Genomic DNA, 71,277 nt, shown 5'->3' with positions numbered 1-71,277 from the left:
TCTTTTCTAAGCTGTTGTGTATCTTTAGTTTGCTCACCTGGGTTCTGGGTTGTGGTCTGGAATCAGGCCATGAACACCCTGTAGGATGTTCAGTGAATGTGTAATTACTTTGTATCTACCACCAAAGTTCCTTTTGGAACTGTCTTATTTTTTTTTTAAATGCCATATAAAATATTCTCCTATCAAATGATCTAGCAAAGATAAATTAAAGTTGAGTCGTGTCACAGGGTCCTGCTTGTCACAAGGTCAAACTCTGGCCACTAATCCGGTTTGTCTGAGTCGGAAATCTGCCCGGCTGTCATTGGAGTGAGTGTGTGTGTATGTGTGAGTGTGTGTGTGTGCTGCTGTCTTTTGGCTTAAAAAGTCGCCTTCCTACCATTTTTCCAAACAGGAAGCCAAAACAAATCCTTGATGACACGGGTCAGTAGTTTAATTGTCTCTCTGGGGTTTCTGCACAGCCAGCAGCTCCACGTCTTCCCTTCATCTCCACAACCACAGCTCTGCGGTTCTGTGAAATCCATTCATCACCGTAAACCCTCTCCGTGCACGTGGAGGAATAATTCTCCTGTGCTGCTTCACCACATTAGGGTCAAAAAGAGATTTTACTGAACACAATTACCTTCTGTCATCCTAAACCGTCAGAAAACATCGTGTCTCGGCATCTGCACCACTGGAGTCCATCAACAGTTTTACTTTATCCACACCCGTGGGGTAAAATAATGAGGACCAATAATCTGACATGCATATTAATTACACTATATTTAATTCATTAAAATTAAAGGTCAATTCTGTTAAAATAAAATAAAAAACAGTCACAATCTACCTAATCTGTAATTGCATGTTCGCAGTAATAGTGCTATGTGACTCCCAGCATGCAATACCATGCAGAGTCAGTGTGCAACATATGATTTCACCAGTAGGTGTCAGTAGTTTCTCACGAGGGTTCACATAATTAAGCTTTTGGTGATGTAATTGCCTGAGAGGCTTGCTGAAGTGTCAAAGCTCACTACCAATACTCTATTTGTTGCATATTGTTTGTAAATCTCAAATATTTGCACCAAACTGCATTTTCTGGGAGAAGCTACGATTTCGCACTCCATCGGCGATTTCGTAAGTGTGCAAATGTGCGTGTTTTCTGTCTCTGTACCAGTGGTGGAGAGTCCTGAACATTGTTGCAGAGTTCTCTAGTGACAATGAAGTGAAAATAAAAAAAATTGAGCAATTTAAGCAAAAAAAAAATTTGCACTCGTCCGACTTGGACAACGTAATAGCATATCCCTGCTGTCCAAACAAGTTATAGCCCATGTACGTTACGATTGCTGCTAAAATTCAAAGAATTCCGCAAGTGACGACCATAATCAAAAAACATATGTATTAGTAAGTTCAAACATTTACATTCTAATAACATGTTTTGAGTACATAATCTTGAAAAATTTAGATAATCACTCACTCATATTCAACTGCTTATCCGGGAATGAAGTAATCAGTGACTTTATTTATTCATTTAGTTCTGTTAGCCAATCCTGACTTAACAACAACTTCATAAATGTAATTCACACCTGAATGTACTCAATCAAATTTATTTAAGAAACAAAATTCAATTCAGGTCACTTCAGCCGGAAATGTGAACGCAGCCACAGAACATACAGATTCTAATCTACACTGAAACGCGACTGAGGACGCCTGAAGGTGGTGTTTGGATCTTAAAGGGTTTCGGCGTCAGTCCAGATGTTTAGCCGGTGCGCGACCGCCGTGAGAGCGTCACGGCTCGGTGTGAGAAGCTGCCCGCTTACCGTGCACTGAGTGCGGTCTCTGCAGCTCCAAGCACCGGACGGGGAGTCACGCCGCGAGCTCCCGCTGATGCGGATCTTATTTACGGCGGCTTTCACGTCCCATGTGTGCGGAAACAACTTCGAACCGAAGCAGGACCTGCTGGGCTGCGTGCCCGCTGAACGGCGGCTCCTCTCGGCCGTCTCTACGTTTGTACCCGCTGCCGCCGCTGGATGTCAGCGTACCCAGCGAACACCGCCTCCTACAGGTGATACCCTGGAACAGCAGGCCGAGCAGGTCCTCGACATTAGAGGTGGGCGATACCGGGAATTTTGGTATTGATCCGATACCAAGTAAATACAGGCCCAGTATCACTGATATCGATACTGATACCGATACTTTTTTTAAATTTAAGCTTCATAGATCCAAAGTACCCACAAGACCTTGGCTAGAATTTCGCCAAACATTGTACGTGACAACATAATACTTTATTATCACAATCAACATTTTTGTTTAAAAAAAATCACTCAACACAACTTAAAACAAAATCTCCCGAAGTATAGGGCTGACAAACCACAATAGAGGGTTTTCATGTGACGTATCTGTCACGTCATTTTGTGTCCTGTGGCCATTCTGGATTACCACGCGGTGGTCACTGTGATACGCTACATGCATTTGGCGAACAATTGCAGAAGTTTCAATGTCGGTGTGAAGAAGCCTCACGGCACCGTGGCGCTGAGAGAGATCCACCGCTAACAGAAATCCACTGCTACCAGAATTTTATTTTATTTTATTCAGCCATAAAATTATATAAGAATACATAAAAATACCGCTGAGGATAACACAGGAACGCTTCCAATATGGATGCTTATTTACATTGTGGTCCTTGAGCACTGAGCTGCTGATCCGCAAGCTGCCGTTCTAGCGCCTGGTGAGAGAAATCACTCAGGACTTCAAGACGACCTCCGCTTTCAGAGCTCCGCTGTGATGCTCTGCAGGAGGCCGGCGAGGCTGACCTGGTCGGCAGCTTCCTAGTTCACAATATTGCACTGTGACACTGTCAGCCAGTTCGTTACATCACCACTAAATTCACTATCCGGTATAAGATATGGATCCACTGAACCAACTGCTACACATCTATCACGATAAATAGCTTTATCTCGAGGATTTAAAGCGTCGTAATAACCGGACATTCTCTCCAATTTTCTATCACGCGTCAGCCTGCTTGTAATCCAGAATGGAGACGACAACTGTCCTGCAGCAAATCGGTCACGTGATTGAAAACCCTCTATACAAGGGTGCGCTGCTCTGTGTTGTGTAACACAGCGCAGCGCTGCTATTACAGACAGAGAGTAGACTTTGATGAATCTGCATGCGCAGCAGTCAGTGCGTGCGGGAGAGAAAAAAAAGCTTGAGTATCAATCTTTTTACACGAGGATCGTTCAATATCAATACCAGCGTTGGTATCGATATTATCGATATTAGGATCGATCCGCCCACCTCTACTCCTCATCAGTGGTTCTTGTGTTTAAAAAGACATCAAAATGTTCGTCACCTTTTTGTTTTACAGATGAAAAATGGTGAAGACCAACTACCATGATTAAAAAGCGCGTGCGTGTGTGTATGTGCGCGCATTAGGGATACAACTTTTTTGCAACCCACAGTCCTGCATCACATTCTGATGAGCTTTTGCTAGAAAACAATGAAAGTCTAAGTTTTATTTATTTATTAAATTTTTTTGGGGGGGGGGGGGGGGGGATGCATTTGATCAAAAAAGTTCACCCGTGACTAACTTTGACATTTTTATACTTGGTTGCATTTGGGTGGATTTCCAAAAACTACAACCCTAGTTTAACAACAAACAAAAAATGGGAAATGATCCAAAACGTTTTGGAACTTTTTTTTTTCACTTCTTTGTTTATTTTTAGTTGATTTTTGTTGATTGGTTTTCATTGTTTTCTAGCAAAATCTCAGCAAAATATGATACAAGACTATCGGGTTGCAAGAAAGTTGTATAACTAGTGTACATACATCCATGCAACTGTGCATGTGCAAGGCACATATTTCATAAATTCAAACAACCTTTTTTGCTTTATTGGACTCAGAACCCTATTTGATGAAAAATATCAATATTTCTTCAGCTGGTGAAAATTAGAACTATATTATACCAGTAATGTTTCATACTAAATATTTGCTACAATACAATATTATTCATATTCTATATTTATTTAATATAAAACAGTATTTTATATTTTATTATTTTTATTTACAGCGCTGTATTTCAGTTTATACAGGGGTCAAAAGTTAAAGTTGCTTCAGTTTGGGTAAAAAGTGATGCAAATCATTGGTTGAGCTAATAGGATTAATAAATGGAATAGTTTTCACTCTGTTGAATGTTTGGTATCCACAGTAAAGGTCAAACGTGGATGTCGACATCCACTGGATTCATGCCATATAACATATGTTACTCTGTAATATGATAATGAAGCATGACAGATGGTGCAAACTATTCCTACTAGGCCTCAACTACAAGAAAAAATGCTGCAAAACTCTGACGATAAACATACTTAAAGGTCAAATGCTGTACAGGCCCTTCCAATTTAGCCTTTCAGTGTGGGTGGAGCCACAGCAGCACTGATTTATCACTTCCAGGAATGATTCGCCCTGCAGGGTCAGGGTCATGTCCCATCTTAACATCCTCGCCCATCATTCCACTCGACATGAAATTCAGTCACTGCAATAATAAACAAGGAACAGCACACAGCAGACACTCGACTATGCAGCAGGCTGTTACGTTTTGCACTGTACAAGTCCGGCCAGGTGTTTCTGGGTGTGGTAGAGATTCATTCAAACTATTGGTGCGGGGGTGAAAACCTGAAAATGATAAAAGAATGTGATGGCAGAAGAAATTAGATCCACAGGCGGTGGAGCCATGAATCATTTATTTTTCCATGGACTAACTCAGGCACTATGAAATTATTAAAATAAAATTATGACTTTCTTTGCATGTTATTTATTTATTTATTTTATAATTTTATGAAGGTGATGGTGCAGTTGTGACCCAACACTGATAAAAGTCTCCAACAAAACCTCAAAAAAGTTGCCCACATTGTGAGTTCAAGTCTCACCTGGTGCATTTGGCTAACAGCAAATGCTGATTATCACTTATATATATATACAACCCCTGGCAAAAATTATGGAATCACCAGCCTCAGAGGATGTTCATTCAGTTGTTTAATTTTGTAGAAAAAAAGCAGATCACAGACATGACACAAAACTAAAGTCATTTCAAATGGCAGCTTTCTGGCTTTAAGAAACACTATAAGAAATCAAGAAAAAAAGATTGTGGCAGTCAGTAACGGTTACTTTTTTAGACCAAGCAGAGGAAAAAATATGGAATCACTCAATTCTGAGGAAAAAATTATGGAATCACCCTGTAAATTTTCATCCCCAAAACTAACACCTGCATCAATCAATCAATCAACTTCAATCAACTTTTTCTTATATAGCGCCAAATCACAACAAACAGTTGCCCCAAGGCGCTCCATATTGCAAGGCAAGGCCATACAATAACCATGAAAAACCCCAACGGTCAAAACGACCCCCTATGAGCAAGCACTTGGCCACAGTGGGAAGGAAAAACTCCCTTTTAACAGGAAGAAACCTCCAGCAGAACCAGGCTCAGGGAGGGGCAGTCTTCTGCTGAGACTGGTTGGGGCTGAGGGAAAGAACCAGGAAAAAGACATGCTGTGGAGGGGAGCAGAGATCAATCACTAATGATTAAATGCAGAGTGATGCATACAGAGCAAAAAAAGAAAGAAACAGTGCATCATGGGAACCCCCCACAGTCTACGTCTAAAGCAACATAACCAAGGGATGGTCCAGGGTCACCCGATCCAGCCCTATAACTATAAGCCTTAGCGAAAAGGAAAGTTTTAAGCCTAATCTTAAAAGTAGAGAGGGTGTCTGTCTCCCTGATCTGAATTGGGAGCTGGTTCCACAGGAGAGGAGCCTGAAAGCTGAAGGCTCTGCCTCCCATTCTACTCTTACAAACCCTAGGAACCACAAGTAAGCCCGCAGTCTGAGAGCGAAGCGCTCTAATGGGGTAATATGGTACTACGAGGTCCCTAAGATAAGATGGGACCTGATTATTCAAAACCTTATAAGTAAGAAGAAGAATTTTAAATTCTATTCTAGAATTAACAGGAAGCCAATGAAGAGAGGCCAACACGGGTGAGATATGCTCTCTCCTGCTAGTCCCCGTCAGTACTCTAGCTGCAGCATTCTGAACCAACTGAAGGCTTTTTAGGGAACTTTTAGGACAACCTGATAATAATGAATTACAATAGTCCAGCCTAGAGGAAATAAATGCATGAATTAGTTTTCCAGCATCACTCTGAGACAAGACCTTTCTGATTTTAGAAATATTGCGTAAATGCAAAAAGGCAGTCCTACATATTTGTTTAATATGCGCTTTGAATGACATATCCTGATCAAAAATAACTCCAAGATTTCTCACAGTATTACTAGAGATCAGGGAAATGCCATCCAGAGTAACGATCTGGTTAGACACCATGCTTCTAAGATTTGTGGGGCCAAGTACAATAACTGTTGTGTGGGCCGCTGAAGAGGAGGTACTGCTGGCCCACCACCACCAGAGGGCGCCCTGCCTGGAGTGCGGGCTCCAGGCACCAGAGGGCGCCGCCGCCTCACGGGAGCAGCCTCGGTGACAGCTGTCACCCATCACCTGAGACAGCTGACGGCAATCATCAGTGGGGTATATCAGCAGGACGGCATCTCCACCTCATTGCCGAGATATCGTTCTACCTGGAAGGTAATATTCTCAGCTGACTGCTTGACAGTAACCTTTTGTGACTTTTGTGAGTGATAACAGACCTTTTTTTCCAACGAGAGGTGGAGGTAGCTTTCCTGCCGTGTGGATTACTGGGTGCAAACGCGCCCACCTTTAATTGTGTTTTTGTTCCTCGCCAGCAGTACCAGGTCCGACACGCGGAGGCAGTGGCCACCTGGGAGTTCGGGACTTGGCGGCTCCAGTATACCCGGGGTCCTGTGGCGGAGGAAGCCGTGTGGTACCGGTCTTACCTTGGAGAGGCGTCTCCTATCTTCGAGCCTGCCCACACGACACTTTTGTAAATTGACTGTTGTCCATTTCTGTGATTGGTTGTATTCGTTGTGCACATTCACAACAGTAAAGCGTTGTTATTTGACTTACTCCATTGTCCGTTCATTTGCGCCCCCTGTTGTGGGTCCGTGTTCCTACACTTTCCCAACAGGATATCTCGGCCATGAGGTGGAGATGCCGTCCTGCTGATATACCCCACTGATGATTGCCGTCAGCTGTCTCAGGTGATGGGTGACAGCTGTCACCGAGGCTGCTCCCGTGAGGCGGCGGCGCCCTCTGGTGCCTGGAGCCCGCACTCCAGGCAGGGCGCCCTCTGGTGGTGGTGGGCCAGCAGTACCTCCTCTTCAGCGGCCCACACAACAGGAGGGCGCCCTGCCTGGAGTGCGGGCTCCAGGCACCAGAGGGCGCCGCCGCCTCACGGGAGCAGCCTCGGTGACAGCTGTCACCCATCACCTGAGACAGCTGACGGCAATCATCAGTGGGGTATATCAGCAGGACGGCATCTCCACCTCATTGCCGAGATATCGTTCTACCTGGAAGGTAATATTCTCAGCTGACTGCTTGACAGTAACCTTTTGTGACTTTTGTGAGTGATAACAGACCTTTTTTTCCAACGAGAGGTGGAGGTAGCTTTCCTGCCGTGTGGATTACTGGGTGCAAACGCGCCCACCTTTAATTATGTTTAGGTTCCTCGGTTCCTCCCGGTTCCCAGGCCAGGGAGGAGGTCAGAGCCCCGCCCAATCTAGGGACGGTGCCGGTGCAGTACCATGACCTTGCGGAGGTGTTCAGCAAGGATCTGGCACTCACCCTTCCCCCGCACCGCCCGTATGATTGTGCCATTGATTTGGTTCCAGGCGTTGAGTTCCCGTCCAGCAGGCTGTACAACCTCTCACGACCTGAACGCGAATCAATGGAGACCTACATCCGGGACTCTTTGGCTGCCGGGTTGATCCGGAATTCCACCTCCCCGATGGGTGCGGGTTTCTTTTTTGTGGGGAAAAAGGATGGCGGCTTACGTCCATGCATTGATTACAGGGGGCTGAACGAAATCACGGTTCGTAACCGATACCCCTTACCCTTGTTGGATTCGGTGTTCACGCCCCTGCATGGAGCCAAGATATTCACCAAGCTTGATCTTAGGAATGCGTATCACCTGGTTCGGATCCGGAAGGGAGACGAGTGGAAGACGGCATTTAACACCCCGTTAGGTCATTTTGAGTACCTGGTCATGCCGTTCGGTCTTACAAATGCTCCCGCGACGTTCCAAGCATTGGTTAATGATGTCTTGCGGGACTTCCTGCACCGATTTGTCTTCGTATATTTAGACGACATACTCATCTTTTCTCCGGATCCTGAGACCCATGTCCGACATGTACGTCAGGTCCTGCAGCGGTTATTGGAGAACCGGCTGTTTGTTAAGGGCGAGAAGTGTGAGTTTCACCGCACCTCTTTGTCCTTCCTGGGGTTCATCATCTCCCCCGACTCCGTCGCTCCTGATCCGGCCAAGGTTGCAGCGGTGAGAGACTGGCCCCAACCCACAAGCCGTAGGAAGCTGCAACAGTTCCTCGGCTTTGCGAATTTCTACAGGAGGTTCATTAAGGGCTACAGCCAGGTTGCTAGCCCCCTGACAGCCCTGACCTCACCAAAAGTCCCCTTCACCTGGTCGGATCGTTGCGATGCCGCGTTCAAGGAGTTGAAACGGCGCTTCTCGTCTGCACCCGTTCTGGTGCAGCCCGATCCTAGCCGCCAGTTAGTGGTTGAAGTGGACGCCTCGGACTCAGGGATAGGAGCTGTGCTGTCCCAGAGTGGGAAGACCGATAAGGTCCTTCATCCGTGTGCCTATTTTTCCCGCAGGTTGACCCCGGCTGAACGGAACTATGACGTCGGCAACCGAGAACTCCTAGCGGTGAAAGAGGCTCTTGAAGAGTGGAGACACCTGTTGGAGGGAACGTCCGTGCCGTTCACGGTTTTCACTGACCACCGGAACCTGGAATATATCAGGACCGCCAAGCGGCTGAATCCCAGGCAAGCCCGCTGGTCACTGTTCTTCGGCCGTTTTGACTTCCGCATCACCTACCGGCCCGGGACCAAGAACCAGAAGCCGGATGCCTTGTCCCGGGTACACGAAGACAAGGTCAAAGCGGAGTTGTCGGATCCACCGGAACCCATCATCCCGGAGTCCACTATCGTGGCCACCCTCACCTGGGACGTAGAGAGAACCGTCCGGGAGGCCCTGGCACGGAGCCCGGACCCCGGGACTGGACCAAAGAACAGACTGTACGTCCCACCAGAGGCTAGGGCTGCAGTCCTGGACTTCTGTCACGGCTCCAAGCTCTCCTGTCATCCAGGGGTGCGAAGAACCGTGGCAGTTGTCCGGCAGCGCTTCTGGTGGGCGTCCCTGGAGGCCGACGTCCGGGACTACATCCAGGCCTGTACCACCTGTGCCAGGGGCAAGGCCGACCATCGCAAGGCTCCGGGACTGCTACAGCCGCTGCCCGTGCCTCATCGCCCCTGGTCCCACATCGGCCTGGATTTTGTCACGGGCCTCCCGCCGTCCCAGGGCAACGCCGTGATCCTCACGATAGTGGACCGATTCTCCAAGGCGGCCCACTTCGTGGCCCTCCCGAAGCTCCCAACGGCCCAGGAGACAGCGGACCTCCTGGTCCACCACGTCGTCCGCCTGCATGGGATACCATCAGACATCGTCTCCGATCACGGTCCCCAGTTCTCCTCGCATGTCTGGAGGAGCTTTTGCCGGGAGCTGGGGGCCACGGTCAGTCTCTCGTCCGGGTATCACCCCCAGACCAACGGGCAAGCAGAGCGGGCCAATCAAGAAATGGAGCAAACACTGCGTTGTGTGACAGCCGCGCACCCGGCGGCCTGGAGTACTCATCTGGCCTGGATCGAGTACGCCCACAACAGTCAAGTGTCATCAGCCACCGGCCTCTCCCCTTTGAGGTGTGTTTGGGGTATCAGCCCCCGTTGTTCCCGGTGGTTGAGGGAGAGGTCGGTGTGCCCTCGGTCCAGGCCCACCTGCGGAGGTGCCGTCGGGTGTGGCGTGCCGCCCGTTCTGCTTTGTTGAGGGCCCGGATGAGGGCGAAGACCCATGCAGACCGGCGGCAGACCCCGGCCCCTACGTATCGCCCCGGGCAGGAAGTGTGGTTGTCCACAAAGGACATCCCACTACAAGTGGCCTCCCCCAAACTACAGGACAGGTACATAGGACCGTTTAAAATCCTCAAGGTCATCAATCCTGCCGCAGTGAGGCTTCAGCTTCCAGCCTCACTGCGGATCCATCCAGTGTTCCATGTGTCGAAAATCAAGCCCCATCACACCTCGCCCCTCTGTACACCCGGTCCGGCGCCACCTCCTGCCCGGATCATCGATGGCGAGCCGGCTTGGACAGTGCGCCGGTTGTTGGACGTCCGACGGATGGGCCGGGGCTTTCAATATCTGGTGGACTGGGAGGGGTACGGCCCTGAAGAACGCTCCTGGGTGAAGCGGAGCTTCATCCTGGACCCGGCCCTCCTGGCCGACTTCTACCGTCGCCACCCGGACAAGCCCGGTCGGGCGCCAGGAGGCGCCCGTTGAGGGGGGGGTCCTGTTGTGTGGGCCGCTGAAGAGGAGGTACTGCTGGCCCACCACCACCAGAGGGCGCCCTGCCTGGAGTGCGGGCTCCAGGCACCAGAGGGCGCCGCCGCCTCACGGGAGCAGCCTCGGTGACAGCTGTCACCCATCACCTGAGACAGCTGACGGCAATCATCAGTGGGGTATATCAGCAGGACGGCATCTCCACCTCATTGCCGAGATATCGTTCTACCTGGAAGGTAATATTCTCAGCTGACTGCTTGACAGTAACCTTTTGTGACTTTTGTGAGTGATAACAGACCTTTTTTTCCAACGAGAGGTGGAGGTAGCTTTCCTGCCGTGTGGATTACTGGGTGCAAACGCGCCCACCTTTAATTGTGTTTTTGTTCCTCGCCAGCAGTACCAGGTCCGACACGCGGAGGCAGTGGCCACCTGGGAGTTCGGGACTTGGCGGCTCCAGTATACCCGGGGTCCTGTGGCGGAGGAAGCCGTGTGGTACCGGTCTTACCTTGGAGAGGCGTCTCCTATCTTCGAGCCTGCCCACACGACACTTTTGTAAATTGACTGTTGTCCATTTCTGTGATTGGTTGTATTCGTTGTGCACATTCACAACAGTAAAGCGTTGTTATTTGACTTACTCCATTGTCCGTTCATTTGCGCCCCCTGTTGTGGGTCCGTGTTCCTACACTTTCCCAACAATAACTTCAGTTTTATCTGAGTTTAAAAGCAGGAAATTAGAGGTCATCCATGTCTTTATGTCTGTAAGACAATCCTGCAGTTTAGCTAATTGGTGTGTATCCTCTGGCTTCATGGATAGATAAAGCTGGGTATCATCTGCGTAACAATGAAAATTTAAGCAATACCGTCTAATAATACTGCCCAAGGGAAGCATGTATAAAGTGAATAAAATTGGTCCTAGCACAGAACCTTGTGGAACTCCATAATTAACTTTAGTCTGTGAAGAAGATTCCCCATTTACATGAACAAACTGTAATCTATTAGACAAATATGATTCAAACCACCGCAGCGCAATGCCTTTAATACCTATGACATGCTCTAATCTCTGTAATAAAATTTTATGGTCAACAGTATCAAAAGCAGCACTGAGGTCCAACAGAACAAGCACAGAGATAAGTCCACTGTCCGAAGCCATAAGAAGATCATTTGTAACCTTCACTAATGCTGTTTCTGTACTATGATGAATTCTAAAACCTGACTGAAACTCTTCAAATAGACCATTCCTCTGCAGGTGATCAGTTAGCTGTTTTACAACTACCCTCTCAAGAATCTTTGAGAGAAAAGGAAGGTTGGAGATTGGCCTATAATTAGCTAAGATAGCTGGGTCAAGTGATGGCTTTTTAAGTAATGGTTTAATTACTGCCACCTTAAAGGCCTGTGGTACATAACCAACTAACAAAGATAGATTGATCATATTTAAGATTGAAGCATTAAATAATGGTAGGACTTCCTTGAGCAGCCTGGCAGGAATGGGGTCTAATAAGCATGTTGATGGTTTGGATGAAGTAACTAATGAAAATAACTCAGGCAGAACAATCGGAGAGAAAGAGTCTAACCAAATACCGGCATCACTGAAAGCAGCCAAAGATAACGATACATCTTTGGGATGGTTATGAGTAATTTTTTCTCTAATAGTCAAAATTTTGTTAGCAAAGAAAGTCATGAAGTCATCACTAGTTAAAGTTAATGGAATACTCAGCTCAATAGAGCTCTGACTCTTTGTCAGCCTGGCTACAGTGCTGAAAAGAAACCTGGGGTTGTTCTTATTTTCTTCAATTAGTGATGAGTAGAAAGATGTCCTAGCTTCACGGAGGGCTTTTTTATAGAGCAACAAACTCTTTTTCCAGGCTAAGTGAAGATCTTCTAAATTAGTGAGACGCCATTTCCTCTCCAACTTACGGGTTACCTGCTTTAAGCTACGAGTTTGTGAGTTATACCACGGAGTCAGACACTTCTGATTTAAAGCTCTCTTTTTCAGAGGAGCTACAGCATCCAAAGTTGTCTTCAATGAGGATGTAAAACTATTGACGAGATACTCTAGCTCCCTTACAGAGTTTAGGTAGCTACTCTGCTCTGTGTTGGTATATGACATTAGAGAACATAAAGAAGGAATCATATCCTTAAACCTAGTTACAGCGCTTTCTGAAAGACTTCTAGTGTAATGAAACTTATTCCCCACTGCTGGGTAGTCCATCAGAGTAAATGTAAATGTTATTAAGAAATGATCAGACAGAAGGGAGTTTTCAGGGAATACTGTTAAGTCTTCTATTTCCATACCATAAGTCAGAACAAGATCTAAAATATGATTAAAGTGGTGGGTGGACTCATTTACTTTTTGAGCAAAGCCGATAGAGTCTAATAATAGATTAAATGCAGTGTTGAGGCTGTCATTCTCAGCATCTGTGTGGATGTTAAAATCGCCCACTATAATTATCTTATCTGAGCTAAGCACTAAGTCAGACAAAAGGTCTGAAAATTCACAGAGAAACTCACAGTAACGACCAGGTGGACGATAGATAATAACAAATAAAACTGGTTTTTGGGACTTCCAATTTGGATGGACAAGACTAAGAGACAAGCTTTCAAATGAATTAAAGCTCTGTCTAGGTTTTTGATTAATTAATAAGCTGGAATGGAAGATTGCTGCTAATCCTCCGCCCCGGCCCGTGCTACGAGCATTCTGACAGTTAGTGTGACTCGGGGGTGTTGACTCATTTAAACTAACATATTCATCCTGCTGTAACCAAGTTTCTGTTAGGCAGAATAAATCAATACGTTGATCAATTATTATATCATTTACCAACAGGGACTTAGAAGAAAGAGACCTGATGTTTAATAGACCACATTTAACTGTTTTAGTCTGTGGTGCAATTGAAGGTGCTATATTTATTTTTTCTTTTTGATTTTTGCTAGTTATTGGTGGTCTGGGAGCAGGCACCGTCTCTACGGGGATGGGGTAATGAGGGGATGGCAGGGGTAGAGAAGCTGCAGAGAGGTGTGTAAGGCTACAACTCTGCTTCCTGGTCCCAACCCTGGATAGTCACGGTTTGGAGGATTTAAGAAAATTGGCCAGATTTCTAGAAATGAGAGCTGCTCCATCCAAAGTGGGATGGATGCCGTCTCTCCTAACAAGACCAGGTTTTCCCCAGAAGCTTTGCCAATTATCTATGAAGCCCACCTCATTTTTTGGACACCACTCAGACAGCCAGCAATTCAAGGAGAACATGCGGCTAAACATGTCACTCCCGGTCTGATTGGGGAGGGGCCCAGAGAAAACAACAGAGTCCGACATTGTTTTTGCAAAGTTACACACCGATTTAATGTTAATTTTAGTGACCTCCGATTGGCGTAACCGAGTGTCATTACTGCCGACGTGAATTACAATCTTACCAAATTTACGCTTAGCCTTAGCCAGCAATTTCAAATGTCCTTCGATGTCGCCTGCTCTGGCCCCCGGAAGACAATTGACTATGGTTGCTGGTGTCGCTAACTTCACATTTCTCAAAACAGAGTCGCCAATAACCAGAGTTTGATCCTCGGCGGGTGTGTCGTCGAGTGGGGAAAAACGGTTAGAGATGTGAACGGGTTGACGGTGTACACGGGGCTTCTGTTTAGGGCTACGCTTCCTCCTCACAGTCACCCAGTCGGCCTGCTTTCCCGACTGCACGGGATCTGCCAGGGGGGAACTAACGGCGGCTAAGCTACCTTGGTCCGCACCGACTACAGGGGCCTGGCTAGCTGTAGAATTTTCCATGGTGCGGAGCCGAGCCTCCACTTCGCCCAGCCTGGCCTCCAAAGCTACGAATAAGCTGCACTTATTACAAGTACCGTTACTGCTAAAGGAGGCCGAGGAATAACTAAACATTTCACACCCAGAGCAGAAAAGTGCGGGAGAGACAGGAGAAGCCGCCATGCTAAATCGGCTAAGAGCTAGTAGCTACGCTAAGCTAGCGGATTCCCAAAAACACACAAAGTAAATAATGTGCAAATAATCCAAAGGTGATTCAGCAGAAGGAGTGCCCCAATCAAGGCACCAAACAGGCCATGAAGCAGCACAGGCAACGCACGACAACGGTGCTAAAATAAAAAAAAAATAAAAAAAAATAAAAACGAAAGCGTTAGCAAGCTAGTTAGCCTGCCCACGCTAATAAAAGTTAGCTGATAAAAGTGCTCCGTCGCGATGTTTCGACCGTTAGAGGTCTTCCTTAGGCGTTGGAGCACAGTAAAAAGTAAAAAAAAAATTAAAAAGTAAAAAAGTAAAAAAAAGTAAAAAAGTCTTGAAAAAGACTGTTAGTTCAAGTCCAAAGCAGCAGGTAGCAGTCTCTGTGTAAACAGTCCCAACAGAGAGCCCTCCAAATCCAACCTACTACCCGAACCCGAACAAGACTCGTGGAAGGCTGGTAAGTGAACGTGGAAATACAACAAACTGCCTGAATTTGAGAGTTGTTTAGAAGCTCCTAAGTTGCTACTCATTAGATGAGATGCAAAGAGCAGATCATATCAGATCTGCTCGTTAGTCTGCATCTAAAAAGGAGTGAACACACCTTGGAGAGCTGTTGCACCAAGTGGACTGACATGAATCATGGCTCCAACACGAGAGATGTCAATTGAAACAAAGGAGAGGATTATCAAACTCTTAAAAGAGGGTAAATCATCACGCAATGTTGCAAAAGATGTTGGTTGTTCACAGTCAGCTGTGTCTAAACTCTGGACCAAATACAAACAACATGGGAAGGTTGTTAAAGGCAAACATACTGGTAGACCAAGGAAGACATCAAAGTGTCAAGACAGAAAACTTAAAGCAATATGTCTCAAAAATCAAAAAATGCACAACAAAACAAATGAGGAACGAATGGGAGGAAACTGGAGTCAACATCTCTGACCGAACTGTAAGAAACCGCGTAAAGGAAATGGGATTTACATACAGAAAAGCTAAACAAAAGCCATCATTAACACCTAAACAGAAAAAAAACAAGGTTACAATGGGCTAAGGAAAGCAATCGTGGACTGTGGATGACTGGATGAAAGTCATATTCAGTGATGAATCTCAAATCTGCATTGGGCAAGGTGATGATGCTGGAACTTTTGTTTGGTGCCGTTCCAATGAGATTTATAAAGATGACTGCCTGAAGAGAACATGTAAATTTCCACAGTCATTGATGATATGGGGCTGCATGTCAGGTAAAGGCACTGGGGAGATGGCTGTCATTACATCATCAATAAATGCACAAGTTTATGTTGATATTTTGGACAATTGAAAGGTGTTTGGGGATGATTAAATCATTTTTCAAGATGATAATGCATCTTGCCATAGAGCAAAAACTGCAAAAACATTCCTTGCAAAAAGACACATAGGGTCAATGTCAACGAGCAGATCTGATTTGATGCAGGTGTTAGTTTGGGGGATGAAAATTTACAGGGTGATTCCATAATTTATTCCTCAGAATTGAGTGATTCCATATTTTTTTCCTCTGCTTGGTCTAAAAAAGTAACCGTTACTGACTGCCACAATCTTTTTTTCTTGATTTCTTATAGTGTTTCTTAAAGCCAGAAAGTTGCCATTTGAAATGACTTTAGTTTTGTGTCATGTCTGTGATCTGCTTTTTTTCTACAAAATTAAACAACTGAATGAACATCATCCGAGGCCGGTGATTCCATAATTTTTGCCAGGGGTTGTATTATGTACAAACTGCTTTTTTAGCAATCCTGTGAATCACTAAACTAGTATTTAGTTGTATAACCACAGTTTTTCATGATTTCTTCACATCTGTGAGGCATTAATTTTGTTGGTTTGAAACCAAGATTTTGCTCGTTTACTAGTGTGTTTGGGGTCATTGTCTTGTTGAAACACCCATTTCAAGGGCATGTCCTCTTCAGCATAAGGCAACATGACCTCTTCAAGTTTTTTGACATATCCAAACTGATCCATGATACCTGGTATGTGATATATAGGCCCAACACCATAGTAGGAGAAACATGCCCATATCATGATGCTTGCACCACCATGCTTCACTGTCTTCACTGTGAACTGTGGCTTGAATTCAGAGTTTGGGGGTCGTCTCACAAACTGTCTGCGGCCCTTGGACCAAAAAAGAACAATTTTACTCTCATCAGTCCACAAAATATTCCTCCATTTCTCTTTAGGCCAGTTGATGTGTTCTTTGGCAAATTGTAACCTCTTCTGCACGTCTTTTATTTAACAGAGGGACTTTGCGGGGGATTCTTGCAAATAAATTAGCTTCACACAGGCGTCTTCTAACTGTCACAGCACTTACAGGTAACTCCAGACTGTCTTTGATCATCCTGGAGCTGATCAATAGGTGAGCCTTTGCCATTCTGGTTATTCTTCTATCCATTTTGATGGTTGTTTACCGTTTTGTTCCACGCGTCTCTGGTTTTTTTGTCCATTTTAAAGCATTTGTGATCATTGTAGATGAACAGCCTGTTGTATGGCTGGGGGGCCTGGCTGCCTTTTTGTTTCTGTCTTTTGTTTTTCCTTCCAGGTGGCTTGCATTTGGGACTGAGTGGCTGTGTTGCTGAGGTTATCAGGACCTCACCCTGATCACCTGCGGCTCGTCAGGACTCACAGCTGTGGTGCATCTATATGGATTGGAACATGGTGGCATTTAAGACTGGAGTATACAGTGTGTTTTTGCCAGAGACTCGACCTTGTGACCAGACGGGTGAGATCGTCGTCTCGGGAGCCATCTCATCATCAGTGGATGCAGAGAACGTCCAGGGTTTGATGCACGGTCTGTGAAAGAGGAGGGGGTGAGGTCTCACGCTCGTCAGCACACTTCCTGAGGTACGTTAGATTTTGTGACTAACATTTATACAGTCAGTAAATGTGGTGTCCCTCACACCTTTTTATATTGAGCTGTCTGTTAGTCATGTATCGGCTTCCACTGCAGTGGAGTTTTGTGAACTGGATGTTCCATGCCTGCAGGTTGGGAAGCTGATTAGTAATCAAGCCAGCAAGTGTTTGCTGTTTGTACACCTTTAAGTGTTCTCTCTGTGTGTAGAGTGTGGACTCACATAATGGTTCCTTCTTTCACAGACTCGGTTTGTTGCGGCCACCTGGGGGGTGTCGGCGGGGTCCTTGGGTCCGAACAGCTTCTGGCTCCGGACCGTTAGCGCTGCTGGGAGCGCACCACGCCAGACCGCACTTTCTTTTGTTATTTTTTGTATCACTGTTATGTATTAAATTCTGTTAGCCTTTGTACCGTGCTCTGCTTATTTCATACTGGGTCCTTCAAACGCTGGTCGGTTCTCCGAGCTGCGTCCGACACATAACACAGCCTATAATTTTTTGCACCTGCGTATAAGTTTTCCCCTCTCCAATCAACTTTTTAATCAAACTACGCTGTTCTTCTGAACAATGTCTTGAACGTCCCATTTTCCTCAGGCTTTCAAAGAGAAAAGCATGTTCAACAGGTGCTGGCTTCATCCTTAAATAGGGGACACCTGATTCACACCTGTTTGTTCCACAAAACTGACGAACTCACTGACTGAATGCCACACTACTATTATTATGAACACCCCCTTTTCCACTTTTTTTACTAATAGCACAATTTCATAGCCTTAAGAGTGTGCATATCATGAATGCTTGGTCTTGTTGGATTTGTGAGAATCTACTGAATCTACTGGTACCTTGTTTCCCATGTAACAATAAGAAATATACTCAAAACCTGGATTAATCTTTTTAGTCACATAGCACTACTATTATTCTGAACACTACTGTATATATTAGTGATAATCAGCATTTTTATCCCCATTTTTAACCCCAAATCTAGATCCGCCACTGCTTTGACTTCCAAGAATCTGGGGTTGGACTCATGCACTATGAAACAATATCCTGTGTGTCACTGAACCTCCAATACCAACAAACCAAAAAAATTTTATTTTCAGTTTTTGAAATTCCCAATATGAGCTCAGAGGCGAACTACAGTGGTCACGTGACTCTTGAGGTTAAGAAATGTCAGATTTAGAATCTGAAATATTTCAGTGTGTCGATCAAAGTGCTGTTGGATCCACTTTTTTTTTTGTGCACTCAAAACACTCCTGACAAAGACAATTAAGAAAATAAAACAAAACTGAACTTCACCATGTCAACAAATTACAATTTTTTCCAAATATTTTCTAGTCCAGACCAGGTCTGAGTGTTTCGCCAAGTTTCAGGACAATCAGTCATTTTTGGAAGTAATGCTGAAAAACAAACAAAAATATGAGGATTCAGGTGAAAGACATCCGTCCATGACTGAATGTTTGTCTATGCTGAAGAAGAAACCGAGCAGAGAGTCACAGAGGAGTCGGTGTGACAGAACCACAAGCCGAACCCAGGGAAGACAGGTTCAGTGAAGGTGGAGTGGAAGGTGTAGAGGTGGATCAGTGCCTGGGTGGAGACTCTGTAGAAGGACACGGTACCAGTGGGACAGTCCACGTAAACAGACACTCTGTGCGACACAATGGACGGGGACAGAGGCAGAGCCGTTTCTCTGTTGTTGTGACAGACAGAGTAGCCGTCGTCCGAGCAGGACAGGCTCCACGACTGATGGTTCCCTCCGAACCAGCTGTTCTCCCCTCGCCGTTTGGTTCCTCGGTATGCCACTGCGATGAAGACCACTCCCGTCCACTCCACCTCCCAGTAGCAGCGACCCGTCAGACTGTTTCGACACAGCAGCTGAGGATACCTGACGAAAGTGTCCGGGTGCACAGAATGTGGCTGCTGCTTTCGTACCAGAGTCACCTTTCTCCTGTCCTCAGACACCATGAGGTGTTTGTGGGCAGTTCTGAGGTCCATTGTTAGTTCACAGGCATCTGATGGATGGGGAGAAAAACAGCAGGTTATCAGCTCTAACATTCTCTCTCGCTCTCTCTTTAATAAATTTAAGGCCACCACAGAAGATCTGGTACAAGTTTTACACCGGATGTCCTTCATGACACAACTCCAGTTTTACCTGGAGAGCACACACCTGGTGTTCCCAAGAGGTCTCCCGTCCAAAGTACTAATCAGGTCAGTCTCTCTCGCTCTCTCGACAGACAGACAGACAGACAGACAGACAGACAGACAGACAGACAGACAGACAGACAGACAGATAGATAGATAGATAGATAGATAGATAGATAGATAGATAGATAGATAGATAGATAGATAGATAGATAGATAGATAGATAGATAGATAGATAGATAGATAGATAGATAGATAGATAGATAGATAGATAGATAGATAGATAGATAGATAGATAGATAGATAGATAGATAGATAGATAGATAGATAGATAGATAGATAGATAGATAGATAGATAGATGTCCCAGGCGAACAAACACTTGATTTCTTAGGGAAATATCAGTGTGCAAAATATTAAAAAACTTGAACACACCGTTTTCATTTTATTGTTGGAAGTCTGTGCATTTCCTAATGTGTTTTCAATTCCCATTTATAGAGTTTTACATCTGAACACACACACACACACATATATAGATAGATATATAGATATATAAAGAGAGAGAGAGAGAGAATCTAAATATATTAAATAGAAAAGTTACAAAAAGGCCATAATGATCAAAATTAACATAAAAATGCTTAAAACATTTTAATCATTTTAATTTATATCAAATGAGTCTAAACTAACTGCTGGTGTTATGTGTCGACGCGGGTTGAGGAGCGGACCTGCGTCTGACGGAACCCAGCGCTAAAATAACCAGAAAGCGGTTCCAATAACAAAAACAATTTATTTGTTCACCCTCTGGTGCATAATAAAGTGTAGAAACTAAAACAGCGTCATTCTGGTGGAGTGAAGGCTGGCACGCTCTCCAGCGCCCAAAAGGATCGAAGCCCGGCGCTTCTGGACTCACTGTTACTGCCAAACACCCCCCAGGTGGACACGACAAACCGACTCTCTGCGAAGGATAGAAGAGGTGAGGTAAGTCAGCAGTTACAACCAATATCCTTCAAAAGACACACACCATCAGCAACACATTCAGGTCTGTATTTTAAGCTTTATGCAAATGAGCAGCTTCTCACAACAGGTGGAGGATCACTTGTCCGCACGCCACAGCAGTGAGAAGCGAGCTGCACAATTCTCATCACAATTCAAATCTACTGCGTAACAAAATACCAAGTTACTATCAACAAGTAGTCAAACAATTAATCACCTCTGATGTGTGCTGACAGCATGTGTCCCTCACCCCTTCCTGCTTCACAGGCACGATGTGTCAAACCCAGGCGCGGTCCTCAGCGTCTCACAAACGAACATCACAAGGTCGAGTTCCCGGCAATTCTGCTTGAATCACACATGGCTTAAATGCAGAACGCCATCCAATTATCTGCTTCAGCTGAAAGTCTTTAAGGTTGCATGTGAGCACCATCCACAGGTGCTGCACATAATGTTGATGAGGGTGAAGGACTCTTCAGCCAGCACCTTCTCCACAGACAAATCAGTTTTCATGCCACCTGGAGAGCAAAGAAAAGAAAAGAACACCAAAATATCCAGCCACACCCCCCCCCCCCCCCAACACACAACAGTACCCCCCTTTAATGGGAAGCCTCCCGGCGACCAAACAGACCAGGTCCGAGAACAGCACCTCCCTTCGGGGTCCTCGTCAGGAAGCAGACAGCACAACGCTCCCAAGGTCCACCACAGACAGTAGGACAGGGCACTGCAGCTGGAAGGCCAGCTGGCATTAACAAAAACCCCAAAACAGTCCCTAATACAATCCAACATACAAGAAAAAACATAAAACCCACCCAAAACCTCCCCAGGGGACCGTCCCATCCAACCCCGGGAAGAAAAGAAAAACTCCCAAACGCAAAAACCCAACACAGCCCCACAAACACAATACAAACATAAATGCATAAAAGAAAAATAACAAACAACCCCCCCAGAATGACCTGCAGAGCCCAACCCCCCCCCCCAGAAGGCCTTTACCGCCGGTTCCAGGAGGAATAGCCAGAACCGGTATCCCACAAAGGTCCCCAGGTGTACATGGAGCAAACGGTGCCCCCCAGAGGACCGTACCATCAAACCCCAGGAGGCACCCTCCCCACAACCCCGGAACCCCAGACCCGGCCACACCTGGCTAGTCGGCCCCACAAGCCAATTCCCCCCCAGAGGACCATCCCATCAACCCTGGAGGTGGAACCCGGAAGGAAACAAAACAAAATCAAAATCCAACCCCCGGAGGACTACCTAAAACAACCCCGGGGGCAAATAAAACAACCGTAAACCCTGTTACCTTCCCCGGCACCCCGAAAGACCCCAGGTCCCTCCCAGAGCCCCTCGGCGGCTCAATTTTGGCGAACGGCTCAAAACATAAAGCCGGGGAAGGGAACAGGAAAAACTAACCCAGCCCCAACCCCAAGGCGCAGTGGAAAACCGGAAATACGTCCGGTGCCCCAACTCGACCATACCCCAGCCTCTCGGGAGGGGTGGAACTACCGAAATGGCGAACGGCAACAGATCGGCCCACCCCTCCGACTGAGGTATGTTCCCGCTGCACCACACCCCGGCAACACCAATGACGAACGGTGCAAAGGCTCACCGAGGCTGGAGTGGAACCGGGCCCTAACCAAACCAAGAAAAACGCCCCTAACAACCCCCCGCTAGGTGCAGAGGTCTTCTGAGAACGCTCAGCGTGACCAACCTGCACCACCCCACAACCCACAAGACGAACGGTCTTGGGGCAAGTGAGGTTGGGGTTAGGGAAGTAGGGAAATAAAAAACAACAAAATAAAACGACCCCAAAACCCAAACAGAAAATACCTAAATACACATAAAAAACAACGATCAAGTGAGCCCAGACGGGCTTCTAACCGCCTAACGTTCACTCCACCAGACACGCCTCTGACTCCCCAAACAAATTATAACCCCTATTCAAAGAGAACAAAACATTAACCCATACAAGTTTTTTTTTTTTGTGTGTGTGTGTTATTTTGCCTGTCTCAGAACACCTGGAGATACGTCACCATTATTTTTCTTGATGCTTATATGTCGGGGCAATACAGTGGTCTCTGCTCGTCCGAGCTGCATGGGCTCGTCAGCAAGAGGAGCCAGAGGTCCCGTCGGAGGAGCCTCAGTGGGGCGAAGAAGAGGCGGCCCAGATCTGTGTCGGGGAAAGCCCCGAGACGAAAAAACCCGCTCTGATGGCCGCCCTCTCTCGCGTCCACGCTCCTTCATCCGATCATCTAGACGAATCACCAATGATATTAGCTCATCTAAATCGTTTGGCTCGTCATGGACTGCCAGCTCGTCTTTTAATGACTCATTTAACCCATTTACAAACACTCCTCTTAAAGCTGCGGCATACCAACCTGACTGAGCAGAAAAAATCCGGAAGTCCACGGAATACTCCGCCGCACTCCGCCTCCCCTGCCTGAGATTCAGCAACCGTTGGGCAACGGTATTCGTTTTCACCGGATGGGCAAAAACCAGTCGGAACTCCCGGGAGAAATCCTTAAAGGATCCTAACAATGGCGAGTTGTTACTCCACAACGCTGTGACCCAAGCTAAGGCGTCACCTCGGAGCAAATTTGTCACATATGAAACACGGCTCCCATCAGAAGAGAAGGAAGCCAGTCGCTGAGCAAAAACCAGAGAACATTGCATCAAAAACGAAGCACAGGCTTCAACGTCTCCCACATAACGCTCCGGATGACAAATACTCGGTTCGGACGCCGAATCTCTGGGTGACGGAGTTATCTGCACCGGTATCGATGGTGCCGCAGCTGGAGCAGCAGGAAGCGGAACGGCTTGCGCTGCAAGCTCCGTAACACAGGCGTCTGTTTGTTTAATTTGGTTTGCGAGAAGCTGTAATTGCTCCCATATTTTCTCCAAGTGTTCTAGAACTTTTTCGGCAAAAGGAACCGCCTCTGCCGCTGGGTCCATTATGGAATGGCCGGGAACTACTGTTATGTGTCGACGCGGGTTGAGGAGCGGACCTGCGTCTGACGGAACCCAGCGCTAAAATAACCAGAAAGCGGTTCCAATAACAAAAACAATTTATTTGTTCACCCTCTGGTGCATAATAAAGTGTAGAAACTAAAACAGCGTCATTCTGGTGGAGTGAAGGCTGGCACGCTCTCCAGCGCCCAAAAGGATCGAAGCCCGGCGCTTCTGGACTCACTGTTACCGCCAAACACCCCCCAGGTGGACACGACAAACCGACTCTCTGCGAAGGATAGAAGAGGTGAGGTAAGTCAGCAGTTACAACCAATTTCCTTCAAAAGACACACACCATCAGCAACACATTCAGGTCTGTATTTTAAGCTTTATGCAAATGAGCAGCTTCTCACAACAGGTGGAGGATCACTTGTCCGCACGCCACAGCAGTGAGAAGCGAGCTGCACAATTCTCATCACAATTCAAATCTACTGCGTAACAAAATACCAAGTTACTATCAACAAGTAGTCAAACAATTAATCACCTCTGATGTGTGCTGACAGCATGTGTCCCTCACCCTTCCTGCTTCACAGGCACGATGTGTCAAACCCAGGCGCGGTCCTCAGCGTCTCACAAACGAACATCACAAGGTCGAGTTCCCGGCAATTCTGCTTGAATCACACATGGCTTAAATGCAGAACGCCATCCAATTATCTGCTTCAGCTGAAAGTCTTTAAGGTTGCATGTGAGCACCATCCACAGGTGCTGCACATAATGTTGATGAGGGTGAAGGACTCTTCAGCCAGCACCTTCTCCACAGACAAATCAGTTTTCATGCCACCTGGAGAGCAAAGAAAAGAAAAGAACACCAAAATATCCAGCCACACCCCCCCCAACACACAACAGCTGGGATAGGATCCAGCTCTTCCCCCCAACCCTCCCATGTCCCTTAATTGGAGTAAGTGGGTATAGAAAATGGATTGAGTCGAGATGATATAAAATAAATGACAAAAAAGTGATTTTTTTTTCCCTTGATATTAAATTTTTAGAAGAAGCACTTGTATATGCCCACACACACACACACACACACACACACACACTTCACTTCGGATGACCTTCTTGATGCAACTGCAGCTGAACATGTTTAACGGATTTAGTGGGCTTTGAACCCAGAACCTTCTTGCTGGAAAGCAGATGGTGCAGATGAACAAATACTTCAGCTGTTGCAGTGGCTCTAAGCTGGTCTAAGCTCTAAGCTGAACCGCACTGAAATGAACTGATGTTCCGCCTCAGAATTTGCTACCAAAATGCTGCTCTAACTGACAGCTGTTCAAGGAAATAAAACTCTTACTGTAACTGCAACCGGTTGTGCCATGAATACTGGAAAAAATGCACTTCCTGCTTCCCGCAGGTGCAGAAAGATAAACTTTTCTGTTTACTGTATTTGTCAAGACAAAACCAAGAAATCAGTTTTTCAAATATCTCCACAAAGTCTATGCTCTGTGTGGAATAATTTAACATTAGTGGCTTAAATCTCATCAGTGAAGCTGAAATGATTAATTTTGTGATGTGTCAATATGACTTCGATATATATATATATATCGTGTAGTTTTTACTTAGAATGAGCTCAAATGTATCTTACACTTTCTCACGCCAGGTATTAACCTCTGTTCTCCGCCGTGGTCCACCCTGGAGGACGAAACAGACCAACAGATGGTCAATGATTATGGAACCAAGAACATTTAAGAACGTGATTTCAAACTGTTGCTCAAAATTAAACAAAGTTTACAGAAGAAATGCCATTTTTTTTCCCCTTTCTGTGTAGAAAATGAAATATTTGGACGTGACCAAGGTTGTTTGTGCCCCTTTACGAGTGAATGCTGGAATAATGACAAAAGGTTAGTTGACTGATAGAAGCATTGAGCCGCCTCTCTAGGCCTATAGGTTGTGCAGATATCCTGGAAAATGTGTTTTTTGGACTTTTGAGGACCTTGACCTCGACCCACTCTACTGAAAACATTAATCATATCATGCAATACATCCAAGAAAAATTCCTAGTTCGTCGAAAATCTGTTCACCTGTTTCAGAGTTATTTTGGACCAATACTTTACAACACCCTGCTGCGCAGATAGCACACAGGGTAAACAGTACATTCATAACGAAAAGATCCCAGAACATTATGAAATCTGTTTCAGGGTTTAACTGTTATCCATGTCTGGTATTTATATTTTTATTTGCAAATTGTTTTTTATTTCACTTTTGATACTCTGTGTGCTTCTTGCCCTGTGTGCTGCTATACAGTGCTGCTGGAACCTCAATTTCCCAGAGGGAGTCTTCCCAAGGGATTAATAAAATTCTATCTAATCAAATCTAATCTAAAGACAGGGGGTGATGATGTGTCAAGGACAGACCACCAGTTTATCTAATTGCCAACAAACTAAAGCGTAGAACTTATTGTAAAATGGCCACGTGTTTCCTCACTGAATCCACACCCTCCAATTTATGGACCATCCAACAATCTGGAGCACAGCTAAATTACATTAGCTAGTTCAGTCCACCCAACCTCAGCATTTCCAGTCTCCAGTTTGGATCTTCCAACTTGGCACACAGCAGCGTCATTCCTGAATTTCCCAGATGATTGTAGCTCAGATCCAGCTCTCTCAGGTGTGAGGGGTTAGAGTGCAGAGCTGAAGCTAAAGAAGCACAGCCTTCCTCTGTGACAAGACAGCCCGCCAAGCTGGAACAAAAAGGGAAAGCCCATTACAGCAGGGGTTTAGTGGGGAGAAAAAAAAAAACTTCTAGTGTATCAACTGTGAGTGAATCCTTACTTGAGAGCTTCCAGTTTACAGTGTGGACTCTCCAGTCCAACAGACAGCAGCGTGATTCCTGAATCCTGCAGGTCGTTGTTGCTGAGGTCCAGCTCTCTCAGAGTGGAGGACTGAGAGTTGAGGACTGAGGACAGAGCTTCACAGCTTTTCTCTGAAAGGTTGCAGCTACTCAGCCTAAAGACAAATCAGAGATCGATGCAAAGAAGCCATTAATTCGGTTATGAAACATCATGTTTGATAGGTGTAGGCTTTGGGCCAAACCCCTGAAAGTGGGTGTGTCACTACCACCTATGGCAAAGTGTACCACCCATAATTAACTAGGTATGTAATCCTAGATAATGTTTACGTATGATTGCCATTCCAGGGTTGTGGCTATAGCCAGGAAGGGTTACGGAGTGTAATAAAAAGTGACGTGATCACATTACCCTGTAACAAGTGTCATATAAACCAATGGACGTCAAGCTTCTTTGACCTTTACTTTTGAGACCAAACATTCAACACAGTCAAAGCTTTTCCATTTAATCATCCTATTAGCTCAACCAGTAATATCCTGATCCTCCTCGTGCAATCCTAACCATGTGCAATAACCCAATCACCCATGGACAGTATACATTTCTGTGCAATATATTTATATCCTAGCCGCACCTTGCACTAGTGTCAGTTGTATATATACATATATATATATATATATATATATATATATATATATATATATATATATTTTTTTTTTTTCCTTACATTGTTGAATTTTTCTTTATATCTTGTTTTTGATACATACTCTTGCACTATTTTTATCTCTTTTCTTGCACTACGTGTATTTTTTATTTTTATTCTATTTTATTGCACTGCAACTGGATGGCCCTAATCTCGTTGTACCAATGTATAATGACAATAAAAGGCATTCTGATTCTGATGCATCACTTTTTTTTTACCCAAACTGGAGCAACTTCAACTTTTGATCTCAGTACAAACTGAAATTGGCTGTCACCATTTTTGCTGTTTTTGCCCCATAAAACACTCAGTCATAGATACCGTAGTCCGAACTACCCCGTTTTGGAATCTCAAAACCCATTCCTTTTTGGAATTTAAACATGATTTTTGAATTTTGGCCCCTGTGTAGTCCACTGACCACCCTGTATTGGCTGTCATACATTTTGCAAGTGCTTATAGATATGTGACTGAAATGTCATACCTAAGGTTTTGCCACCCTGGATGGTAGTGACCAACCTATCTGCCCCACAGACTCTACAATATCTCATGATATGTCCACCTACAGAGCTTTATTGGAGTCTTTGATTACTGGCAGCAGCCGCAGAAGAGCCTCCTCTGAAGCAGAGTATTTCTTCAGATCAAACAGGTCCAGAGCTTTTCCTGATGACAGTAAAATGAAGAGCAGAGCTGACCACTGGGTAGGAGAGTGCTGATCTGTGGAGAGATACCCCGATCTCAGGTACTGCTGGATCTCCTCAACTAGAGAATGATCCTGCAGCTCCTTCAGACAGTGAAATAGATTGATGGTTCTTTCCGGAGAAAGGTTCTCACTGATCTTCTCCTTGATGTACTGGATTGTTTTCTCATGGACATTTGAGCCCGTCTGTTTGATCAGACCTTGTAATGGAGTCTGATTGCTCTGCAGGGAAAGACCCAAGAAGAAGCGGAGGAACATGTCCAGGTGTCCATTTGGACTCTGCAATGCCTTGTCCACAGCATTCTGGTAGAGATGTTTTAGATTGCGTTTGCTTCTAAATACTGTCGACCTCCGGGATGGTGTTTTTTTCCCGGACAGCACATTGAAATCAAAGCTGAAAAATGCCATACGGACATAAACAGCAGCTAGGAACTCCTGAACAGTCAGGTGGACGAAGCAGAACATGTCTTGGAACAAGCCTCTCTCCTCTTTAAAAATATGTGTGAAAACTTCTGAGTACGCTGAGGCTGCTCTGAGATCAATGCCACACTCAGCCAGGTCTGATTCATAGAAGATCAAGTTGCCTTTTTGTAGCTGCTCAAAAGCCAGCTTTGCCAGACACACAATCATCTTTCGACTTTTTTTAATCCAGTGTGGATCTGCCTCATGAGCTCCATTATACTTGATGTTCTTCAGTTTGGTATGACACAGTAGCAACTGGATGTACATCTCAGTCAGGTTCTTCGGCAGCTCTTGTCCATCTTTGATTTGCAACATGTCCTCCAGAACAGTAGCGGTGATCCAGCAGAAGACTGGGATGCGACACATTAGGTGGAGGCTTCGTGATGCCTTGACATGAGAGATGGTTCTATTGGCCTTCTCCACACTGCTGAATCTCTTCTGGAAGTATTCCTCCTTCTGTAGATCATTAAACCCTCTGACCTCCGTCACCAAGTCAACATACTCAGCGGGGATCTGACTGGCTGCTGCAGGTCGTGTGGTTATCCAGAGGAAAGCAGAAGGAAGTAAATTTCTCTTGATGAGGTTTGTCAGCAGCACATCCACTGAGGTCGACTCCGTAACATCAGTCAGGATCTCATTGTTACTGAAGTCCAGAGGCAGGCGACACTCATCCAAACCATCGAAGATGAACACAACCTGGAACTCTTCAAACTGAGAGAGTCCTGCGTCTTTGGTTTCAGTAAAGAACTGATGAACAAGTTCAACCAAGCTGTACTTTTTGTCTTTCAGCAGATTCAGTTCTTTGAAGGTGAACGGAAATATGAACTGAGTGTCCTGGTTGGCTTTATTGTCAGCCCAGTCCAGCAAGAACCTCTGGGTCAGGACTGTTTTCCCAATACCAGCTATTCCTTTTGTAATCATCGTTCTGACTGGTTGATCTCTGTCAGGTGATAGTTTAAAGATGTCTTGATGTCTGATTGTTGATTCTGGTGTGTCCAGTGTCTTAGATGTTGTTTCAAGTTCCCTGAGCTCATGTTCCATGTTGGTCTCCTCAGTTTCTCCATCTGCGATGTAGAGTTCGGTGCAGATCTGATTCAGAAGACTTGGATTTCCTGCATTGTCAGTGCCCTCAAACAAAGACTGAATCTTTTTCTTCAAGTTAGACTTCAGTTTACCTTGGCACATGTAAGCATCTGGAGTTGTTCCTAAACAAACAAGCAACAAATTAAACCCATCAGTGGATGCTTTGGACAATGTAAAAAAAAAAATGTCTACATTGAAATTAGGGTGCAAATATTGTCTTATGAGGGTAGTACTTGTCCCTGGATACCAGAGCATGAAGAGTCTACAACGCCACCTGGATGGGACACCAGTCCATCACAGGTTAATACACCAGAAAAGTCTGGCATCCATGTACGGCTGGGGAACTGGGACAACAACACAACACTAAGTCCTAAAGTATACTGACACTGATTCTCACTGGTGCTCATCTCCAGATTCTGTAGCCTATGAGTCTATGACTCTCCCTTGATAGTCCATCTCCTGTCAAGTAAAGCCACCAATTACTCTATGAAATCTGATTGTAATTTGAATTAGTACCTCTGTGTCTAACAGAGCAGGTAGGTCCAGATAGGAACACTTGGGGTTACCTGTCTGTGTCCTTGAACCAGATCCTTCCTCTGCAACACCTCATCTACCCATCTGTACATAGGGACCATACCTGGTTGGGGACTAACTACCACTGGATTAGTCTTCCATTTGAGGTCATCTCATCACACACTTTTCTGCACTGAGTTGAATACCATGAAATCCCGCTGTGCCCATCAATGACCCAACACGAATTGGAAAGTGTTAGTCAACCCAAGTACGTCAGGTCACGGGTATGTTACCCCATTTCACTTGCAGTTACTGTAACTGTTCTCTTACTCCAAATCCTTACCCATCATCTTTTGTGACAGAGTTGTGATTTTGGGGAATGAGCCAAGTAATGACCACAAACATTATCTTGAGCAACCTGAACAATACATGAAATGTCCAAGTCCAAGTAACGGCATTATGGCTACTCGGTGCAGCAGATGATTTGCAAAAACAGACATCCAAGATCTTGAGAGAATCCACAGGGCCAACGAAGGGCTACTTCGTTCATGTCTGTTTGGTCATCGTTACCTGGCAAACCTTTGCTGTTAGATTGTTTTTGCTATTTAGAACTTTCAAAAACCAGCTGGCAGATGTTCAAGATTTGGTCTGAACCTGCTTGGTTGGACACTTTAAACTGGAGGACTGTGAAGCAGTCCAACCTACTCTGTCAATTATAAACCAATAAAAAAATAAATGAAGATCACTTACTGCTCTGCAGACAGTCAGCCAGCTCATCCTGCTTCATTCCCCTCAGAAACTCCTGTGTGATCTTCAGAAATGCATCTCTACTCCTTCTCCTCTGCTCTTCCTCATCTCTATCCACTGCCTCATCATCTCCACTTCGTCCGTCTGAGGATTCTGGGTAACTTGAATTCAGAATCCTCTGGAATCTCTTCAGTTCACTCTTCACAAATCTGACAAATTTCTCCTCAAGCAGCTGGAACAGAAGAGTGTGTGAATGTAAAGTGATGGAACACAGCATCAGATCATCTGTCACAGACTGAACGCCCACTGATCTAAAGGGCACCACATGGAATCTGATAGGACATTAAGTACTTCAGTATCTGTTGTTAACAGTTGTAGCTTGGAAGTTTTCCCACCATGAATATAGGGTGCAGCTCTTGTTGATAACTTTGGGCAAATTGGACACCAGAAACCTCTGACTTCACCTGCTGAACCCTGTGGAGATAATGTCATGTTTTAGAACATATGACTCCATCCTCAGCATCCTTCCCCCTATATACCTTGGGTCCCTTCTCTGCACATGTCCAAACCATCTCATTCTCACCCTTCTAGTTTTCCTCTTCTCCCACTGTCTCTGGACATGTTCTCCCCCTCTTCTTTGCCCAGCAGTAGTCCGATTTCTACTGGCACCCTGCTGGGCAACAAGCACCGGTGGCGGTGGTTGTTAACTACCCATCTTTCTTTTGGCTTGTGTTTATGCCGGATGCCCTTCCTGACACAACCCTACTCATTTATCCAGGGAACAGGAACCATTTCACTTTTTAGAGTTTTTATACTGTATTTCAAAATGTTTGTATGAAGATGTTCCATTTTGCTGCTCAGACAAATGCACAAATTCTAAAATATGTTACGGTGATGGCATTGGGTAGATCTTTACTGTCAAACCCAAAAATGCTGGAGTGTCCATTCAAAGTTGGTGATCTTCCACACTGCTAACATGACTTCAACTTGTATTTTCGAGATAATCTGAAATATTTCGCATTCAGAATTCCTACCTTTGACCTGCAGAGTACTGTGCAAGCTTGAAGTAAATGGGTTCATCCACAGACCAATCGGTTCCCCTGGTCACACGCCTTGTTTGAGGAGAGTTTGGTCTCTGCTGCTGAAACCTGCTTACAGAAACAACAGGGGAAACCCAAAAGTACTTTAGTTTATGTATAAATTTCTTGTGGATCTGACCGGAAGGAAAAAGGGATTTATGTACGTCAGTTTTCAGAAGGAGACACTCACTTAGAGAAGTGCTTGTGTTTCAGCTTGCTGTAAATACTTCTGAAGTGTTCATTTTGCGTGAACAGAAAGCTGGGTGCACGGAGCTCTCTGGTCTCCGGACGGATCCTGAAAGAAACACAAAACTTTTCAGTAATGGCGCCGTTGCTATTTAGCCTGCTAACATTAGCTTCCTGGATAGCAGGCTGTGATCACATTTATTAGCAAGCTAATGGAAACGCGTGGAAGAAGATCAGGTCTGGGAGCACCGACCACACCTCAGAACCTTCTTAGTTCTTGGATAGCAGCTAACCTCAAAGTTAGCTTGAATAATGTTGCTAAGTGAAGAGTTAACTGTGAAAATGCTGAACCAATGAACCGCTAAAATGTTTAGCTGAAGCTACCACTAACTGCTCACTTTTAATCCATGAATTTAGCTTTGGCTTTGTATATTTATAGCAAGCTAATGGCAATGTGTGGAAGAAGATCAGGTCTGGGAGCACCGACCACATCGCAGAACATTCTTGGTTTTTGGATAGCAGTGGTAGGAACAGCCAACCTCAAAGTTATCTTGAATAATGTTGTTAAGTGAAGAGTTAACTGTGAAAATGCTGAACCAATGAACCGCTAAAACATTTAGCTGAAGCTACCGCTAACTGCTCACTTTTAATCCATGAATTTAGCTTTGGCTTTGTACATTTATAGCAAGCTAATGGCAACGCGTGGAAGAAGATCAGGTCAGGGAGCACCGACCACACCTCAGAACCTTCTTGGTTCTTGGATAGCAGTGGTAGGAACAGCTAACCTCAAAGTTAGCTTGAATAATGTTGCTAAGTGAATCAAATCAAATCAATTTTATTTATATAGCGCCAAATCACAACAAACAGTTGCCCCAAGGCGCTTTATATTGTAAGGCAAGGCCATACAATAATTACGGAAAAACCCCAACGGTCAAAACGACCCTCTGTGAGCAAGCACTTGGCGACAGTGGGAAGGAAAAACTCCCTTTTAACAGGAAGAAACGTCCAGCAGAACCAGGCTCAGGGAGGGGCAGTCTTCTGCTGGGACTGGTTGGGGCTGAGGGAGAGAACCAGGAAAAAGACATGCTGTGGAGGGGAGCAGAGATCAATCACTAATGATTAAATGTAGAGTGGTGCATACAGAGCAAAAAGAGAAAGAAACACTCAGTGCATCATGGGAACCCCCAGCAGTCTAAGTCTATAGCAGCATAACTAAGGGATGGTTCAGGGTCACCTGATCCAGCCCTAACTATAAGCTTTAGCAAAAAGGAAAGTTTTAAGCCTAATCTTAAAAGTAGAGAGGGTGTCTGTCTCCCTGATCTGAATTGGGAGCTGGTTCCACAGGAGAGGAGCCTGAAAGCTGAAGGCTCTGCCTCCCATTCTACTCCTACAAACCCTAGGAACTACAAGTAAGCCTGCAGTCTGAGAGCGAAGCGCTCTATTGGGGTGATATGGTACTATGAGGTCCCTAAGATAAGATGGGACCTGATTATTCAAAACCTTATAAGTAAGAAGAAGAATTTTAAATTCTATTCTAGAATTAACAGGAAGCCAATGAAGAGAGGCCAATATGGGTGAGATATGCTCTCTCCTTCTAGTCCCTGTCAGTACTCTAGCTGCAGCATTTTGAATTAACTGAAGGCTTTTCAGGGAACCTTTAGGACAACCTAATAATAATGAATTACAATAGTCCAGCCTAGAGGAAATAAATGCATGAATTAGTTGTTCAGCATCACTCTGAGACAAGACCTTTCTGATTTTAAAGATACTGCGCAAATGAAAAAAAGCAGTCCTACATATTTGTTTAATATGCGCATTGAATGACATATCCTGATCAAAAATGACTCCAAGATTTCTCACAGTATTACTAGAGGTCAGGGTAATGCCATCCAGAGTAAGGATCTGGTTAGACACCATGTTTCTAAGATTTGTGGGGCCAAGTACAATAACTTCAGTTTTATCTGAGTTTAAAAGCAGGAAATTAGAGGTCATCCATGTCTTTATGTCTGTAAGAGCAATGCCATCTAATAATATTGCTTAAGGGAAACATGTATAAAGTGAATAAAATTGGTCCTAGCACAGAACCTTGTGGAACTCCATAATTAACCTTAGTCTGTGAAGAAGATTCCCCATTTACATGAACAAATTGTAATCTATTAGATAAATATGATTCAAACCATCGCAGTGCAGTGCCTTTAATACCTATGGCATGCTCTAATCTCTGTAATAAAATTTTATGGTCAACAGTATCAAAAGCAGCACTGAGGTCTAACAGAACAAGCACAGAGATGAGTCCACTGTCTGAGGCCATAAGAAGATCATTTGTAACCTTCACTAATGCTGTTTCTGTACTATGATGAATTCTAAAACCTGACTGAAACTCTTCAAATAGACCATTCCTCTGCAGATGATCAGTTAGCTGTTTTACAACTACCCTTTCAAGACTTTTTGACAGAAAAGGAAGGTTGGAGATTGGCCTATAATTAGCTAAAATAGCTGGGTCAAGTGATGGCTTTTTAAGTAATGGTTTAATTACTGCCACCTTAAAAGCCTGTGGTACATAGCCAACTAATAAAGATAGATTGATCATATTTAAGATTGAAGCATTAATTAATGGTAGGGCTTCCTTGAGCAGCCTGGTAGGAATGGGGTCTAATAGACATGTTGATGGTTTGGAGGAAGTAACTAACGAAAATAACTCAGACAGAACAATCGGAGAGAAAGAGTCTAACCAAATACCGGCATCACTGAAAGCAGCCAAAGATAACGATACGTCTTTGGGATGGTTATGAGTAATTTTTTCTCTAATAGTTAAAATTTTATTAGCAAAGAAAGTCATGAAGTCATTACTAGTTAAAGTTAAAGGAATACTCGGCTCAATATCAATCAATCAATCAACTTTTTTCTTATATAGCGCCAAATCACAACAAACAGTTGCCCCAAGGCGCTCTATACTGCAAGGCAAGGCCATACAATAATTATGAAAAACCCCAACGGTCAAAACGACCCCCTATGAGCAAGCACTTGGCTACAGTGGGAAGGAAAAACTCCCTTTTAACAGGAAGAAACCTCCAGCAGAACCAGGCTCAGGGAGGGGCAGTCTTCTGCTGAGACTGGTTGGGGCTGAGGGATAGAGCTCTGACTCTTTGTCAGCCTGGCTACAGTGCTGAAAAGAAACCTGGGGTTGTTCTTATTTTCTTCAATTAGTGATGAGTAGTAAGCTGTCCTAGCTTTACGGAGGGCCTTTTTTATAGAGCAACAGACTCTTTTTCCAGGCTAAGTGAAGATCTTCTAAATTAGTGAGACGCCATTTCCTCTCCAACGTACGGGTTATCTGCTTTAAGCTGCGAGTTTGTGAGTTATACCACGGAGTCAGGCACTTTTGATTTAAAGCTCTCTTTTTCAGAGGAGCTACAGCATCCAAAGTTGTCTTCAATGAGGATGTAAAACTATTGACGAGATACTCTATCTCACTTACAGAGTTTAGGTAGCTACTCTGCACTGTGTTGGTATATGGCATTAGAGAACATAAAGAAGGAATCATATCCTTAAACCTAGTTACAGCGCTTTCTGAAAGACTTCTAGTGTAATGAAACTTATTCCCCACTGCTGGGTAGTCCATCAGAGTAAATGTAAATGTTATTAAGAAATGATCAGACAGAAGGGAGCTTTCAGGGAATACTGTTAAGTCTTCAGTTTCCATACCATAAGTCAAAACAAGATCTAAGATATGATTAAAGTGGTGGGTGGACTCATTTACATTTTGAGCAAAGCCAATTGAGTCTAATAATAGATTACATGCAGTGTTGAGGCTGTCATTCTCAGCATCTGTGTGGATGTTAAAATCGCCCACTATAATTATCTTATCTGAGCTAAGCACTAAGTCAGACAAAAGGTCTGAAAATTCACAGAGAAACTCACAGTAATGACCAGGTGGACGATAGATAATAAATAAAACTGGTTTTTGGGACTTCCAGTTTGGATGGACAAGACTAAGAGTCAAGCTTTCAAATGAATTAAAGCTCTGTCTGGGTTTTTGATTAATTAATAAGCTGGAATGGAAGATTGCTGCTAATCCTCCCCCTCGGCCCGTGCTACGAGCATTCTGGCAGTTAGTGTGACTCGGGGGTGTTGACTCATTTAAACTAACATATTCATCCTGCTGTAACCAGGTTTCTGTAAGGCAGAATAAATCAATATGTTGATCAATTATTATATCATTTACTAACAGGGACTTAGAAGAGGCACCGTCTCTACGGGGATGGGGTAATGAGGGGATGGCAGGGAGAGAGAAGCTGCAGAGAGGTGTGTAAGACTACAACTCTGCTTCCTGGTCCCAACCCTGGATAGTCACAGTTTGGAGGATTTAAGAAAATTGGCCAGATTTCTAGAAATGAGAGCTGCTCCATCCAAAGTGGGATGGATGCCGTCTCTCCTAACAAGACCAGGTTTTCCCCAGAAGCTTTGCCAATTATCTATGAAGCCCACCTCATTTTTTGGACACCACTCAGACAGCCAGCAATTCAAGGAGAACATGCGGTTAAACATGTCACTCCCGGTCCGATTGGGGAGGGGCCCAGAGAAAACTACAGAGTCCGTCATTGTTTTTGCAAAGTTACACACCGATTCAATGTTAATTTTAGTGACCTCCGATTGGCGTAACCGGGTGTCATTACTGCCGACGTGAATTACAATCTTACCAAATTTACGCTTAGCCTTAGCCAGCAGTTTCAAATTTCCTTCAATGTCGCCTGCTCTGGCCCCCGGAAGACAATTGACTATGGTTGCTGGTGTCGCTAACTTCACATTTCTCAAAACAGAGTCGCCAATAACCAGAGTTTGATCCTCGGCGGGTGTGTCGTCGAGTGGGGAAAAGTGGCTAGAAATGTGAACGGGTTGGCGGTGTACACGGGGCTTCTGTTTAGGGCTACGCTTCCTCCTCACAGTCACCCAGTCGGCCTGCTTTCCCGGCTGCTCAGGATCTGCTGGAAGGGAACTAACGGCGGCTAAGCTACCTTGGTCCGCACCGACTACAGGGGCCTGGCTAGCTGTAGAATTTTCCACGGTGCGGAGCCGAGTCTCCAATTCGCCCAGCCTGGCCTCCAAAGCTACAAATAAGCTACACTTATTACAAGTACCATTACTGCTAAAGGAGGCCGAGGAACAACTAAACATTTCACACCCAGAGCAGAAAAGTGCGGGAGAGACAGGAGAAGCCGCCATGCTAAATCGGCTAAGAGCTAGTAGCTGTGCTAAGCTAGCGGATTCCTAAAAACACACAAAGTGAATAATGTGTAAATAATTTAGAGGTGATTCAGCAGAGGGAGTGCTTCAGTTAAGGCACATGAAGATTACACTGTGAAACAAATCATTATCTAGTTAACTAGATCAATCTAACTGCGCAGATTAAACAGCTAACAGATACAGCAAAACACCGCTGTGCTCCGGAACAGGAAGTGATACAATACCGCAGTGAGAGACAACCACCAGTAGAGGCTTCTACCAGTAGAGTAGAAGTGAAGACTTAACTGTGAAAATACTGACCCAATGAACCGCTAAAACATTTAGCTGAAGCTACTGCGAACTTCTCAGTTTTAATCCATGAATTTAGCTTTTGTTTTTGTATATTTAGCAGCAGGGGTGGCTAGGTTATATTGAATTACTGTGTTTCAGCAGAAAGCTGTCCATTACAAACAGCAGGTCCAGGTTCAGGTCCAGAAGGATCTGATCTCTGCTGCTCCGAGCTTCAACACAAAAACACACAGAGAATTTTTTTAAGTCGTGATATTCTGATAACCAGAACTCTCTTTGACGATCTTGAACTCACCTCTTTGGTTCGCCCTGGTTGTCATGTTCCAGAACTGGCTTGCAGGGACGGACCTCGTCCAGTCCGTCCTTGCACTGATTCATGACACCTTAACAAAATAAACAAAGAAATAAACAGAACATCTATGAGAGCTATGAGAGCTGCAGACTCTTTCCGCTGCCTTTGTGACCTCATAAACATTTGGTGGTTCACAGGTGACTGGACCATCAGACACCAGAATCTTGACACCATGCACAGGACTCCACCCAGGTCCTGAATTCCACCAAATTTGTGAATGACTTTTGACCCCAGAATTTTGTTTTGGCAAATGTCAAGGTTATTGGCAAAGGTTAAGGTCAAAGGTCAGAACTGAGATCCCTCTCAGTGTCCACCAAATGTAGTGCACCTTTGGAGGTGGGTTCTGGAATTGCCCAGGTGAGATTAAATTTACCAATGAGGTCATGGTCATTAGAGTCAAAGGTAAAAATTTAGATTATGGATGGCGGGTTCTGGAATTGCCTAGGTGAGATCAAATACACCAAAGGTCAAACAAAGGGCTCAAGGTCATTGGAATCAAAGGTCCAAATTTGCATTATTTATTTATTTTTATCACTCTGATTTGCAACAAATGTGGCACACATACATATGTTGGTGGGTTCTACAGTTGTCCAGCAAGGTCAAATCTGCCAAAGGTTAATCACTGGGATCAAGGTCAAGTCTCCACCCAGATCTTTTTAAAAATTGCTCTTAAATAATTATTTTGACAAAGGTTAAGATCAAAGAATATGATTTTCAAACCCAATTTGGGTCAAATGTGACACACACTGAATTGCCTTGGCAAGGTCACCCAGAGAGGTCAATCATTTGGGTGAAGGTGGGGTCATATGTCATATTATCGTAGCCCTCACTGTCTTCATGTCCACAGGTACCTAATGTAACTAACTAATCCCACGTTTTGGGATAATGAACAAAATACTATCATCATCATTTTTCACTCACTCATCTTCAACCGCTTACTCTAATTACAGGTCACAGGGGGCTGGAGCCAATCCCAGCAGTCACAGGGCGTGAGGCAGGGTTCACCCTGGACAGGACGCTAGTCTGCTGTAGGGCCAAAAATAGACAAACACATTCACACCTACGGAAAATTTAAAGTTTCCAATCCACCTAACCTGCATGTCTTTGGATGTGGGAGGAAACTGGAGCACCCGGAGGAAACCCACGCAAACACGGGGAGAACATGCAAACTCCACACAGAAAGGCCACAGGTGGGAATCGATCCCATGACTTTCTTGCTGTGAGGCAACAGTGCTAACCACTAAGACACCGTGCTGCCCAGAATTTTTCAAACCGAACTAAATCAAAAACGCTTTTGAGGCCTGTGGATACGTTGACAGAACCTTCTGGTAAAACGAGTCCGTGCCTTAAGACACTTTGAACAAAAGAGCTCTTCCTCACCAGCCAGGACGGGCCAAGCTGTCCAACCAGTTCTGACGTTCATTTCATTTCTACTCATGATGGAAACTCAGATTACTGACTCACTGCTATATGCAAAAATGCAAATACACACAAAAAAAAACTCAGTTATTTCACTGTGAAACTCTAAATGTTTAAACCCTGACATGATCATAGATCAGCCATTCGACGGACAGAGATCCACTGTCGAGTCATTAACCACAGAGAACAAAAGACCATCTTGTTAATTACTCACAGTTCTGGATTCTCACCTGTTCAGATCACGTCCAGGTACGTTTGACAACCTTTTGACCTCCAGCCGATGAGGGACAGAGTCTACGTCCTGCTGGGAGCTTTGATCCTGTGATCTGCTCTCACACTCTGATAAACCTCAGTGCCCAAATCTGACAAGGAAACGTCAGTGTGACGTCACCTCTGGGAGAAACCCAACGTCCAGCCAGATTCAACACTGTTGCATTTGTACCACGTGGCCAGCAGAGGGCGGCAATTTAACTCTTCTCAAAAGGTGTTTCATGTGTTTTAAACGACAGCGAATTATTTCAAGGGAGTTTTGGTGGAAAGTAGAGACTTCGTTCAAAGGAGTGCTGATTGGAGTATAAGGAAAATGCACGCACGCACGCACGCACGCACACACACACACACACACACACACACACACACACACACACACACACACACACACACACACACCAGTAAAATCTGGCTCTTCTCTTTCAGGGAAATTCAGTTGTCATCAATCTTCTGTCATTTGATAGCTGCTGTTCAGCTTTTTTCTTTTCTTTTCTTTTTTTTTAATGAACTGTTGTTCATCCTTTTGGACATAAACCTGGAAATGGTATCAAGATATACGAAAAAAAAGTTGTTGCTTTTTAAACTCCTCTTTTGTTTGATTTGCTCAACAAATATTCCCCCTGAAGTGTAGTTGAGTGAGTCGGTTGTGTTATTTCAGTGAAATAATGTGTGTTTGTGTTAAGTTACTTAAAACAGTTATATGGACCCACTTTTTTAGGTAAATCCAAGAAATTTTTTAAAATGCATTTGTAGATTTACCTTGGATAATGTTGTCTGTTAATTTGAACATCGTTTGTTGTTTTACGTTCATAATTGTATTTTTGCTCAGCTGAAACCTCACTTTTAAATTAAATAAATTCATTTAGCTTTAAAAGGGAGAAAACACTATTAAAACAGGGAGACTTGGATTCCATGTTAAATTTTTACTTAATTTATTTTGTAGACCCCAGTCACTGTTTTGTTTAGTTATTTTGTGTTCCTTTTTTAATTAATATTTTGCCTGTTACTTGCTTTAACATTTACTTATGTTTTAATTACTTTATAATTAAGTGTTTGATTCATTTTAATTATTTATTTAGTGTTTTGTATAAAGTATTGTGTAATGTTCTCCAAATAAAATTAATTTAAAAAAAATCTGCTACACTTACATCATGGGTGCAATTTGGTGGGGGGTGGGGGACATGTCTCCCCCACCTTTTCAACCAGGGGGGACAGAATATGGTATGTCCCCCCACCCACCTTCTGACATATATGTGTGTACTTGAAACATGCTAGTAAGTAAGTCCCTTCGGCTGCTCCCTTGTTTGCACTTGGGGTCGCCACAGCAAATCCAAGGTGGATCTGCATGTGGAATTGGCACAGGTTTTACGCCGGATGCCCTTCCTGACGCAACTCCACATTACATGGAGAAATGTGGCAGGGATGGGATTTGAACCCGGAACCTTCCACACTGAAACCAAGTGCATTAACCACTTGGCCACCACCCCTGCTACTTGAAACATGCTAAGCCAGTCTTATTTTTTTCTGCAAGTTTGTATTTTTAGCAGCATTGACTTGTTTACAACACCTGTTTCTTGTTTGTCACATTCGGAATTTTCTGGGACTGCATTTGCCCAGATTTGAAACCAAAAATAGTTGCCTCTAGGGACTAGTGTCTACACATAAGTATCAATGAACCATATGCTAATTTACTAAATTCTGAAAGTTAGAAAATTAAATCAGAAAAGCTATCTGGGACCTCAGAAAGCCCATCTGCAATTATTGCTTGATCTCCAAAATCAGTCTATGCAAGTGAAATTATGTTCAGTATGAGTGTTGTCATTAGTGCCACTTCGAAAATTAAATTCATGATAAGTAATTTATCCTAAACTTATGATCTGTTGTTATTTCAAACTTATGCAAAAACAAATCTTGAGAAAAAAAAATACAGTATGTGATACTTAATAATTATTAAGAGCCTGTTCTTTCATATTTATGAATACATTTTACCACATTGCAGTTGTTTTAATGAAAACTCAACCTATCATTCTTTTTGAGTTCTACACTTGTGGTGACACCTTATTTACACCAGGATGTTAATAAAATCAATGCTGGCTATTCTCAGAATACAGTACTTATATCCACAGTTTCAAATTGCATAAGTCAAATGGTGTCCACTTTATGGTCTTCTCAAAACATTAAAATTACTGTTCTGGATGCTCAGAATGCATCTGAGCTTATCTACAAACCGTTGGCTTCTGGGGGCCTAAAGCGGCCCCCAGACCCCCGGCCTATGGGCTTCGGGCCTGTGGGCCTCGCACTTTGTCCCCCCCCCCCCCCCCCCCCCCCCCCCCCCCCATTTCTAGTTCTAAATTGCGCCCCTTGACTTAGTTCATATTTAAATATCCACATGAACTTCCGGAATGAACTACTTTTCATACAATTATAAAATCAGTCAAAACTTTGCTTATTTGCTAAAACTGCCACAAATAAATGTGAAGTACCACTTTGGCACAGCCCAGTCTCACGCTTTATTTGTGCTCCATCACTTAAATGGGGAGCTTTTTGTGACTTTTTTTTTTAAATTTTACTATTTGTAATCCTCCCCTTTCTCCTAACTCTAACCATAACCCTTATCATAATCCCTCCCCGGTCACCCCACATTTCATGCCCCCGTTCTCGTGATGATATCACAAACCTACACACTGAAAAAAGAACCAATTTAAAAAGTTGTTTCAATTGGTAACACCTGAATGAAATTAGTTGTTTAAACTTAAGTTATAAGTTCGATCAACTCTAACTTACAAACTTAAGTTTAAACAACTTAATTCATTTAGATGTTACCAATTGAAACAATTCAAGTTGGTTCAACTATTCTCTTTTTTCAGTGTAGATTAACTGACTTTTTGTAATGCATCACGAACTGACTGGTTTTTGTAATATATGGAGAATTGGTCAAATTGTATTTCGGAATGGCTTTTGGGAGGAATACTCTAAAAATGAAATGCTATATTTACTTAATGTAGTTATGTCAACTGGTTGCACTAAACCTGGTGGTTGAAATGGGAAACATGATATGCAATAAGGTCAAAGGGGAGAGGATCCTAAACCTGCAAAGTAAAAGCCCACAACAGGCCAGCCACGTTACAGATAGTGTAAAATCCTCCACTATGTGACGCACATCAAGCAGCAGATGGACGGTTGGTTTGGAGCCCCCACCCAGCTGGTTAGTCCCTGATAAAAAGCCAAACCACAGCCGCCGCCACGTCTCCTTCTCTCACTCTGCAGCCTTTATTAACACTTTACTATATCCCTTTGGGATAACAGTGTCATTACTGACATAAGATGGTTGATTAAGATGATTTCCACCTTCATTAGTTCAGTGCAGTAATTAGTCTATGATGCTCTCACAGAAACAAAAAAAGTTAATTGCAGAAACATGGGAAAGTCTGGTTCCTGTGGCTGAAGATATCGGTTCAGATGCACTTCTTAGGTAGGTGATTAACTTCTATACAAATGACACTTTGACATTTTATGTCGATTTACTGGAAAATAAGACATTATCTCTTACTCACTGATGTTAATTATTTAAAAAGGTTTTCACATTTATCATAAAATATAAAATATACATATAAATATTACATAAGATTTTTCATATTTATACATTTATGGTTAAAATCACTATATGCATAAAGATACTGGACTCATGGTTTCAGAATGTGACAGTTTTAAAACGGGTAAATTTACTAGATGTTCACTGATGAAAGGTTTTTTATTATATATATATATAAAATAAAACGTGAACTTTCACCTTGAAAACACAAGCCTGACCTTTAACTCCATCAGAGTGTGTGTGTGTGTGTGTGTGTGTGTGTGTGTGTGTGTGTGTGTGTGTGTGTGTGTGTGTGTGTGTGTGTGTGTGTGTGTGTGTGTGTGTGTGTGTGTTACAACGCTTCGATATAAGTGACTACAAAACAAATGGCCAAAAGCAGAAATATGACCATGAGCTTCAAGTATCATAATTTAAACCAAAATGTTATATTGAATAAATATTATGCTTTGAATTTAATCAATCAATTCAATCAATTGTATTTATATAGAGCCAAATCACAACAAACAGTTGCCCCAAGGCGCTTTATATTGTAAGGCAAGGCCATACAATAATTACGTAAAAACCCCAACGGTCAAAACGACCCCCTGTGAGCAAGCACTTGGCGACAGTGGGAAGGAAAAACTCCCTTTTAACAGGAAGAAACCTCCAGCAGAACCAGGCTCAGGGAGGGGCAGTCTTCTGCTGGGACTGGTTGGGGCTGAGGGGAGAACCAGGAAAAAGACATGCTGTGGAGGGGAGCAGAGATCAATCACTAATGATTAAATGCAGAGTGGTGCATACAGAGCAAAAAGAGAAAGAAACACTCACTGCATCATGGGAACCCCCCAGCAGTCTAAGTCTATAGCAGCATAACTAAGGGATGGTTCAGGGTCACCTGATCCAGCCCTAACTATAAGCTTTAGCAAAAAGGAAAGTTTTAAGCCTAATCTTAAAAGTAGAGAGGGTGTCTGTCTCCCTGATCTGAATTGGGAGCTGGAGGAAGTAAATGCATGAATTAGTTTTTCAGTATCTGAGACAAGACCTTTCTAATTTTAGAGATATTGCGTAAATGCAAAAAAGCAGTCCTACATATTTGTTTAATATGCGCATTGAATGACATATCCTGATAAAAAATGACTCCAAGATTTCTCACAGTATTACTAGAGGTCAGGGTAATGCCATCCAGAGTAAGGATCTGGTTAGACACCATGTTTCTAAGATTTGTGGGGCCAAGTACAATAACTTCAGTTTTATCTGAGTTTAAAAGCAGGAAATTAGAGGTCATCCATGTCTTTATGTCTGTAAGACAATCCTGCAGTTTAGCTAATTGGTGTGTGTCCTCTGGCTTCATGGATAGATAAAGCTGGGTATCATCTGCGTAACAATGAAAATTTAAGCAATGCCGTCTAATAATACTGCCTAAGGGAAGCATGTATAAAGTGAATAAAATTGGTCCTAGCACAGAACCTTGTGGAACTCCATAATTAACCTTAGTCTGTGAAGAAGATTCCCCATTTACATGAACAAATTGTGATCTATTAGATAAATATGATTCAAACCACCGCAGTGCAGTGCCTTTAATACCTATGGCATGCTCTAATCTCTGTAATAAAATTTTATGGTCAACAGTATCAAAAGCAGCACTGAGGTCTAACAGAACAAGCACAGAGATGAGTCCACTGTCTGAGGCCATAAGAAGATCATTTGTAACCTTCACTAATGCTGTTTCTGTACTATGATGAATTCTAAAACCTGACTGAAACTCTTCAAATAGACCATTCCTCTGCAGATGATCAGTTAGCTGTTTTACAACTACCCTTTCAAGAATTTTTGAGAGAAAAGGAAGGTTGGAGATTGGCCTATAATTAGCTAAAATAGCTGGGTCAAGTGATGGCTTTTTAAGTAATGGTTTAATTACTGCCACCTTAAAAGCCTGTGGTACATAGCCAACTAATAAAGATAGATTGATCATATTTAAGATCGAAGCATTAAATAATGGTAGGGCTTCCTTGAGCAGCCTGGTAGGAATGGGGTATAATAGACATGTTGATGGTTTGGATGAAGTAACTAATGAAAATAACTCAGACAGAACAATCGGAGAGAAAGAGTCTAACCAAATACCGGCATCACTGAAAGCAGCCAAAGATAACGATACGTCTTTGGGATGGTTATGAGTAATTTTTTCTCTAATAGTTAAAATTTTATTAGCAAAGAAAGTCATGAAGTCATTACTAGTTAAAGTTAAAGGAATACTCAGCTCAATAGAACTCTGACTCTTTGTCAGCCTGGCTACAGTGCTGAAAAGAAACCTGGGGTTGTTCTTATTTTCTTCAATTAGTGATGAGTAGTAAGATGTACTAGCTTTACGGAGGTTTTTTTTATAGAGCAACAGACTCTTTTTCCAGGCTAAGTGAAGATCTTCTAAATTAGTGAGACGCCATTTAAGCACGTTAAGAGTTTAAGATTTAATTTTAATCAATCAATCAATCAATCAACTTTTTTTTTATATAGCGCCAAATCACAACAAACAGTTGCCCCAAGGCGCTCTATATTGTAAGGCAAGGCCATACAATAATTATGAAAAACCCCAACGGTCAAAACGACCCCCTATGAGCAAGCACTTGGCTACAGTGGGAAGGAAAAACTCCCCCTTAACAGGAAGAAACCTCCAGCAGAACCAGGCTCAGGGAGGGGCAGTCTTCTGCTGAGACTGGTTGGGGCTGAGGGAAAGAACCAGGAAAAAGACATGCTGTGGAGGGGGGCAGAGATCGATCACTAATGATTAAATGCAGAGTGATGCATACGGAGCAAAAAGAGAAAGAAACAGTGCATCATGGGAACCCCCCCACAGTCTACGTCTAAAGCAGCATAACCAAGGGATGGTCCAGGGTCACCTGATCCAGCCCTAACTATAAGACTTAGCGAAAAGGAAAGTTTTAAGCCTAATCTTAAAAGTAGAGAGGGTATCTGTCTCCCTGATCTGAATTGGGAGCTGGTTCCACAGGAGAGGAGCCTGAAAGCTGAAGGCTCTGCCTCCCATTCTACTCTTACAAACCCTAGGAACTACAAGTAAGCCTGCAGTCTGAGAGCGAAGCGCTCTAATGGGGTAATATGGTACTACGAGGTCCCTAAGATAAGATGGGACCTGATTATTCAAAACCTTATAAGTAAGAAGAAGAATTTTAAATTCTATTCTAGAATTAACAGGAACCCAATTTTAAGAAGCGCAACATTGTTCCTTGTGATCTACAATGAAGTAAGATAAAGAGCTAACGCTGCTTTCTGTTACCAAAGACATAAAGATCAACAATAGAAGTATGACCTTAAGATTCAAACATTGTCATGTATCCCCACATATATTTATTTATTTATTTATTTTATTTGAAGTGAGCCATTTGAGAAGCTTAGCTTTGTGTTTTGAGGATTAGCATTGATCCTTAGAATTTAATAAAAAGCAAGTAACAGCAGCAGTGTGACATTCAGATTCAGTGGCGTCATTATTTCCAGTAGATAGGGTTAATGGGTAAGTGTGGTTTCATTTGTAAGGTACAGGGATAACATTGTTTCCTATCACCCATAACCTAGCAAAATGTAAAGCCTGAAAGTGGCAGTATGACCTTGAGCATCCATGGTATCCTACTTTTTCAAAAGTTGCTTCTTCTGTGTGAATTCTAAAGCTTGATTTGTGAAGCAGATGTTTTCTTTCTCCACTGACTTAGCAAAACTTAAAAATAAAGCACAAGTATGTCCATGAGCATCAAACATCATAATTAATCCAAAAATACAGAGCTGTAGTCATATGTAAAGCTCAGGTTTGTTTGTTTTTTTCTGTTTGTGTCTGAGGGGAAAAAAGATTATCACAGCAGTATGACCTTGAGCATCAGTAGAGCCCTTATTTTCAAAAGATAGCTTTCATGACTGATTTCAAAAGCACGGTTTGATTTGTAAGGCAGAGGGTTACCACTGCTTAATGTTACACTGACAAAGATCCAAGATCTTGCAAAGATCCAAAACTGCAGCAAGACCTTGAGCTTCAATAAGTAATCTAAAGATATATTTAGTCTTTCAATCCCAAACTGGAATTAATGTCTCTTCCCTCCACAGGATGTTTGTGACGTGTCCAGGTAGTAAGACATACTTCTCCCATCTTGACATCAGTCCACGCTCACGCCACATGCTGTCCCACGGTAGAAAGATAGTCCAGGCCATAGCTGAAGGTGCCAAAGACATCAGCCAGCTGACAGTCACGCTCTCTCGTCTGCAGACCCTGCATGCCTACCAACTACGGATCGACCCCTGGAACTTCAAGGTTGCTAATTTTGATTTCAGCATCATTCTAATGAGAGATTCTTAAATACTTCAGTATTTAAAGTGTGATGCTGTCACTTTATAAGAACAATGGAAGGGCACTCAGAGAGTACACACACACACACACACACACACACACACAAGCATATATATATATATATATATATATATATATATATATATATATATATATATATATATATATATATATACGAGGGCTGTCAATAAAGTTACGGTCCTTTTTATTTTTTTCAAAAACTATATGGATTTCATTCATATGTTTTTACGTCAGACATGCTTGAACCCTCGTGCGCATGCGTGAGTTTTTCCACGCCTGTCGGTGACGTCATTCGCCTGTGAGCACTCCTTGTGGGAGGAGTCGTCCAGCCCCTCGTCGGAATTCCTTTGTCTGAGAAGTTGCTGAGAGACTGGCGCGTTGTTTGATCAGAATTTTTTCTAAACCTGTGAGACACATCGAAGTGGACACGGTTCGAAAATTAAGCTGGTTTTCAGTGAAAATTTTAACAGCTGATGAGAGATTTTGAGGTGATTCTGTCGCTTTAAGGACTTTTCACGGTGCGAGACGTCGCTCAGCGCTCTCAGGCGGCGTCATCAGCCTGTTCAAGCTGAAAACCTCCACATTTCAGGCTCTATTGATCCAGGACGTCGTGAGAGAACAGAGAAGTTTCAGAAGAAGTCGGTTTCAGCATTTTATCCGGATATTCCACTGTTAAAGGAGATTTTTTTAATGAAAGACGTGCGGACGGGTCCGCGCGTCGGGACGCAGCCGACGCGGTGCGGCGGCACAGGAAAAACACCTCCGTGTTGATAACCATTTGTAAAATCCAGGTGGCTTTTGATGGCTTTCAGTGGAGTGAGTATATGAGAAATTGTTTAACAGGCAGGACATGTTCCAACTTGTCCTTAAGGCTTTCAACAGAGGTGTTTTTCCTGTGGCGGAGCGTCGCGGCGGCTGCGTCCCGACGCGCGGACCCGTCCGCACGTCTTTCATTAAAAAAATCTCCTTTAACAGTGGAATATCCGGATAAAATGCTGAAACCGACTTCTTCTGAAACTTCTCTGTTCTCTCACGACGTCCTGGATCAATAGAGCCTGAAATGTGGAGGTTTTCAGCTTGAACAGGCTGACGACGCCGCCTGAGAGCGCAGCGCGACGTCTCGCACCGTGAAAAGTCCTTAAAGCGACAGAATCACCTCAAAATCTCTCATCAGCCGTTAAAATTTTCACTGAAAACCAGCTTAATTTTTCGAACCGTGTCCACTTCGATGTGTCTCACAGGTTTAGAAAAAATTTTGATCAAACAACGCGCCAGTCTCTCAGCAACTTCTCAGACAAAGGAATTCCGACGAGGGGCTGGACGACTCCTCCCACAAGGAGTGCTCACAGGCGAATGACGTCACCGACAGGCGTGGAAAAACTCACGCACGCGCACGAGGGTTCAAGCATGTCTGACGTAAAAACATATGAATGAAATCCATATAGTTTTTGAAAAAAATAAAAAGGACCGTAACTTTATTGACAGCCCTCGTATATATATATATATATATATATATATATATATATATATATATATGAAATTGGACAATCCTGGAATTTAGCCTTGGGATTAACAATCTGTATTATGTGTTTGCAGCAGTATTTTTGACAACATCTGGATCGGCACAAAGTTTCACTTGTTTTAAATGGATTATGTACATGAAAGGTTGTTATTAGCTACAGTTTATAATTTTTACACACACAGACTGAAAACTTTTACGTGTAATCCTGTGACAGACAGAAGGTCTTGGTGGAAGTCGTCATGCTGCCAAGGCGCCAAACTGGGATGTGGAGTTGGAATCATTTGACTTTCTTATGGAAATATGGAAGCATTTTAATTATTTCTCTGCAAGTCTCCATGGAACTTTGCATTTGATTTGATCTTGTCAAAAGAAAGAACACAACAAATTTTGGTGCTGGTCGGGATCGTTGTGTGGATTCTGAATCTAAATTTGTCAACAGTTCACATCAGTTTTTCAAAAAGGAATCCACTGATCTTTGTGAAACCTGTCAAACAACGATTATGATCAGTCATAGTTAGTGATATATTCCTAGTAATGTACAGTTTATGAACAAGATCCAATAAAATTTGTTAATGTTGTTAATCTGTTGCAAAACACCAGGAGCTCTGATTAGTTTTACTGTAAATCAATGAATCATTGTGTCTATAAAATTCTAATCCCGGATTGTTACAAATCTGGGAGTTATCTTTAAATTGTTCAATCATAAAAAAAATTAATAAATACATGTAAAAAAAATCAGCCAAAAAACAAAAACAAACAAAAAACAGTGTCTTTAAATACAGTGTCTTTAAAAACTGGTTTACAGGTGTTAAAAATCAGCTGCTAAAAGACCTCATCTGATACACGTTTTAAAACTGATTTATTATGTTTTGAATTGATCTACTCTTCACCTAGAAGATCGTGTCACTGTTTTAACCAGATTTTAACTATTGTTAATCATATTTATTTATTTACTTACTTAATTAATTTTCTTATTTATTTTATTTATTTATTTACAACTTTATTTTTTTAATGCCTTATTTTGTTTATTTATTTATTTGATTACTTACTTGTATTTACGGCCCATCCAGAAAGTATTCACAGCACTTCAGTTTTTTTTTTACACATTGTCTCTGTACATTGCTGCATTCATCTTTCCCTCAATCCTGACTAGTCTCCCAGGTCCTGCTGCTGAAAAACATCCCCACAGCATGATGCTGCCACCACCATGCTTCACTGTAGGGATGGTGCCTGGTTTCCTCCAAACATGACACCAAAGAGTTCAATCTTTGTCTCATCAGACCAGAGAATTTTGTTTCTCATGGTCTGAGAGTCCTTCAGGTGCCTTTGGGCAAAGTCCAGGTGGGCTGCCATGTGCCATTTACTAAGGAGTGGCTTCTGTATGGCCACTCTGCCATACAGGCCTGATAGCTGGATTGCTGCAGAGATGGTTGTCGTTCTGGAAGGTTCTCCTCTCTCCACAGAGGAATGTTGGAGCTCTGTCAGAGTGATCATTGGGTTCTTGATCACCTTCTCCCTGATCGCTCAGTTTAGACGGGCGGCCAGCTCTAGGAAGAGTCATGGTGGATCCAAATGTTTTCCATTGACAGATGATGGAGGCCACTGTGCTCATTGGGACGTTTAAAGCAGCAGAAATATTTCTGTACCCTTCCACAGATTTGTGCCTCCAGACATTCCTGTCTTGGAGGTCTACAGAGAAGTCCTTTGACTTCATGCTTGGTTTGTGCTCTGTCAACTGTGGGACCTTATATGTAGACGGGTGTGTGCATGTCGTTCCAGATCATGTCCAGTCAACTGAATTTACCCCAGGTGGACTCTAGTTAAGCTGTAGAAACATCTCAAGGATGATCAGTGGAAACAGGAGGCACCTGAGCTCAGTTTTTAGCTTCATGGCAAAGGCTGTGAATACTTATGTACGTGTGATTTCTAAAGCCCCCGTCACACATAGCAAGAATGTGCAGGAACCATGCCCGACACTGCAAATATTACCATAATCCGACGCAGTTGCATTATTACCATAATCCGACACAGTTGCATTATTACCATAATCCGACGCAGTTGGAAAAGGGGCGTGGTCAGCAGTGTCAGAACGCATCAGATGACCTCGTCCACACCTGTACAATGGCATCCAAAGCGCATGTGGACAATAAGTAGATGGCACAGACTGCTGTCAGACGGCTATAAAAGGCGTTGACGACTGCCTGATGTCCAAACGTCTGGATGGCAAACATGGGACTGGAGTGGGAGGGAGCGCTGTGTTCCTCACACGCACGTGCACGCGAGTGTGCAGCGCGCGTGTGTGCAAGGCACACTTCATTCTGCGTGATTCTGGCTATGTGTGACGGGGATATTAGTGTTTTTATAAATTTGCAAAAAATCTAAAAAAAAAAAAAAATTCACATTGTCATTATGGAGTATTGTGAGTCGAATTTTGAGGGGGAAAAAATTCAACCATTTTGGAATAAGGCTGTAATATAACAAAATGTGGAAAAACTGAAGTTCTTAAGACTTTCCAGCTGCACTGTATTTATCAATCAATCAATCAATCAATTTTTTTATATAGCGCCAAATCACAACAAACAGTTGCCCCAAGGCGCTTTATGTTGTAAGGCAAGGCCATACAATAATTATGTAAAACCCCAACGGTCAAAACGACCCCCTGTGAGCAAGCACTTGGCTACAGTGGGAAGGAAAAACTCCCTTTTAACAGGAAGAAACCTCCAGCAGAACCAGGCTCAGGGAGGGGCAGTCTTCTGCTGGGACTGGTTGGGGCTGAGGGAGAGAACCAGGAAAAAGACATGCTGTGGAGGGGAGCAGAGATCGATCACTAATGATTAAATGCAGAGTGGTGAATACAGAGCAAAAAGAGAAAGAAACACTCAGTGCATCATGGGAACCCCCCAGCAGTCTAAGTCTATAGCAGCATAACTAAGGGATGGTTCAGGGTCACCTGATCCAGCCCCAACTATAAGCTTTAGCAAAAAGGAAAGTTTTAAGCCTAATCTTAAAAGTAGAGAGGGTGTCTGTCTCCCTGATCTGAATTGGGAGCTGGTTCCACAGGAGAGGAGCCTGAAAGCTGAAGGCTCTGCCTCCCATTCTACTCTTACAAACCCTAGGAACTACAAGTAAGCCTGCAGTCTGAGAGTGAAGCGCTCTATTGGGGTGATATGGTACTATGAGGTCCCTAAGATAAGATGGGACCTGATTATTCAAAACCTTATAAGTAAGAAGAAGAATTTTAAATTCTATTCTAGAATTAACAGGAAGCCAATGAAGATAGGCCAATATGGGTGAGATATGCTCTCTCCTTCTAGTCCCCGTCAGTACTCTAGCTGCAGCATTTTGAATTAACTGAAGGCTTTTTAGGGAACTTTTAGGACAACCTGATAATAATGAATTACAATAGTCCAGCCTAGAGGAAATAAATGCATGAATTAGTTTTTCAGCATCACTCTGAGACAAGACCTTTATGATTTTAGAGATATTGCGTAAATGCAAAAAAGCAGTCCTACATATTTGTTTAATATGCACATTGAATGACATATCCTGATCAAAAATGACTCCAAGATTTCTCACAGTATTACTAGAGGTCAGGGTAATGCCATCCAGAGTAAGCATCTGGTTAGACACCATGTTTCTAAGATTTGTGGGGCCAAGTACAATAACTTCAGTTTTATCTGAGTTTAAAAGCAGGAAATTAGAGGTCATCCATGTCTTTATGTCTGTAAGACAATCCTGCAGTTTAGCTAATTGGTGTGTGTCCTCTGGCTTCATGGATAGATAAAGCTGGGTATCATCTGCGTAACAATGAAAATTTAAGCAATACCGTCTAATAATACTGCCTAAGGGAAGCATGTATAAAGTGAATAAAATTGGTCCTAGCACAGAACCTTGTGGAACTCCATAATTAACTTTAGTCTGTGAAGAAGATTCCCCATTTACATGAACAAATTGTAATCTATTAGACAAATATGATTCAAACCACCGCAGCGTAGTGCCTTTAATACCTATATTTATTCACACCTTATTTTATTTATTTATTTACCTACTCATTTTATTTATTTATTTACTTACTTTTATTTACTCATTTTCACCAACAGATAAATCGCTGAACAGACAGGGCCAACATATAATAAATAAAATATATAACCACATCACAGACATAAAATTAATACAGACATTACATCACGGAGGCCAGCAGTTCTTCTGAGTCCCTTTAAGTCCAACCACCAGTCCACAGCCACACAGCTCATCCCATACTTCCCTATCCTGAGCCAAGTCCTTTAATTCTTCCTGAAGTCTGAGAAAGAAGGTCAATTGTTCCTTTCTGTAAATTTCCTTAACTATTTCTATCCACTGTGATTGTTGAAGATTTGTTTAGCCATTTCTTGTTTTTTTTTTTGTTTGTTTTTTTTTACCTGCTGATAGTCATATCTGTGACAGACAGCTGTCATGCCTTTGGAGTCCAACAGCTGCATTACTCAAATAGATAAAAGCCAAATCAAAGATCAGTCTGAAGGTTGATTATTGATTATTGGCTTTACCTGTGTTACCACAGCCAACCAGTAGGAAGTCATTTTAGGACAGTCACAGAAAATATGAATATCCATCACTGACCATGTTCAGGTTTATCACTCTGTAACGTTTTTACAATCTGACTTAGAACAAACCTTAATATGAATTCTCTCCAGAAACATTAGCTTGAGGTTTTAGACTGTGTTCTACGCCAGATTTAAACTATTTTACCCGAACACCAAAACCAAAATAAGATCAGAATCAGAAATTCATTTGCCATTAGTCTGCAGGAATAAGTAAGTAAAATAACTCATAAATAAATCTAAAATAATCTTGTGAGATAGCAACACAGTGGTGCAGCAGATAAATCCATTTTATCAGGAAAATACGCAAGTTAGACAAAGAAACATGAAATTTGTTGCACATCTTCTCCTCAGGCTATTAGTCCACAGATTTACTGGATAGCCACTGAAAATTTCAAGATGGCCGCCTTTTTTCAAGCTGGCCACCAATCAAGTTGTTATCACACAGGTTATGTGCTTCTGGTCATGTGTTTATGAATTTTTGTTGGTTTTATATAGCCTATGCAATGTCAATGGACAAGAGCGTTATGTATTTTTGCTAAAAATTTGATTTAGCATATATGAACAAAGATGGCAGCCAAAATCCTTTGCCATTTCTCATATTTCAGTCAAAACAAAAAGTGCTCTTTTTATAAAAGTTTGTTAAATGTGAGAATGTTCTATGTCTCGTAAGTCATTGTAACACATACCTTTGTGGCTATTAATTCAAGTCTATATACAATTTAGATTGTGGTGTTAGTGATACATTTAGTTTGAAGGAGTGAATGTCAGCACACAACCACGGCACACTGGTGACTTCACTGCTGTGAAACTTAGCATGGGGTTCAGTGTCAGCTAATCCTGCTTTACTAATGCTTCCCCTAGCTTTACTAACTCCAATATGGTGCAATAGTACTAGTTTTAGTGTAGTTTAGCTTAGTTTAGTGTCCCAAATGCTGTCTAAGAGCCCAGGACAGGGTTTGAATGCTTAATTGAGTTTTTTTTTTTTCACATGTGAACACAGAAATTGACCAAAATTGGTACAATCGGCGGCCATCTTGAAAAAAATGGCAGCCATATTGAAATTTTGTGTGGCTGTCCAAACTTTTCAAGAGTGGGTCTTAATGAGCAATTGTACCAAATTTTATAATTCTTTAACAAACTGAAATATTTTTCTGCTTATCTGCTGCACTACAATACAAATATGAGAATATAAAAATAAACATATTATTGATGATAATTCAGCATGCAGTGGTGCAGTGGCCTCTTGTGGCATTCTGTGGTGAACCAAACATATTTAAACTAGATTAAACCAAGCGGCCTGTTACCAACGCTGTGAGTGTATAGTACAGCCAGTACTCAGTGCCTTGTGGCCGCAGCGACCCTGGGTTCGAATTCAGGACTATTCAGGACTCCAAGACTGGAGCTGAAGACCCAATCCTCCCCCACCAACTGGTGCTGTCCTGGATGTCTGTGTGGACTTAATAACTCTCAAACATTTGATGTTCCTCTGTATTGTTAAAAATGTTTTTATTAGTATGACCTAAGCAGTTGGTCTAGGGGCACCGCCAGGGCTTTTGGGCCCCATGATCTCACTAGGCCACCTCCCATATTATTTTGTCAGTATTATAACTGTATTTGGGGCCTCTCTGGGCCCCTGTCAGTCATGGACCCCTTGTCCTTATTCTCCTCTTTGCGGCACCCCTGAGTGGGTCACCCCTTTGAGTCTGGTCTGCTTGAGGTTTCTTCCTCAGTATCATCAGATGTAGTTTTTCCTTACCACTGTTGCTTGTGTGCTTGCCCTCGGGGTTGGTAAAGTTACACCTTACTTGTGTGAAGCTCCTTGAGGCAACTTCGCTGTGGTTTGCTGCTGTATAAATGAAATGAAAATGTTACAGCATGAATATTATCGATGATTAAACAGTTGTTTAAAAACAAACCAAAAAAAAGAGTTTAAACCAGTCAACCAAATAACCAGTTGCTTGTTTAAATGTAAAACTCTGTCAGCCTTGATATTCCATCCTTCTCCACGACTGATGGTTTTCTGACCGCTGCATCGTGATTGGTGGTGCAAAACGCCAAATGGGGCTGGTTGGAGCACTTCCTGTGTTCTCTGAGTGCACTTCCTGTAGCCATGCGTAACTGTTGTGGTGCTCTCTGCAGATATTCTCTCACTGTGTCCTCATCAGCCTGGCCTGTCACCTGGGTGAGCGCTTCACGCCTGTCATGCATGCAGCCATGGACAAGTACCTGTCAGCTTTCGTCGCCGTGCTCGCTGAGAAGTATCGATGAGACGGGACGCGTTCCCTTACGTCAGACACTTCTGTAGTTTTTTGGGGTTTTTGTTATAATAATAAACACCTACTCACACTTGATTCCTTGTTGTGTTGTGTATTAATTAGTGTGTAAACGTTTTTTGGCATGCAAGATGTTGGGTACAAATTTTGGGGGGATTTTTCTTCATTGGTGGGTCAACTGAACTCAAAACAGTAAATGCTACTAATTTGGAAAGGTGTCAGACATCTGATGCATATCTTAATATAAATGTACAACTACAACCCCAATTCCAATGAAGTTGGGACGTTGTGTAAAATGTAAATAAAAACAGAATACAATGATTTGCAAATCCTCTTCAACCTATATTCAATTGAATTCACCACAAAGACAAGATATTTAATGTTCAAACTGATAAACTTTATTGTTTTTGTGCAAATATTTGCTCATTTTGAAATGGATGCCTGCAACACGTTTCAAAAAAGCTGGGACAGTGGTATGTTTACCGCTGTGTTACATCACCTTTCCTTCTAACAATACTCAATAAGCGTTTGGGAACTGAGGACACTAATTGTTGAAGCTTTGTAGGTGGAATTCTTTCCCATTCTTGCTTGATGTACGACTTCAGTTGTTCAACAGTCTGGGGTCTCCGTTGTCGTATTTTGCGCTTCATAATGCGCCACACATTTTCAATGTGACACACATTTGGACTGCAGCCAGGCCAGTCTAGTACCTGCACTCTTTTACTACGAAGCCACGCTGTTGTAACACGTGCAGAATGTGGCTTGGCATTGTCTTGCTGAAATAAGCAGGAACGTCCCTGAAAAAGACGTTGCTTGGATGGCAGCATGTGTTGCTCCAAAACCTAGATGTACCTTTCAGCATTGATGGTACCATCACAGATGTGTAAGTTGCCCATACCATGGACACTAACACACCCCCCATCACAGATGCTGACTTTTGAACTTAACGCTGGTAACAATCTAGATGGTCTTTTTCCTCTTTTGTCCGGAGGACACAACGTCCATGATTTCCAAAAACAATTTGAAATGTGGACTCATCAGACCACAGCACACTTTTCCACTTTGCGTCTGTCCATTTTAAATGAGCTCGGGTCCAGAGAAGACGGCGGTGATTCTGGATGTTGTTGATGGATGGCTTTCACTTTGCATGGTAGAGTTTTAACTTGCACTTGTAGATGTAGTGACGAACTGTGTTAACTGACACTGGTTTTCTGAAGTGTTCCTGAGCCCAGGCGGTAAGATCCTTTACACAATGATGTCGGTTTTTAATGTAGTGTCGCCTGAGGGACTGAAGGTCACGAGCATTCAGTGTTGGTTTTCGGTCTTGCCGCTTACATGTACAAAGTTCTCCAGATTCTCTGAATCTTCTGATTATATTATGGACTGTAGATGATAGAATCCCTAAATTCCTTGTAATTGAACGTTGATAAATATTGTTCTTAAACTGTTGGACTATTTTTTCACTCAGTTGTTCACAAAGCGGTGATCCTCGCCACATCTTTCCTTGTGAATGGCTGAGCCTTTTGGGGATGCTCCTTTTATACCCAATCATGACACTCACCTGTTTCCAGTTAACCTGTTCACCTGTGGAATGTTCCAAACAGGTGTTCTCTGAGCATTCATCAGCTTTCCAAGTCTTTTGTTGCCCCTGTTCCAGCTTTTTTGAAATGTGTTGCAGGCATCTATTTCAAAATGAGCAAATATTTGCACAAAAAAATAAAGTTTTTCAGTTTGAACATTAAATATCTTGTCTTTGTGGTGTATTCAATTAAATATAGGTTGAAGAGGATTTGCAAATCATTGTATTCTGTTTTTATTTACATTTTACACAATGTCCCAATTTCATTGGAATTGGGGTTGTAAATATACATCTGTCTGTAATGGTGGTTTTCACTCTGTATGACTTCATCACATGACTTCTGCGTGATGTCATTTGAAGTCAATCATACCAATCAAACACAAATATTTTGCTGATCAATATGTGCTTTAGATTTGCCATCTAGGCTTTTTAGTTGTTGAGATATACCCACAAAAGCTGTTTTTTCAGACCTAGTTTTCTTTGACCATTGACCAAACTAATTCAAAAATCTAATCACCTCTAGATATCTATTCATGTTGTATTCCCACCAAGTTTGAAGAAAATTCATCCAACCTTTTTTTAATCTTGTCTACAGACACACAGACACAAAAATGCTAGTGAAAACAATACCCTGCTCACCACTTCAGGGTTTACCTGGATGTCAAAGAACTTGTCATTCCCTCTTCATGGTGGCTGTTCCTCGTGGTAGTCTCTCTTGTTCACCTTTAGGAAAGATACCCATCACCTGTCACAAAAAAATCCACCGGTCCAGATGGCATCTCTGCAATGCTTATAAAAGCATGTGCAGAAGAATTGGCCCCTGCTTGGTGTCCTGTCTTCCAGCAGTCTGTAGACCTTCATACTGTACCAACCCTCTGGAAAAGATCCATTATTGTTCCAATTGCCAAAAAATTGTGCTCATCTGGAAACAATGACTATAGGCCAATAGCTTTAACATCTGTTGTAAGCAAGTGCTTCGAAAAGATTATGCTATCTTTCCTCAAGACGGATGTTAATCCTGTACTTGACCCACTCCAATTTGCTTATAGGCAGGGTAGAGGCATTGATGATGCCATCAACAGCTTAACCCACCTTTCACTTAAGCACTTGGAAGATCCTACTGCATATGCACGGATTTTATTGGTTGATTTCAGTTCAGCCTTTAATACATTACAACCATACCTGTTACTGTCTAAGTTAAAGGAAATGAATGTTAACCCATTTTTAATTAGATGGTATCATTCTTTTTTAACTAATAGATTACAACAAGTCAGAGTTAACCGAGCTCTTTCGGTACTCAAATCATCAAGCACAGGTGCACCACAAGGCTGTGTCAGTTCTCCTGTTCTCTTCACTCTTTATACTAATAACTGTACAAATAACTACTGTAATAACTTTGTTTTTAAATTTTCTGATGACACAGCCATTTTGAGCCTACTGCACAAAGACTCAAGTCCAACAAAGTACTTCTCTGAAGTGAAACACTTTGTGCAGTGGTGTGATGACAACCACTTGGTTTTAAATGTTAATAAAACCAAGGAAATGATTCTGGATCCAAGGACTGTTGGGGACCATACTCCTGTGGTCATACATGGTACTCCTATTGACCAGGTCAGCTCATACAAGTACTTGGGGCTGCACATAGACAATACTCTCAGCTGGACTGTACATGTGGACAGTTTGTGTTCTCGACTCCATCAGAGACTTTATTTTCTTCGTAGACTTCGTTTGTATGGTGTCAATCAAAAAATAATGTTGTTGTTTTACCAGGCAGTGTTAGACAACCTAGTCAGATATGGCATGACTGCCTGGTACGGCAACCTCTCTGTACAACTTAAAACAAAACTTAACAGACAAATTGATAATGCAGTGAAGATAACTGGAAAGAAATAATATCAGTCCCTCAGCTCACTCTATGAAGAGTCTGTCTTGAAAGCAGCTCAGAGGATATTGATGGATTCAGCTCATGTCCTTCACACAGAGTACACTCTCCTTCCCTCTGGGAGAAGGTATAGAGTCCCTCGGAGCAGACTGAATAGACTCAAAAATTAATTCGTCCCCATGTCCATCAAATTGCTAAACAATAATGTCTAAAACTGGAATTGTGCAATACTGATGGTGTTTCTCCTGACTTCCTGTCATGTTAATTTGTTATGGATGTGGTTGTGTTTTTACTTGTATCTGTTTGTTTTCCTTTTGTAAAGGCACTTAGCATGAGTCCAAGACAAATTTCCCTGAGGGGACAATAAAGTGTATCGTATCGTATCGTACCCTCGGGGTAACACTTTTCATTTGTTTATTTTATTTTTGTCTGTTTGTCTGATTATGAACAGCCTGGAGCCCACAATTTTCCATATATCATTAAGAAATTTTTACTTAAGATTCATATCCTCATAGGTAAGAACTGATTCAATTTTCAAGGTCATAGGCCAAAAGTCAAAGTCAGGAAAAATCGTGGAAAATTGTAAAATTCCCTATCTTTAATACTGAACGAATTTTCAAAAAATCAATCACTCTGCCAAAAAAAGATCAAATTTCTTTCATATTTGAAAGCATTAAGTAGGATGGTATCCTTTATTGACTGACAAAGTTTGATCCAGATCTGATCCAGATTACAGATTTTGTGCCCATTTAAATTTGACATTGAAAACCCCATTTAATGTATATTTTCAAGATTCAAAGCTTTTATTGTCATATGCACAGTAAAGAAACATGTTTCCCTGTGCAATGAAATTCTTACTTTGCTGCCCACACTGGATGCCCAAATATATATATAGATAACCAAGTAAAAAATATCTAAGTGGGGGGAAAAATGAAATAACATAAAATAAGCATGCTGATAAGAACAATAGAATATAACAAGCAATGTATAAAAATGTAATAATGTAATAAAAAGAACTATACACTGTAAGAAGGAAAATATAAAATATGCTTGTGTAATGGCCTACATGATATGTACATGATATTGCATCAGTGTGCAACATTCACTGTTTTGTGCAACATTCAGCAGTAAATGGTTTCGTGCAATTTAGTGCAACTGAGCCAATGGATTCAAGTTAACAGGTATTGTAGTGGAATAGAATAGTGTCCGTAATATAGTAAAGTGTCCAATAGAAGATTAAGTGATGAGTGATGGGGGGTTCTGTCCTTAAAGGGGGGGGGGGGGGGTGTTCAGCTGTTTAACAGTCTAATGGCTGTGGGAAAGAAGGAGTTCTTGAACCTGCTGGTTCTGCATCTCACAGTCCTGAACCTGCGGCCTGAGCAGAGGAGTGTGAATAGTCCATGTTGGGGGTGAGTGGGGTCTTTGATGATGGAGACAGCTCTCCTGTGGACTCTGCGGTGGTAGATGCTTTGCAGAGAGGGTTGTGGGGTCCTGGATTCACATCTAATTTATCTTGTGAAAAGCCACTTCTAACACGACTTTGACCTTGAAATTTTTGTCCAAAGTAAAAATTTGTGGAATTGGAAACCAGTGTTGGCAGAGGTTTGTGCTCTAGCGTGATGCTCTAGTTTTAATTTGTAATGATGGAAATCCCGATATTTGCATACATTTATGTGACATGAGAATGAGAACGGACCTTGAACTGTGAACCTTCATACTGGAAACATCCATTCGATCACTCATATTACTAAACTGAAGCCCTTAAGTGGAAAACCTCTGAGATGAAGTAAAATTCCTAAATTGCTTCAAAATCTTTGAAATGGTGCATGATCATTTCAAATTAATCTCAAAGGGCTCCCTGTAAAATAATTAATCCAATTAAATTACAACACCTTGGTCATGCGTATTTACGCACGATGAAAGAAAAACGAACAAACAAGGTTTTATTCAGTCACCTTTATTGGTTTATGAAAGGAGACGTCTTTTAGAGCAGGTGAGGTCTCCGTCGGATGTCTGGTTATGAGGCTGCATGTTTAGTGGTACTGCTTGCTCAGAGCGGACACAACCACACCCATGAACTTCTGCAGGGCTGCCTGTACTTCTGGAGTGAAGTTTACACCCATTTTGGCAGCGATGACGATGGAGAGGCAGTCAGAAAGCAGCTACGGACACAGATGGGGAAGTAAGAGATATTAAAGGACCCGCTGATTTATATGTTGTATATATGTATTTATATGTTCAGATTTTTTTTTATTATTATTAGCTGATCGGATTCTGCGCAGAAGCTCGCCACATTCTGTGCGTTCCTCCACCCACCTCCCCCCCCCAAAAAAACAACGAACACTGAGGGGTTAAAGGTTTACCTTGAAGTTGTCGGGGTCAACGTGCAGCTCTTCTGAGTGCAGCTTGCTCAGGTCTTTGTAACATTCCTTGATGTTATCCATGTTCTTCAGGGCCAGGTCCACGCCGTGCAGCACCTTTGCGCCATGATCTAAGACTTTCTGGTTGGCCAGGATGGCCTCGGCGTTGTACAGGTTGCCAAATCCGGCGAAGTAACGCTGAGTCCATGGATACACGATCAAGCACCTGCAAGGGAACGAGCACGATGAGTTTTGCTTTGACGCACGAGATTTTCTTGGTTCGCTTTTACGCACGAGCTTTTTTTTTTTGTTTTTTGTTTTTTGTTTTTTTTTTTTTGGTTAATCTGATGGGTTCCGTACCTGGTCAGAGCTTTGCCGCCGATGTCATTGTAGTCAAGGCCCTTAAAGATGCCATCGATGATGCAGCGCTCCTGTTCGCTCCACACAACCATGTTGGCTCCTGTTACTGCACTTCAAGCTTTGGGGAAATAGCTGAATGTCGCCTCACTTAGACTCAACGGCTATTTAACCCTTTCAAAGGCACCCCCCTCGCCCTCCCCAGGCTTGACAGAAAAGACTTCTCATAGGCTGCAGACGAAGCATTTCAGATAAGGTGCTGAATGTTCCAGAGAAGTCTGCAGGTTTTGATATTGGTGCCGCCCTACAGATGCTAAAGATTAAAATAAACTTTCAGGCTCCAAAATGAGCAAAGCAAAAAATTAATTAAACAACAACCCCTTAAAAAAATGCATGCTTAAATTAATTATGCTTACATTTTAAGTCAATCTTGATACTGGATTATTTCTTATTGAATTGACATTTTTCTGCACTCAAAAACTGATGCACTGGATGAACTCAATTCAGTTATGAGCAGGATTTCCATCTAATAAATATATGTAGCCCAAACTCAAATTAAGCGCACCCATACAAGATAATTTAATTCATATTTATTAGATGGAAAGTCTACTCATAATTGAATTGAGTTCATCCAGTGAGTCATTTGTTTGAGTGTGGCGAAAGCACCATGCATGTTATGCAAGTTAATTTACTGTTGATTTTCTCTGATAAATTAATTTTCCATATATATATATATATATATATATATGTGTGTGTGTGTGTGTGTGTGTGTGTGTGTGTGTGTGTGTGTGTGTGTGTGTGTGTGTGTGTGTGTGTGTGTGTGTGTGGAAAATTAATTTCCAACATCTGACTATCACATCTCACAGAAATGCAACAAGTCCTACAGGTAGAAATAAGTCAAAGTTTCAACATTTTCCCTCAAATGTCAAAATTAAATTAGTGATCAAAACTGTCAATGGTTGTGTTGGTGTTAATTGATTAGTCACTGGCTAGTCATTCCAGTTTAAATTTGTGTTTCTTTACATTGATTCCCATTAAAAACCTCACCACGCATATAAAGAATTTATTTGCAAAACATAATTTTATATATGTTAAAAAAAAATATTTAGACTTGAAAAAACCACAATAATGATGCTGCAAAAAGAAAAGCGTTTATCCATAAAATGCTTTAAAAGAAAACAAAACATCAGGCTGATCAGTTCATTAGTGACTCATTATTGTACAGTTTGTTGTATTTATGGAATTCTGTATTTGACTGCAAACCTATAAAATAATCAAGTTCTCATTCATCTGAAAAGGTTTGTTGCTTTCTTTAAGTAACAATTTCTTTTTTGAAATGATGTCAATTTTTGGTATCGTTTAAACTTAGTATTTGGAAATTGAATTGCTGACTCGTGATAATTAAAGTGTGTATCTATCACTGAAGAGTGTGAAGTTGTAGTAAGTTTTGTGGTATTAGTGTTTGCATGTTATCACGTTAAAGCGTGCCTGTGTTATCTGTGGCAGTTCTGCCTCCACCCTGCAATGAACTGCCCAAATCCATGTTTGTGTGATAACAACAACAACAAAAAAACACCATTCTTTCCTTTATAAAATTACTATTTTAATAATTTAAGGTGGAAGGAAAAGCCTACTGGACAAATTATGCATAGTGCAAGTTTTGAATTTTGCATCATCAGTTATATAGCTTCATGATGAAGTGTTACAGCCAAGGATTTTATTTAAAAAAAAAAAAAACGAAAACAGGAAAAAAAAAAAAAACTTGAAATTTCAGCTACAATTTGCCAGAAGGCACATCTGAGATGCAAGCCTACATTTGATCTGTTTTGTTTGAAGACAATTCTCTGCTCTATGAAGCTATGAGTAGTGATGCTAAATTCAAAACTTGCACTATAAGTAATTTCTCCAGCCGCAGCCACAGAAGCCTATAACTTGCTCAGGGTTGTGTTGGTGGCTTTCCTCACAGTCACCTTCTTGCACAGTCCCTTAGTTTTTGAGAACTGTCTGCTCCACACAGGTTTACCATAGTGTGCCATACTGTTTGTATTTCTACGTAACTGATGTATATAAAGACCAAGACATATTCAGTGTCTTGGAAATGTTGATGTATCCATCCCCTGACTTGTCTAAAGAAAACTGGATGTAAAAGTGATGGTTTGTATGTGTTATACTAAAGGAGGCACTTACTTATTCATACTATCATTTTGGCTTTTAGATTTTTATTTCTTTTAATTCATGATGTAGAGATTACTTTTCACTGTGACTTTAAAGGGCAGAATTTTAGAAATTTTAATATAACACGTCTGAATTTTTGTTTTGTTTTTTAATGTCCTAAAAAAACGTAAAAGCTCAAAGGGGCAGTAACTTTTTCACAGCACTGACCATCACTTTTACATTCGGTCTTCATCAGACAAGTCAGAGGATGATTGTTTTTTTATGTCCCCCCCAAAATTTAAACATGTGATAGCTCAAGGGGTTCACAAACTTTCAGGTACAACTGTAAATATAAAGTACAGCACTACGTGTGTGTGTATATATATATATATATATATATATATATATATATATATATATATATACAGTGATTTGAACACCCTGCGATTTTGCAAGTTCTCCCACTTAGAAATCTTGGAGGGGTCTGAAATTTTCATCTTAGGTGCATGTCCACTGTGAGAGACATAATCTAAAAAAAAAAAAAAAATCCAGAAATCAGATTGTATGATTTTTTTTTATATATAATTTATTTGCATGTTACTGCTGCCAATATGTATTTTAACACCTGCCAATCAGCAGAAGTTCTGGCCCTCAAAGACCTGTTAGTCCGCCTCTAAAAAGTCCACCTCCACTCCACTTACTTCCAAATTAGAAGCACCTATTTGAGGTCGTTAGCTGCATAAAGACACCTGTCCACCCCACACAGTCTGTAAGACTCCAACTACTAACATGGCTAAGCCCAAAGAGCTGGCCAGAGACACCAGAGACAAAATTGTAGACCTCCACAAGGCTGGAAAGGGCTACGGGGCAATTGCCAAGGAGCTTGGTGAAAAAAGATCAACTGTTGGAGCAATTATTAGAAAATGAAAGACGCTAAAAATGACTTTCAATCTCCCTCGGACTGGGGCTCCATGCAAGATCCCACCTCGTGGCGTATCAGTGATTCTAAGAAAGGTGAGGAATCAGCCCAGAACTGCACGGGAGGAGCTGGTCAATGATCTGAAGAGAGCTGGCACCACTGTTTCCAAGGTTACTGTGGGTAATACACTAAGACGTCATGGGTTGAAATCATGCATGGCACGGAAGGTTCCCCTGCTTAAATCAGCACACGTCCAGGCCCGTCTTAAGTTTGCCCCTACTAACCATCTGGATGATCCAGAGGAGTCATGGGAGAAAGTTATGTGGTCAGATGAGACCAAAATAGAACTTTTTGGTCTTAATTCCACTCGCCGTGTTTGGAGGAAGAAGAATGCTGAGTACCATCCCAAAAACACCGTCCCTACTGTGGAGCATGGGGGTGGAAGCATCATGCTTTGGGGGTATTTTTCTGCACATGGGACAGGACGACTGCACTGTATTAAGGAGAAGATGACAGGGTCATGTATTGATGAAAGTTTTGGGAAACAACCTCCTTCCCTCAGTTAGAGCATTGAAGATGGGTCGTGGATGGGTCTTCCAACATGACGATGACCCGAAGCACACGACCAGGATAACCAAGGAGTGGCTCCGTAAGAAGCATATCAAGGTTCTGGAGTGGCCGAGCCAGTCTCCAGATCTAAACCCAACAGAAAATCTTTGGAGGGAGCTGAAACTCCATGTTTCTCAGCGACAGCCCAGTAACCTGGCTGATCTAGAGAAGATCTGTATGGAGGAGTGGACCAAAATCCCTGCTGCATTGTGTGCAAACCTGGTGAAAAACTACAGGAAATGTTTGACCTCTGTAATTGCAAACAAAGGCTACTGTACCAAATATTAACACTGATTTTCACAGGTGTTGAAATACGTATTTGCAGCAGTAACATACAAATTAATTATTTTAAAAAATCATACATTGTGATTTCCGGATTTATTTTTTTTTAGATTATGTCTCTCACAGTGGACATGCACCTAAGATGAAAATTTCAGACCCGTCCATGATTTCTAAGTGGGAGAACTTGCAAAATCGCAGGGTGTTAAAATACTTATTTTCCTCACTGTGTGTGTGTATATATATATGCAGTAATTTTTTTCAAGTAATTATCAGTGATACTGTTGTTGTTATTGTGCTTGATGTCATTTCTCAGACAAAAGTCTTATACAAAATAAAGTTGTTTTGTTTTTGGTTACTTTTCTAATGTGAAAATGTATTAACTTCTTCATTGAATAGGTGGAAAAATATGTGATTTCTCGATAATGAAAAAATAAAATAAAAATAAATAATGTCAATAAAGAAAGCTAAAATCAATCATTTCTTTTTCCATGTGTTTGAGAAGATTTTTTAAACACTTATTTAATGCAAGTTCTCCTTCACCAATCGTTATTAAATGGTGATTTTGATGAAAAAAAATGGCAGTAGTAAAGCAACTTTGTTTTTAGAATGTGAATGACTGGCTTTATTTGAATTAAAATTGGTGGGGAAGTTTTGCACCTGCGTATTGTTTTCTAATTCAGACTGACTTGAGTTTGACTTGATGTTTTATGACAAAAGTGTGGAAACATTTGATGTCATGCGTAAGTGAATGACTGAATGAGTAAATGATTTATTCAGCACACAAAACTCCTTATCAAAAAAGAAAAGATTTTACAGTAACACATGTGGCCAAAACAAAATAAATAATAATGCACACTCTAAAAGAAATAATACCAAATCAATAAACTTAATTGTCCATACTGTAACGAGAGATTGCTGACTAGAGTACCGCATAATTTAATATGTTCAGGACAGATGTTCCAAATGTTTACACCTTTTACACAAACACAGTGACTTTTTACAGTAGATCGAGTCTTTAATTTATCAAATAATAATGTTCCTCTCAAATTATAACTGGAGTCCTTCATTTCAAACAGATTTTGGACATGTTGAGATAGAAGTTTGTTTTTTGCTTCATACATGGTTTGTATTGTAATATAATCTACTAAATCCTTGAATTTCAGAATATTCAAACAAATAAATAGTGGGTTTGTTGGCTCACTACGAGGTAGTTCGATTCTTTCTGAATCCGTACTGCTGTTCACTGAGTATATGATGTTTAGCTATAAAAATGATTTACCCTCTTTGCATCCAAAATTTTTGAAAATTGTGGTAACAGTGAGATTGGCCTGTGCTTGTGTTCTGGCACCGCTGTCACCAGCTGATAGTGTTTTTACTGACCTCACCCAACTGATGCTTCTATCGGGCCTTGAAGAGTGTTTTTGTGTCACAGGACTTTGGGGTTTGCCATCTGCTCCCCGGGGTTGTGGGAGGCGAGGGTGGCTCTTCACCTAACTCAATTTAAGAAGAACTCCAAACGACTCAGTGGTCGCTGTCCTATTCAGGTGAAAGATCCAAAGACACCCAATATGAGTCTGCATGAGAAAGACAGGAAAGTCCTGAATGCACTGTGGGCCAAAATCTCCAAGAAAGCTAATATTATAGGGGCTGATGCGGTGTTCAGGTGAGGCCGCCAAGTTCTGTTGCTTCTTTTCTTAACATGGCAGAGTTTTAATTCAAAGTTAGTGTTTTCATTGTAAAACACCATCATTAGACTTAAAATACAGCTACCACAAATTTTAATGGTTAAATCCTGCATCTGTATGGAAGCAAATCTGTGCCATCAGAGTTTGAATTTGAATTTTTAAGACTGAATGTTTTTCAGCATCAAAATCAGAGTTTGAAGTTCAATTTCTAAGGTTGACTTTGTTTAGCATCAAAATATTCAGCCTCAAAAACTTCAACCTAAAAAAAAAAATTCAATCTAAAAAAATTTCAACCTAAAAATTCAACCTCAAAAAATTTTCAGCCTCAAAAAAATTCAACCTCAAAAAAATTCAATGTCAAAAAATAGAAAAGCAGGGAGAAGCAATCGATCCCTCTCAGTCATCCAACCTCACAGATTTACTTCCATAAACGATTGAGACAGGGATCGGTTGCTTCTCCCTGCTTTTCTATTTTTGAGGTTGAATTTTTTTGAGGTTGAATTATTTTTAGGTTGAATTTTTTTGAGGTTGAATTATTTTTAGGTTGAATTTTTTTGAGGTTGATCTTTTGGGGGGGGATTTAATTTTTTTTTTTTTAGGTTGAAGTTTCTGAGGCTGAATATTTTGATGCTAAACAAATTCAACCTTAGAAATTCAACTTCAAACTCTAATTTTGATGCAAAAAAAAAAAATCAACCTTAAAAATTCAAATTCAAACTCTGATGGCACAGATTTACTTCCATACATCTCCTTTTTCTTCACTCTAGAATGCTTACCGTCTACCCACAAACCAAGACCTACTTTGCGCACTGGACAGACCTGAGCTCCAAATCTGCTTCCGTGAGAAAACACGGAAGACTTGTGATGGGTGGCGTCGGTCTGGCGATGGACAACCTGACAAACCTGACTGAGGGCCTGCTGACACTCAGCGGGCTGCACGCCTTTATGTCGAGAGTGGACCCGGCCAACTTCAAGGTGACACAGTGACGTGATCGGAATCCCGCAATGAATGGCTTTTCTATTTTGTTCTACTGGTACTGTGCGTTTTTCCGCTGTAAAACGACACAAAACGGACTTTTACGCGCGCGTAAATCCAAATTACGCATTTGCTATCCAAATTGCACGTGCGCAAAATATGTAATTTCTATAAAATACTAAATTTAACTAAATGTTTAAAAAACGGAAATGTTGCACTGCAAAGTGCATTATGTTTCTGCACTCTAAACCATAGAAATACCCCCCCTGGGTCCTCTGCAGATTCTTGCCCACTGCATCATGGTGTCGATTGCCATCTTGTACCCTCAGGACTTCACCCCTCAGGCCCACGTCTCTCTTGACAAATTCATGGCTAACCTGGCTCTGGCTCTGTCTGAGAAATACCGCTAAACTGAACAAAAAGAACAACATAAGGCTGCCCCAGAATCGATGATGTGTGTCATCAGTGTCCTACATGTGTCCCTACACAAGAATATAGAATGACTGAAATGCATTTTTTGGAATATAACACACACACACACTCACGCACGCGTTATTTTTAAGCAAATCTACAAAATTAACAGATTAGATAAAATGAAATTCTCTTCACTCATCAAAAATATTGAGTGTTACATAAAAGTTATGCATTAGCAATAAGCAAACCCACCATAGGGGTAAATGTAGAAGCACCATATAATTTTTATTTCTATTAAAAAAGAACATCACAGTTTGACTCACGACCCAATTTTCACAGTTTTTGGTGACACCAGCTGCTATTTCCTACTTCACAATTTTTATTTTTTAAACAAAGCAGGAAATACATATTAAAGCAGCAAAAATAGGTGATCATAGTAAGGTGGGCACGTCTCTCTGGAAACACTGACTTAAAAATATACTGCTAATTAAGATATGATTTTATTGATCCCATCCTAAGGAAATTTACTTGTTACAGCAACATAGTCAGAAAAAGAGGTGGACAAGCAGAATATAATGAACACACACACAAAAGGAGAACATAGATAAGTTTGTAAAAAATGCTAAAAGCTATGTACACAATTGTGTTTTTTTGTAATTTATATATATATATATATATATATATATATATATATATATATATATATATATATTTATTTTTTTTTACCAAACTTACTTGAACTACAACCCCTGGCAAAAATTATGGAATCACCGGCCTCGGAGGATGTTCATTCAGTTGTTTAATTTTGTAGAAAAAAAGCAGATCACAGACATGACACAAAACTATAGTCATTTCAAATGGCAACTTTCTGGCTTTAAGAAACACTACAAGAAATCAAGAAAAAAAGATTGTGGCAGTCAGTATCGGTTACTTTTTTAGACCCAGCAGAGGGAAAAAAATATGGAATCACTCAATTCTGAGGAAAAAATTATGGAATCATGAAAAACAAAAGAACGCTCCAACACATCACTAGTATTTTGTTGCACCACCTCTGGCTTTTATAACAGCTTGCAGTCTCTGAGGCATGGACTTAATGAGTGACAAACAGTACTCTTCATCAATCTGGCTCCAACTTTCTCTGATTGCTGTTGCCAGATCAGCTTTGCAGGTTGGAGCCTTGTCATGGACCATTTTCTTCAGCTACCACCAAAGATTTTCAATTGAATTAAGATCCAGACTATTTGCAGGCCATGACATTGACCCTATGTGTCTTTTTGCAAGGAATGTTTTCACAGTTTTTGCTCTATGGCAAGATGCATTATCATCTTGAAAAATGATTTCATCATCCCCAAAAATCCTTTCAATTGATGGGATAAGAAAAGTGTCCAAAATATCAATGTAAACTTGTGCCTTTATTGATGATGTAATGACAGCCATCTCCCCAGTGCCTTTACCTGACATGCAGCCCCACATCATCAATGACTGTGGAAATTTACATTTTCTCTTCAGGCAGTCATCTTTATAAATCTCATTGGAACGGCACCAAACAAAAGTTCCAGCATCATCACCTTGCCCAATGCAGATTCGAGATTCATCACTGAATATGACTTTCATCCAGTCATCCACAGTCCACGATTGCTTTTCCTTAGCCCATTGTAACCTTGTTTTTTTTTCTGTTTAGGTGTTAATGATGGCTTTCGTTTATCTTTTCTGTATGTAAATCCCATTTCCTTTAGGTGGTTTCTTACAGTTCGGTCACAGACGTTGACTCCAGTTTCCTCCCATTCGTTCCTCATTTGTTTTGTTGTGCATTTTTGATTTTTGAGACATATTGCTTTAAGTTTTCTGTCTTGACGCTTTGATGTCTTCCTTGGTCTACCAGTATGTTTGCCTTTAACAACCTTCCCATGTTGTTTGTATTTGGTCCAGAGTTTAGACACAGCTGACTGTGAACAACCAACATCTTTGCAACATTGCGTGATGATTTACCCTCTTTTAAGAGTTTGATAATCCTCTCCTTTGTTTCAATTGACATCTTTCGTGTTGGAGCCATGATTCATGTCAGTCCACTTGGTGCAACAGCTCACCAAGATGTGATCACTCCTTTTTAGATGCAGACTAATGAGCAGAACTGATTTGATGCAGGTGTTAGTTTTGGGGATGAAAATTTAAAGGGTGATTCCATAATTTTTTCCTCAGAATTGAGTGAGTCCATATTTTTTTCCCTCTGCTTGGTCTAAAAAAGTAACCGTTACTGACTACCACAATTTTTTTTCCTGATTTCTTATAGTGTTTCTTAAAGCCAGAAAGTAGCCATTTGAAATGACTTTAGTTTTGTGTCATGTCTGTGATCTGATTTTTTTCTACAAAATTAAACAACTGAATGAACATCCTCCGAGGCCGGTGATTCCATAATTATTGCCAGGGGTTGTATATGGATTATTAGATAA

The 71,277-nt window shown here is 42.1% G+C and overlaps 5 protein-coding genes across 11 annotated transcripts in view; 2 read left to right on the top strand and 3 right to left on the bottom strand.

Annotated features, from left to right (window-relative positions):
- rhbdf1b (rhomboid 5 homolog 1b (Drosophila)) overlaps positions 1-2,001 on the bottom strand; it is a 62,257-nt gene extending 60,256 nt beyond the window's left edge. For 4 of the 5 annotated variants that reach the window (XR_004566514.1, XM_034194103.1, XM_034194104.1 and 1 more), the window contains exon 1: positions 1,794-2,001. The gene's annotated coding sequence lies outside the window, so the exon portion shown is untranslated. The remainder of the gene's footprint in view (positions 1-1,793) is intronic. The other variant, XM_034194105.1, reaches the window with a different exon arrangement.
- Positions 2,002-18,390: 16,389 nt separating this feature from the next.
- On the bottom strand, positions 18,391-39,401 carry LOC117531264 (NLR family CARD domain-containing protein 3-like). Its single transcript, XM_034194287.1, has 12 exons — positions 39,238-39,401; positions 37,532-37,619; positions 37,368-37,448; positions 31,709-31,813; positions 31,474-31,587; positions 30,835-30,913; positions 30,443-30,671; positions 27,501-29,301; positions 26,227-26,400; positions 25,962-26,135; positions 25,041-25,087; positions 18,391-19,336 (listed from the first exon to the last, which is right to left on the bottom strand). Exons 2-12 carry the CDS (start codon positions 37,612-37,614, stop codon positions 18,789-18,791), a joined length of 3,435 nt encoding a protein of 1,144 aa, XP_034050178.1. The 5' UTR covers positions 37,615-37,619; positions 39,238-39,401; the 3' UTR covers positions 18,391-18,788.
- Positions 39,402-42,520: 3,119 nt separating this feature from the next.
- Positions 42,521-55,688, top strand: zgc:163057 (uncharacterized protein LOC563335 homolog). Its single transcript, XM_034193798.1, has 3 exons — positions 42,521-42,749; positions 46,953-47,157; positions 55,477-55,688. Exons 1-3 carry the CDS (start codon positions 42,655-42,657, stop codon positions 55,603-55,605), a joined length of 429 nt encoding a protein of 142 aa, XP_034049689.1. The 5' UTR covers positions 42,521-42,654; the 3' UTR covers positions 55,606-55,688.
- A 5,339-nt stretch (positions 55,689-61,027) lies between these two features.
- On the bottom strand, positions 61,028-61,973 carry LOC117530853 (hemoglobin subunit beta-1-like). 2 transcript variants are annotated; one of them, XM_034193797.1, is made up of 3 exons: positions 61,797-61,948; positions 61,435-61,662; positions 61,028-61,233 (listed from the first exon to the last, which is right to left on the bottom strand). In XM_034193797.1, the coding sequence occupies exons 1-3, from the start codon at positions 61,881-61,883 to the stop codon at positions 61,105-61,107; spliced, it is 444 nt and encodes a 147-aa protein (XP_034049688.1). In that variant the 5' UTR covers positions 61,884-61,948; the 3' UTR covers positions 61,028-61,104. The 2 variants fall into 2 exon arrangements, with proteins under 2 accessions (XP_034049688.1, XP_034049687.1); XM_034193796.1 differs by having other exon boundaries at positions 61,083-61,233; positions 61,435-61,657; positions 61,792-61,973.
- A 5,273-nt stretch (positions 61,974-67,246) lies between these two features.
- The window catches only part of hbae5 (hemoglobin, alpha embryonic 5), a 10,383-nt gene continuing 6,352 nt past the window's right edge, over positions 67,247-71,277 (top strand). The window contains exons 1-3 of one of the 2 annotated variants that reach the window (XM_034194163.1): positions 67,247-67,415; positions 68,205-68,412; positions 68,695-68,828. In XM_034194163.1, coding sequence (XP_034050054.1) covers positions 67,321-67,415; positions 68,205-68,412; positions 68,695-68,823 — 432 coding nt within the window. In that variant the 5' untranslated portion in view covers positions 67,247-67,320 and the 3' untranslated portion in view covers positions 68,824-68,828. Of the gene's footprint in view, positions 67,416-68,204; positions 68,413-68,694; positions 68,830-71,277 lie in introns of those variants that run through there. The other variant, XM_034194164.1, reaches the window with a different exon arrangement.

The sequence above is a fragment of the Thalassophryne amazonica genome, chromosome 18 (genome assembly GCF_902500255.1).
Source record: "Thalassophryne amazonica chromosome 18, fThaAma1.1, whole genome shotgun sequence".
NCBI lineage: Eukaryota > Metazoa > Chordata > Actinopteri > Batrachoidiformes > Batrachoididae > Thalassophryne > Thalassophryne amazonica.
Note: the sequence above shows the minus strand (reverse complement) of the source record. Positions and strands in the feature narration are given on the sequence as shown.

Excerpts from the sequence above, each read along its gene's own strand:
- LOC117531264 (XM_034194287.1), bottom strand. The coding sequence starts at position 37,614 with ATGAATCAGTGCAAGGACGGACTGGACGAGGTCCGTCCCTGCAAGCCA. Across the intron at positions 37,449-37,531 it reads AACCAGGGCGAACCAAAGAG|CTCGGAGCAGCAGAGATCAG; the intron begins GTGAGTTCAAGA and ends TTTGTGTTGAAG. Across the intron at positions 31,814-37,367 it reads CAGCTTTCTGCTGAAACACA|GATCCGTCCGGAGACCAGAG; the intron begins GTAATTCAATAT and ends TGTTTCTTTCAG.
- zgc:163057 (XM_034193798.1), top strand. The coding sequence starts at position 42,655 with ATGATGCTCTCACAGAAACAAAAAAAGTTAATTGCAGAAACATGGGAA. Across the intron at positions 42,750-46,952 it reads GGTTCAGATGCACTTCTTAG|GATGTTTGTGACGTGTCCAG; the intron begins GTAGGTGATTAA and ends TTCCCTCCACAG. Across the intron at positions 47,158-55,476 it reads TCGACCCCTGGAACTTCAAG|ATATTCTCTCACTGTGTCCT; the intron begins GTTGCTAATTTT and ends TGCTCTCTGCAG.
- LOC117530853 (XM_034193796.1), bottom strand. The coding sequence starts at position 61,883 with ATGGTTGTGTGGAGCGAACAGGAGCGCTGCATCATCGATGGCATCTTT. Across the intron at positions 61,658-61,791 it reads GGCGGCAAAGCTCTGACCAG|GTGCTTGATCGTGTATCCAT; the intron begins GTACGGAACCCA and ends GTTCCCTTGCAG. Across the intron at positions 61,234-61,434 it reads TTGACCCCGACAACTTCAAG|CTGCTTTCTGACTGCCTCTC; the intron begins GTAAACCTTTAA and ends CTGTGTCCGTAG.